This window comes from Apus apus, chromosome 4 (genome assembly GCF_020740795.1).
Source record: "Apus apus isolate bApuApu2 chromosome 4, bApuApu2.pri.cur, whole genome shotgun sequence".
Classification (NCBI taxonomy): domain Eukaryota; kingdom Metazoa; phylum Chordata; class Aves; order Apodiformes; family Apodidae; genus Apus; species Apus apus.
The window spans coordinates 108,952,698-109,023,826 of record NC_067285.1 but is presented as its reverse complement, the minus strand read 5'-3'; the positions used below and the strand labels follow the sequence as shown (position 1 = coordinate 109,023,826).

The following is a 71,129-nucleotide window of genomic DNA, read 5'->3' as shown; positions in this document are numbered from 1 at the left end:
CACAGCACTGTAACCTGTTAGCATCAGTGGGACCCAGTTGAGGGACCCAAACTGAAAAAAAACATGATCCCATTTTCCAGATAGGGCTCAGCATGGTCAGATGTTTATCATAGAGATGGGGAACAAGATTGTTCGGTCTGCTCCAGCAGCCAGCAAGGGTCTGGAGGACATGCATTGGTGTATGTGACCCTGTGGATGTGAGCTGTGAGCAGCCATGCTGCTGGGGCCCATTGCCAAGGGGTCACTGTGGTGCTGTCACCCACGGGGTCGTGGGTGTCACATCTGGAGCACAAGCACGTGGCCTTGGCTGGTGGGGGGGCTGAGTGCTGTGTCCCCTGGAGCCACGTGAGGGTTCTCCAGGAAGAAATCCATTTGTCAGATTGCTGTGGCTACTTTCTCCTGACCTGTGTGAATGAGAGCAAATTGCCCAGGCAAAAACTCCACAACAAAATAAGAAAGGACTGAGGCTACAGCCTTCTTGCTTGCACGAGGGGCTGTCAAACTGCCTTTGGGGAAGCACTTGGCCCTTCCCCCCGTGGAGGTCCCTGTGCTCACTCAGATTTTCAGTGTCTGGAAGTATGTGCTAGAGGGAGTTGACCATCACATTTTTGTCAGCTCCCTTCTCAAAGGCAGAACTTGACGTCCTGCTTCTCTTTTTTTATTTGTCTCCCCCCACCTCTCCTTTTCCCCTGTCCACATGACAGTCATAAAAATATAATGGAAACAATATGGGAATAGTCCTGGTTAGAGCAGCTTCCTTCTGGATGAGAGCCGTGCACAGAAGCTGGGGATGCTGCAAGATCCCTTCAGAAAGCCACCAAGGGTGGGTCGTGATGTCTGTGATCCAAAAACTGTGCTGTGCTAGGACCATACTAGTGGAGCAGGGCCAGCTGGGTACCAGGCACTGGGTATGGTGCTGGTGGGACAAGAAACCCCAAGATGAGGTTATTATATTTGATTTATTTTGTGTATGTACTGAAAGGCTTTTTGGGGCAAGGCTGTGCAGCCATCAGAGGGTGCTCAAAGCATCTTGAATCCTCTCCTCTTTCCATCTTGGCCAGGGCTTGCAGGCTCCTGCTGGGCAGGAGCTGCTGTGGATGTGCCTGTTGACTGCAGCCTACTGGTGCCTGTTTGCAGCCAGGAAGGACAATATGCTGATTGCAGAATCTGGTTTAATTACTCACAGCACATGCCATTAAAAGAAATTGGCTTTCTCAGGAGCAACACATCTGAACTGACCCACCTTCATAAAACTTGGCTCACATGTTAATTAGATGGCCTGGCTTAAGAAGGTTGAGCCCCTATTCTACTACCAGCTCACAGGACTCAGTGTGATTGAAAGATCCTACGTTTCCTTATATAAGACTTCAATTGTGGTTTTTTTTTTTTCAACAGGAAAAAAACACCCGAAAAAGAAAAGAGAAAAGAAAGAAAAAACAACCCCAACCCACCCTTTAAACAGAATATAAATTTATACATCATTGAGTTCTTAATTTTCATGGAATTTCTCTCCCCCTCACAGACAGAAGTTGTATATACAGGATTTTAGTATTTCCTCTCCGGCTCCAGCCCCAATTTGAAGGACTGTAAAAGTTTGAACCGATTCCAATAGCGCGCGGTTTGCACGGTCTCTGCTGCGCTGCAGAGTCAAAACAGCCCACACAGTAACAGACATGCAGTAAATCTTGGGAGAAGTGTTTCCTTTCTTCACACACACACACACACAGAGGATTGAAATTCAATTATAGTTTTAAAATAATACTGAAATTTGGAGGCAGGAGATAAAAAAAGCAAGCTCTGCTCCTCGCAGCGAGGAACCCGGCGTGTTTTGAAGCGCTATCGGGTTTCACCCGAGCTCGGAGCTGATGAGAATGTGCTTAGCATATTCTGTGGTCAGGCTACTTTGCAAACATGAACTCATTATTAGTGGATAATCGTAACAGTTAATTGTCTTTGGCGAGAGATTTGGAGTCCCCTCGCTCCATGTTTTTTGCCTATCCCATGTACTTTTTTTGCAAAAGTTAGGAAGAGCAGAATGTAAAACTGCAGATCATCAAATTAGCCTTTTAATAATACTGCACGACCTGCCTGCACTGCAAATGCACAAAATCCTTCATTCTCCTCTGCTTTTCCTCTCTCCTACACGTTATAAACAAAGGAAGGGAGCAGCAGGCTGTGTGCCAGATCTACCCGTGTTTTCTTTTTGTCTTTCCTTCCATCGTGCTTGTGCCTAATCATGTCGCGGTGCCTGTAGGAGAGGGGCTGGATCGTTAGAGCTTTGCAAAATGCTCAGCAGTGGCAGCAGCTCTTGTCAGACCCAAATCACTCCACAGGGCTTTGTGGGAGGAGTGAGAGGCAGGCTTTAATACAGGACTGGTGTTGGGTTGGGGTTTTCCCAAGGATGCTCGTGTTGACCCCGTGGCATGTGTCCAGGCTGGATGCTGTGTGCAGGGACAGATCTGTGCTCCTCTGTGAAAGAGGTGGAGTTGTGTTTTTGGAGAGGAGAGCAGCCAGTTTTGTGGGAATTGCTGCTGTCAGGAATGAGCCCAGAGACTGGGTGCAAAGCTGATCTTGTTTCTCTCCCAGGGGAAGAAAGGCTGGGAAAAGGACCCAGCTGAGAGACAAGTGTGAGAGTTGGTGAAGAGAGATTGGACTGGGGAAAGGAGAACAAGGAGAAGTGGCAAGAACAAGGAGGGCAGCAAGTAGGTAAATCCAGGGAAAGGCAAACACAGCCCAGGAGCCCAAGAGACTCTAGTGGCTGACACATTTCCCACGCTGAGCTTAGTGGCTGAGCTTTGCCTTGGAATTGGTTTCAGGATTGTCTGGAAAATCCATGGGGATTACACCCTCACTCAGTCAAGTCCTGCTTTCCTCATGGTAGCATGGAGTGGTTTCTTGCTTACAGGTATTCAACTGCTCAGCAAGCCCCAAAATTCAGAGGAGCTGGACTGTGGAGACTGAAGATTCAGCCTCTGCCACAGAGTATTAAAAGTGTATTTCAAAGCCTGGTCCTGGTTTCCATTGCCAACCCAGAGTTTCAGGTTGGCCTTGAAGCTGAGCACAGTTCAAGCTGTCCCTGTAAGTTCAGATGGAGCAGGCTGGAGGGTTGGTGCAAGTCAATGAAATATCAGTGAAATATGTCCCTGAGTGGGGATTTCAATAGTGTGCACACTCCAAAGCAGCCTGTTGCACAAGTCTGTCTCAAGTCATGCTGCCTGTGGTTTTTAACTGGTAACCCCAGGGATTTTTCCAAGTACCCTGGATATTTGCACCATCTTTGGTCCTTTCCTTTTCCTCGGCAGCCCCTCTCTGCCATCCACTTATTACCTTCACTTGAATCACTTGGTGAACCAAATAGGACAAAGACAAAGTGACCTCATAGATTTGTTTTTTAATGACAGTCTGTATTTAATAACCCTTATTCTGGGTGTTTAAAGCAACATCTCTAACCCCACTGGAGCTGGTGCATGAGACAGAGTAGCCTACTCCAACATACCTGAACTTTTATTGTTGCATCCAGCTCGCTGTCAGTAGTCCACCCAAAAATTTAGACTGCAAATGCCATAGTAACTGGAAAAACACTGACCTGATCCCACCCCCCGCCCAAGTTCATTCACATATTCATTAGTAAGTGTTTTTATAGATGATGAATCAATATAGGCTGATTTCCATGCACTCAGCAGCTCTGAGAGTGCCAATGGATCTGTAACTGTTTGAGCCATTTTGGGTCACCAAATAGATTATTTCAGTCACTGCACATTAAACTTCTGGGAGCCTCTAAACTGAGGGTTTGCTGTCACATAAAACTGGTGTGGGATGGGCTTGGGAGCCAGGATTTGGTACAACTTCATCAGAGGACTTGCAAGTAAGAGCACCAAAGCCATTAGGGGCTTCAGGACAGCTAGGAATCCGAATAATGGGGACAATAAGTCCCCTCACTAATAAGACAACTGTATTTTGTTTCCTGTTCAGAATGATGCCCAGAGGAGAATGCCTGGGACCAGAAGATCTGACCTACCACATGGACAACACAAGTGAGGAGGGGTCTGTTATTCAAGGTCCATTTAAAAATACTTTGATGGCTCTCAGGGAGGGGCAAATTACCTTAATCTTGCCAGCTCTCAGAGGTTTTGGGGTGGTTTTTTGTGTCCCAGGAGGCTTCAGTGCTGGTCCAAAGGTGCAAGCTGGGCACCCTGGGGAGTGATTTGGGCAAGTCACTTAGTCCTCAGCTGGGTGGCAGCTGAACACTTATCTTCTAGAGAGAGTATTTTGCCTATTAGAGCCTCCCTTAGCTGAGGTGCAGCATTAGAGACTCTCATTGTGTGTCCTTTTGAGTTAAATTAAAACACAGGCCAAGCTGCTGGTGCAATGAGTTTCACTATTACAAACCTTGTCATAAACTTCCACCTGAAGGTGCAAAATGGTTTTTGTGCCAGAAACATGGGCTTCTTTTCACTGGAGAGGGATTTCTTCTAGGTACTTTTAAGCAGAGGTCTCCTGCCCTCCAAATAAACAAACCACCAAAAGTGGCATCTCGTACCAGCTGAAAACCAGTGGTTTGGTTCAAGACCTTTTATTGGGATGAGAAGCTGAGCTGTGAGAAACAGATTTTTGTTTATTTGTTTGTGTGCCTTAGTTACAGAACCAAACATTTGTAAAAAATTTAGGGTTTGCTCCAGCCAAGCCAGAGATTTTTAGCTTTCTTTCAATAACCCAAGAAATCAAAAAATGTCCTTGCGTCGAGCCAAGTGTTCTTTGGGTTTAAAGCAAAACATTTTATTTTCAGGCCAAAAGCAAAGAATGAAAAAGCTGTGTGGAAGTGGTAGCTGCCTCATGTCCAAAGGCCCATGTCTCTGGGTGTTCACCCACAGTGAAGGAAACTTAGTTTCTTCCCCCACTGGTGGAGGGTCCAGCTTCAAAACCCAGACTCGAAGGCAATCAGTCCCACCACAAAGCTGTGTGATATTCAGCAGAAGATCTTTTCAAATCTACTTCTTAGAGCTTTGTATGATGAAACCCTGAAAGACCTTTCTGCCGCAGAAGGAGAGACTATGGCTTTGTCTCTCTAGCTTGTAGATGAGGTTTTCCAATAGTCATGTTCATATATGTGAAGGTTAATAGCATCAGTAAGAGAAAATGAATAATCCCACCAAAGATCTGTAACAGGGTGACTCAGATCATAGAATCCTAGAGTGGTTTGGGTTGGAAGGGACCTTAAAGATCATCTTCAATTCCAACCCCCTGTATGAGCAGGGACACTTCCCACTAGACCAAGTTGCTCAGAGCCCCATCCAACCTGGCCTTGAACACTTCCAGGGATGGGGCTTCCACAACTTCCCTGAGCAACTGGTTTTAGTGTCTCACCACCCTCACACTAAATAATTTCTTCCTAAGACTGAACCCAAATCTATCCTCTTTCAGCTTAAAACCATTATCCCTTATCCTATCACTCCATGCCCTTGTAAAAAGTCCCTCCCCAGCTTTCCTGTAGCACCTTCAGGCACTGGAATGTGCTATAAGGTTTCCCTGGAACCTTCTCTTCTCCAAGCTGACCCAAGTCTTTCAGCCTGTCTTTATAGGAGAGGTGCTCCAGCCCTCTGATCATCTTTGTGGCCTCCTCTGGACTCATTCCAGGGGCTCCATGTCCTCCTTATGGTGATGACTCCAGCACTGCAGGTGGGGTCTCACTAGAGCAGGGTAGAGGTGGAGAATCACCTTCCTTGACCTGCTGGCCATGTTTCTTTTGATTGCAGCCTGGGACATGGTTGGCTTTCTGGGCTGCCAGTGCACATTGCCAGCTCATGTTGAGCTTCTCATCAGCCAACACCCTTACTTGGCAGAGCAGAGCCTGTGTCTAGACTGGGAGGATATTTTACCCAGAGCTCAGCAAACCATGATACTTCCCACATTTCTGCAGGTGTTTCTGTGTCTCCTACAGGTCACCTTCTCTTGGGGGACATCTGGAGCTGGCTGCTGCCATCCCCAGCAGTTGCAGCTGGCATGTGGTCCCTGGCTGACCCACAGGACAACACACTTGTGCTGCAGAGATGACTTCAAGAAGACAACCCACTGGGATTTGGTAATGCTTAACTGTCTAACTCTGTCCTGTGGTCTGGTGGTTTGGGGCAGGAAGACGGGAGGTGTTCACATTGCCTCAGGAAAAGAGGGAATTGAAGCAAGGTCTTTCATAGCCTACGTGAATGTACCAACCATGAAGTTATTAGATAAAAGAAAGAAGTGTTGATGTGCATAAGGGAAAAACAATCAGAGCTGTGTTTTTGGGCAAATTTACTCTCCACTGAAAATGAATAGTCTGGCCTTCTCTGCTAAGAACTTACAGACTCCGAGTCAAATCTTTGGGCTTTCTCTTCACAAAATGACCTTTAATTGTGTTAAAAGTCACTGCAAATCTCTGTTTAGGGGAGAGCAGTAGCCAGAATGGAACGGCTCCTTATGTAAAGCCAAGAGACATGAATAGTTCAAGGCAGCTGCAGGGATTAATGCTTTGCAGGGCATTTCTTTGTCTTGGGCCATGGAAAGGACTGGTATTTGGCATTCTGTTTTGTTGCATATTTTATGGTCTGGAAGAGGTCTTAACATCTTTTACAGTGCAGTGACTCTACAATGGCTCTCTTCAGCGGGGCTGAGGGCTCACGGGTAGGGCTGAATGAGAACACGCGCTACTTTTCTTTTCCTATGGGTGGATGGGATGGGATGCTCTCCACCAAGGAATTCTTTCCAGGTAGAGGTAAAAGATTCACTTCTGGGAGCTGAGATTACAGAGGTCATGAGATCTGGGGTGGAGTTGTGAGTTTTGGCAAGATGACACATGGTTTCGGTTTGGTTTCTGCTTTCAAAATGGGAAATGCCGATGGAGTGAGCCATTGGGACAGGGTGCTGGGTCTGAGACCATGACCAGTGCTCTGCAATGCCAGAAATGGAGACACAAAGACTACCCTCAACAGATATCAGCTCAAGGTATTCAGCAGTAGGATCTCCAGCTCATGATAAAGGAGCCTTGTAGGATGATTTGACCTCTGAAGCCAGTTGCTGTTGTATGCAAAGCCAATGTGCTAATTGCTGCATTTAGGCAACCAGGAGACACCTTGATAATTTGTCCTACATGAAGGCACTTTCTACTGTACCCATTATTATTCCAGTTTTCCTCTGTGCTGCTTCTTTCTTGCAGTTTATCCTTCTTTCTAGCATATATTTGCTATCCCCTTGTTTATTACGATGGTGTTTCTCTCTTCTGTCTCAACCTTTGCTTCCTAAAAATTTGTAGTATGTCTGGCTACTGCTCTTGTTGACCTGGAGAGACAAATCAGATGTGTCCTTCTTCTAGGCTGTAGGAAATCTGTAGGGATGTGGTCCCATTTTGAAACTTGTGTGGAGAGGAAATGCACACTCTGTGAGATCATCCACCGTGATATCTGTTGGGAGGAACTGGAGATGCCATGAGCCATGGTCAGTTTACCCAAACCCTGTCTGACAGGAAAAGGAATTCCTGTGTAATAAAAATTAAGATAATTGCCTATGAAGAAATGTTTCATTGTGGAGGGTATTTTCATACACATTAGTGGACAGGAGGTCAAATTCAGGGAACATAAGTTCAAGCCCTGGGAGAGGCAACTTTTGTTTTTCTTTAAATTACCTTTTTTTTTTTTTTTTTTCCCACAGATGCTCTTGGGTTCTGGGGTAAGTCCCCACTTACTTTTCTAGGGTGAGTTTAAATGTCCTAAAAACTGTGGGACCTCTGAGAAAAGAAAATGTCAGTGTTGTCTCCACCTCTTCCACACCTATTGAGAAAGTTATTTCACATATATTGATGAAGAAAACAGCTTTTTTCTTCCAACATCTCAAAGTGAAAGCTGAGTAGCTCACCTTGCCCCATCTGACCCCCCAGGCAGGAGGCAGCACCTGGGCAGGGCCAGACTCATTCATCTCTGCATGTGGAGGTACCAAGAATATGGAGTTTAAAGGAGTCACAGCTCCTTGTGGAAAAGTCTCTGGTCCTCACCCTTTGTCTGCCCTGATCCTGTCTGAACAAACCTCAGGTCAAGGGATGATGAAAGTAAAGTGTGATTTTCTTGTAAAAGAAAGGGAAAATTGAGAAAGAAAAAAGGAAAAAATAATGAGAACTATTATATATGCAAGATTTTGTGGCTTTTGGTGTAAAGACAGTTGGGTGGAGGATGAGGATGGAGCTGTGCAGAAGACCCTGTTATGCTCTTAGTCTTCCACTTCTCTACAAATAAATGTAAGCTCAGGACTATTTGGGTTAGATTTATAGTAAAGTTTGCGAGGAGAGGTAGTGAGGGATTGACTAAGTGGGAAAAGAATGTATGAGAAGGCACCTTCAAAATATTCAGAATCAGGAGAGATTCTCTTGCTGACGTTGGCCATGGACTTGGGAGAACTTGGCTCTGTCCTAGGTTCAACCATAAGGCACACAGTGAAAACAGTAAGGTGCACAGGTTTTAGGTCATACATTTACTTTGCAGCTGTACCAGGCTTGGAAAGTGTACATTCAGCTGTCAGTAAGAAAAGCTGAGCTCATCACTATGTTCATTTGTGAGTCCCCATTCATCTTCGTAGATGTCCAGTGTGGTGCTGGAATAATTTCTTCACGATGGTTTAGGGAAGTTAGAAGTCTGTATGAGATAAGAGAACCCTTTGACTGAATCCTCTGAGCATTAGAGAGCCTGATCTGTCAGTCTGAGGTACCACATGAAGTACATTAGGTCTCTATCTGGTAAATAATTCCTTTCTTTCCACCAAAGGGGTCTAAGAAGGAGATAAGCAGGGCATCTTTTCACCAAAAACCATTATCTTCTCTTCTACTTTGAGTCTGATAAAGTCCAGCACAGGCATGCTAAGAGCAAAGATTTGCAAGCAAAGATTCCCTGCTTCTGTCTGCAGGAGGGGGGCAGTGATTGTGTGGTCATGGCTGAGGTCTGCACGGGATTAGCAGAAGTCCAGATCTGAGCTTCCAGACAAATGGGATTCCCAAAGACTTGGAGTCATTAAGATTTTGATCTCTGCTTATTTTATGCATTAGTCAAGGGGCCCTTGAAAGAATATATTTCACCACTCTGTCCTTCCAGAGAAACCTCATGTCAGCTTGATACGGAGAGGCCTTGGACCGAAGTGTCATCTGAGCAGCAGTGATTGCTCATCTCCTTCAGCTCTGCTGTCTAGGGAATGTTTTCTTCTCTTTGTCCCCTACTTATTATTATCTCTTCCTGTTTGTCCTTGATTTTATCAGTTGAGAATGTGCCTATGTGTTGTCTACAAGGGATTTTTGAATGAGTGCATTTGGCCAGCTGGTGCTGTTGGCATTTTGGTGCAGACTGGTGAGAAGAAATAAGAAGGAATTGGAATCAGGACTCCAAAAAATGAAACCACCTAATTTTTCATCCTCTTTGATTAACTCACTGGTTTATTTGTCTGTAACAATGACAAATGACACCACCAGCTGATGCTATCACATTTGGCAGAGTCAGCCTAGTTTTGAACTCAGCAATTAAACTCTACAGGGGACAGATTTATGATAATAGGCTTCACAAACTCTGGGGGAAAAAATGTCTTTGACAGATACAAACTAAGTGGGAATCTGAAAGGTTCTTAACAATAAGAACAAATACTTCCTTTATGTCCTATCTATTTATTCTGAGCTGCTAATATCCAGTAATACTACCCACTATCATGATTATAGGATGCCTGTGTTTTAATCTCATTGATTTTTTATCTGTTTTGCTGTTGGTCTAATCCTATTTTTATTTACACCTAGGTAAACTGTGAGCACTTCCAGAAATTAACTGATCTAGCTTTGCAGTAGTGCAGGCTCCAGAGAGGCTTAAAATGCCTCAGACAAGCAGTGGAGGGCAGGTGGTTGCTTGCTGAAGGAGAAATCTCACCTTTCACTTAAGATCTGCTTCTTTTTGCCTTCATGGCTGTTAAGAGAGGCTCTGTGAATGCTGAAGGCTCAAACCAAGAAAGTGAATGAAAACTCCAAATATGTTTTATCTCTCTTGTTGTTATTACCTGGGAGGTGTCTGGGAAGGTGTCTCATAGTTGAGTTTTCAGGTGAGATGCTACTGAATGTTGCATCCTTTAATGACACCAACAGTTCTGTGCACCAAGATGCTCTGAGTGTGAGATGGTCCCAAAACAATTCCCTTCCTGAATCACATCTCTGATGTGTTTTACAGCCAGTGGAGAGGAACAGACACCTCAGACTCTCCTGAATTACTTGAAATGTCATATGAGGGAGCCATGAGTCCCACCTAGTGTCTTAAAGTCCAGTTTAATCCCCAGCATGGCTGTAGCAAATGTGGTCAGTCTTAGAGCCTGCAAGCTCTGTACACAGATCCTCATGTCTGTACAAGTCACAGTGTATAACCATGTCCAGGAGAATGGGAGAGGAGGAAATCTCCCAGAGAACCTCCAGATGCTTCTCAGAGGAGTGTAGAGGGTTCCCACGAGGTACTGCAAGAGAGGATCAAGACCACTGGGTCATTTTCTTGCCTACCTGGGCACAGAGGATGGGAGGGTGGTTGTGTTGAGATCCACCTTGCTGGGAAACAGCTGTAATGAAAGCAGGGATGTGATGCTCTGTGTGTGGCAGTTTGTGGGATGCACCCACAGGAGGAGGATGAGTCAGTAACAACAGGTAGACCTAAAGGTCATGCCCTTGCCATGAAATCCAAATTCACAAGTTACAGGCAAAACCACCCAAGTGAGTGGCTGTGTTGCAAGTCTGACCTGCACAATGCAAGGCCCTCAGCCACCCTTCCCCTCCTGCAGCAGTAACTCATTCTGCACATCCACTAATGCTCCTTGTCTCTCTCCACTGCCCATGGCTTTTGTTTAAATGTTAATACCACATGTGATACTTTTTATCTGGAGATGAAGATGGATTGCTGTGTCAGCCTCCATTTAAATTAATTCTGCTATTAAAAATTTGCAATTATATTGAAAGGTTGTATCAAGTCCAAGACCTGCCTGGGCTACTGTGGTTAATTAGCTGCTATGATTATTGTGCATTCAATCAAATCTTTCTCACTGCATTAAATTATTAAACACTTGAAATAGTTGAGATATTAGCAATGCTTTATTGCTGGAAGGTCACACAGTTTGTTACTCATCTGTGTGTTGGACAATTCAAGTGCAACTGGATTTGTTGGTTGAAGAGCCCTCTGTGAAGGCATTTGCTAATGGTTGGCAGGTTTGCACAGACACTGAGAATGTAGTTAGAGGCTGAGGCTGGGACCTTCATGAAAGTCTCTCATGCAGCAGATGAAGTGAGATCTGTCCCCTCTTACAGGTTACATCAAAGAAAACAGGTTCATTAGGGACCTCTTGAAAAGGTCCTGTCTGGCTCTTTGAGGGCAGGGAGAAAATTGCTCCAAATAAATTCAGATGGGGGTGAAGAGATAGCTTTGGATGGCAATACCATATTGGAATTGGGTAGGGAACTGCTACATGTAACTGGAAGTAGATGCCTTTGTGCTGCTACTCCAGAAAAGGTGGGTCTTGTGTCCAGTCCTGGCCATTGACATGTGCTGGGTGTGCAACTCATGCTGAGCTTCTCACAGCCAGATCCACACCGTGCTGTGATGTGCTGGGACATCAAAAGAAGGGTAACCAGCAAGGTCAAGGGAGGTGATTCTCCCCCTCTACTCCACTCTCATGAGACCCCACCTGCAGTGCTGTGTCTAGCTCTGGAACTCACAACACAGAAAGGACTTGGAACTCTTGGAGCGAGTCCACAGGAAAGTCATAAACATGATCAGAGGGCTGGAGCACCTCTCCTGTGAAGACAGGCTGAGAGAACTGGGCTTGTTCAGCTTGGATACCTCTGGGGGTGGATGCCTCATGGGCTGTAGATGACACTGCGCTGGTGGTGATGTATTCTTCAGTTGCAACCTCTCCTTGTTCTCTTAACCTGCTTTTGTCCTGCTATGCCACTAAACACGTTGCTGACCCATGGCAAGGAGTTGTGTATGCTCTCCCAAGTAGCTCCAGTTCTTCTCCCACACATGCTGGCAGCCCAGTTAGTTTCTCCTGTGCTTGACTCTCTGCTCCTTCCTGTACAACAGGCAGCCCTGCTGGCAGGCAGCTCCTTGCTGGGAGGGAAGAAAAGCTTTGGAGATGCTAATGACCACGTCACATGCCATCAAAAGCCTTGTGGCCATAGACACAGAAGACATATCTTGAAGGTGCATCTGGTGGCACAGACAGGCAGAAGAAAAGCCCCTGAGCAGTGGGCTGGGCTCTGTCCACTTTGTCTGAAGGCATCGTGATGTGGCTGAGAAAACTGGTGAGGTAGCTAACACAGATGCCATCATTGTAGAATCATGGAATGGTTTGGGTTAAAGGACCTTAAAAATCATCTAGTTCCAGCTCCCCTGTGTGGACAGGGACATTTTAGAGATGGGAAAACTGAAGCTGAAGGTTACAGAAGGTCACAGACAACAGAAATCTTCTCTTTTTAGGAAACAGGAAGGAGGCAGCAGTGAATATTCAGCTCTCCAGGAAAACCACAGTGTTTTACCCTGATTTTTATCCCAGGTGCTCCCCAGAAATCAATATTGCTACCTGCTCCTCTGCAGGAACATGACATGCTTGCTTCCATTGATCTTTCTTTGGGAAAAAATACAGAGGAGGAGAGTTTATTGTTCAGCTCTCCTCTGGACATGTGCTGTCTCTCAGACCCGCAGCCTGCAGCTGGTTTGCTTTGTCAAATGCTTTTGGCTTAACTGCCCTGACAATGGCACAGCTGGGCAGTGGGAAAGCCCGCCCAGGAGCTGCTGCCTGCCAGGAGCTGCTGGTTGTGCTCAGAGACTCGGGGACCTGCTGTAATAACACCACCACTTAATTAGTCTTTTCCTGAGTAATGGCTTTGGAAAGCAAAGGAATTGTTGCTTCCTCTTCACTACGTGAGTACGCGATGGGTGAAACAGTCCTGATAAGGAACCACTCAGGGAGCTTATGCAGCTGGATGTCAAACCTTGGCCCTGCCTCATTTTCCCCTTCTTGTGTTTTTCTTTCTATCTGGTGTCAAGACAATCCCAATAACACCCATTCCTGGGACATGCTTTGCTATAAAGACTTCACAGTTCAAATGTCAGACCAAATCTTTATCTTTCCTTCTCTACCAGGGCTGTCGGGCACATCAACTGCCTCTGCATTTGTGGGGTTTTCATCACAAGCAGCCCCATTTCTCCTTCCAGGCTAACTGCTCTGCTTAAGGGCCTCTAAACACAGCTGTGCCTGTATTTTAGTTTGTTTCTAGGCTTGTGTTAATGACAGAGTGTCTCTTCTGAATTTGGAGGGTTCAGATGCATGACTGAACAGTGAGCAGCAGTTTACTGTGCCAGTCCTTTCACCCTGTTGCAACTGGGAAACCTTTTGTAGAGATTTAAACTAATTTATTCCCTTCACTTTGCTTGTCTTGGGCTTAGGGGCCAGCACTGCTAACCATGGCTCAGCTGACAGGCAGCAGAGCCCTATGTCAAGGCTTAAATAAACTTTGCTGAAGATCAGATTTAAAATAGCATGTGGGCCATTATTATCCAAATGAGGGGAAAAAAAGTAAAGCAGAACCTCATCTGCTCCTCTTCCTCACCATCCACCCAGCCCTCTTAATCATTGATTACCTTCTTCTCCTTACCTGTCCCATGAGAACCTACCTACCTGCCCCTCAGACTCTCCTTCTCCTTAACCTGTCCTCAACTCCTGATAGATACCTTCATCCTCATAACCAGCCCCTGACCAGCCTCCTCCTCACCCATCTGTTCCTTATTCCATCTCTTCCTGTCATCAGTTCTGGTTTTGGCTGATGTCTCCAAACATCCTGCTCAGAGTCCTCCAACCTGGCATTTTTGCTGAGTGCCAATCCCATTCATGCCTAAATTTGAGACTCACATGACCTCTCCCTCCTGGCATACTGTCCCACTTATTAATGACTTTGTCATCTCCTGTGTTCTTCCTTCTTCTGGCCTTCCTTACAGAAGGTAGTCAGGGCAATTAAATACCTAGTTCAATACCTTAACAAAAGAAAATATCCAAACAGACCTTGAAAGCAAGAAAATATTCTATTTCCAAGAAAAAAAAAAAAAGAAAAAAGCAGCCATCAGACATCAGATGGCTCTGCTTTGTTGTAAAGACTCCAAGATCTCTTACTTTTAATTGGGTAAAGAATGGCTTGTTCAATGGCCATTTAATAGAAGATTGGTTGGAAGACTGAAATTCAAACCTGGTCCAAATTCACATTCACAGACCTTCAGGAAGTTGAGATTTGTTATTGTAGTTTGGATCTGTGTTGTAAAAGTGCAGCCTGAACTCCAGCACTCAGACTCCAGTCCAAACTTCTGTGTGGTTTCTGGTTTCAGCACTGGGTCAGACCAAAGTTATCCCTGGAGATAAGGTGCAAAAACCTTCTCAGTTCTGAGTTGCATTTGCTCTTCAGCTACATCTCCAAGTTCAGTTCTTGAGAAAAGTATTTAAGTTCTTCATTTTCTTTTTAGTCACTAGTATTGTACTTGTGTTTGAAGTCCATAATACTTAATTCTTCCTGTACATCTTTCATATCCACTTTTGCTGTGCCAAATCTTGAATATTAGTGCAGACTGTATCGGCCATGTGCTTTGTGGAGCTGATGGTGGACTCAGGGCCAGAAGCTCTCACAAACCTGTCAATAAATGCTGTTTGGATGCTTTGGAGGACACGTACCAGCACCTTCATATCCCAGAACCATGGACACAAATGTGGTCCATGTGGTCCTAGCACAAGATGAACTGACCTGAGACTCCAGATACTTACTTTCCTTTGCTGTGTTTCTTAATTTCCATGGATATATTTCTTATTTCGCAGAAAAAGCTCCAGCCATTCCCACCTCAGAGTAGTTTGTCCCCAGACGGCTCAGCACGGTGTCTCCACAGCTGTAAATCTTGGCCACGTGGTGGTCAGCACCAGACCATGGTCACAGCCCAAGTGAGAAAGTGAGCTGGGGAGAAGAGATAAAAGTGAGGGTGTCATGGTACCTCCGAAGGAGCTGCCTACAGAGCTGGATGAAATTGTTCATTCAAAACATTCTTTTTGCTGAAATGCCTTAAAAAAAAAATCAAATGAAAAAAATTCTGTGGGAAATGTCCAATTTCAACAACAATTTCAGGGTTTTCATTGAGAAAGAAAAAGCTTGAAAAATGTGCAGTTTTTTTGGCAAAGGAAAGCTAAGGAGTTTGGCCGAGACCCAAAACAAAACCAAAACCCAGAAACCCCAAATTGTTTTGGTTTGTGGCCAAAATGTTTCCAGTTTTTGATTGCCAGAAATGAAACATTTTTCACTTTTTTAAATTCTTTTTTTCAATGAAAACCCCCCATCTTCTGCAGAAAAAGGTTAAGCTAATTCACTGATTGGCTTTCATAGGAACAGAAACAATTTCTGACTTTACTGTTTTCCACAGTGAATGGGTGCAGGTGTGACCGTAGGACTGCCATGGCTGAGCTCCCTTTGTGTGTCAACCTGAGCAGCTGCATTCTCTCATCCTGGCTTAGCTCCTCCACCCTTGGCTGCCTGCCCACTGCTGGCTGCCCATAGGCAGCTCTGAGCATCCCCTACGAGATACTTTGGACCTTCAGCTTTGAGAGATGTCAGTAGCATCTGAGGATGGCAAATACATCGTGGGAGTAGCTGGGCATCCCACAGGATCTGGCTTGCAGCAAAACTACCTTTGTCTTGGCAAGCAAGCCTGGATTATGCAACAGCTCTTGGCTTCTTAATTGTAATTTTCCAGCCCTGCTTCCCACCCACTGTGCCTGGGATTACACCTGTCTTAGTGTGCATGTTCTCCATTGGTGTGTTCCAGCTTGGACACCCTCCCTTAAAAACAATTACTTCATGTGGTAGGTGTAGTTAACACCCCTTTGCAGCTCTCAAGCTGCCTCTGACCCTGCAGATGCAAAGTGTTAGCACTTGGGCTCCAGTTGCTGTAATTCTCATTACCTCAGTGTAGACAAGACCTGTTTGCACCTTGGAAGCTTCAAAATCTTTTAGAGGGATCAGCTGTGGAGGGTCTGATGGTGGTGGTGGTTGGTTTTTTGACTCCCAGTGATGCTGAGTGCCAGTATTTTCCCATTACTTCACTGGAGATATGTGAGATGGGTACCTGTGAAAGCTCAGACAACTTTTTGCCCTTTACCATTCCACTGAAGTCATTGCCAAATGTAAAGCCAAGCCCTTGTGGATTTTCTTCTCAATTTCAGATGTGAAGATGACCAGCTGCTGATTGAGTGTTGCAGAGATTTTTGGAGAACAGTCCATGTTGGGCTTGGAGATGAAGGGCTAAATTCAGACCATTTGTGTTCTTGGCATGATGCTCATCCTCGCTGGCTCTGTGTTTGATTTAGAAGTCAAAGTAGCTGGCATACCCCAGCCGCCGGCTAACACGGATTAATCCTGACTCTTTTCAGACTTCAAGGAAACAGATTGTGCAGGGGTTTTCATCGCAAAAGGAATTAAAGAAGCTAGCAAGGTATCTTAACCCAAACCACGTCACCGAGGCTTTCAATCAGGAAGGAGGACAGATGTGATTAACCTCGAAAACCTCTCCGCTTCCTTGTGGAGACTGTAAACCACAGTGCCAAGTGAGAGAGGAATGCAGGAAGGGGATCATTTTTATGTGGACATGTAGAGAACTGGACTTAGACCACCAAGCCCATTCCACATTGGCCACGGAACAGTCATCAGAGGGTGTTGACTTTTGACCACTACTGTTTTCGTTAACGGGGAAAATAAAACCATATGTTGCCTAAGTAGATGCACAAAACTCCTCTCCAAATCCCTACAGACAAACTGTCAGCAGCAAAAGTATTTACTCTGGTAATGCAGCTGGGCTTAATCCCAGCCCCATTGTGTTTGTGCATGCCTTTTCACCACGGGGCTCAGTAACACGCCGCTTGCGAAGGGGGTGAATGAATGCGTGCGGGAGGGTTGCGGCTATTAGGCCTATCGGTTACAGCCCGAGACAAAAGGCTGGAGTCAACAATGGTAGCGCTACACAGGCACTGCTCATGCTTCCAGTTAGGCTAAATGGAAATCTTAGTCATCAGTCACGTCAACTAGCCATCAGCTCGAGGTAGGCCGGCGGGACTTGGCCCGGTGGCGCGGAGCTTCAGCTGGCTTAAATCAGCGTAAATCCAGTGGGGGCCAAGGAGCCACAGCTGAGGATTCTGGCGCCTACTGTCTATTTGTGAGTTTAGCGGTTGCTGAAGACTTAATTCACTGGGCTGCAGGCTCCCACAGCTGAGCCATGGATGTGCTTGCAGCTGGCTCCTTCCCCAGCTCCCTGGTGGGCTGGGGTCCTGGGTGGCTGCTCCTCCTCTCCCTCCTGCTGTCCCAGGAAAACCGGTGCCTCTGTGTTCAACAAGCTGATGGAGACATTGCCAGGACTGAAGGCAAGAGCATTAATTGGGTGGAAAGGCTGGTGTGTCGGGGTTGGGTGCTGGTGGTGAGTAGATTTATAATCTGGGGGGTCTTGGGCAGTGAATTGGTGATGATGACAGTAGTGCAGGACGCACACTACAGCTCTGATCTCAGACTGGGAACTCTACAGTGCCTTTACCATGGAGGACAAGCCCAGAAATGAGCTGCTGTCTTGTCTGGTAAGCTTCCATGCAGGGAACAGGTTGCCCAGGGGACTTGTGGATGCCCCATCCCTGGAAGTGTTCAAGGCCAGGTTAGAGGGGGCTTTGAGCAACCTGGTCTAGTAGGAGGTGTGGGCAGGGACCCCTCATCCTATCAGTCCAAGCCCTTGTCAAAAGCCCCACCCCAGCTTTCCTATAGCCCCCTCAGGTACTGGAAGGCCACTATGAAGTCTCCTCAGAGCCTCCTCTTCTCCAACCCAAACAACCCCAGCTCTCTCAGCCTGACTTCATAGGAGGGGTGCTCCAGTCCTCTGAACATCTTCGTGGCCTCCTCTGGACTCACTTCAAGAGTTCCATACCCTTCCTGTGTTGGGGGCTCCAGAACTGGACACAGTACTCCAAGTGGGGTCTCACGAGAGAGGAGATGGAGACTCACCTCCCTTGACCTGCTGGCCACACTGCTTTTGATGCAGCCCAGGACATGGTTGGCTTTCTGACCTGCAAGCACAGATAGCTGACTCATGTTGAGCTTCTCAACAACCAACATCCCCAAGTACTTTTCCTCAGGGAAGTTTTCTGTGCAAGGCATGGAGCTGAGCAGGTGTGGTGTTGAGATCTATGTGTAATTTGAGGGAACGGGGCAGGGAACGCTAAGATAGGTGATCATCTGTGGTCAGAGTTTGTGTGAGACACCTGAGATGGGAAAGAGAGAGAACAGATGTGGTGCCAGGTTTGCATCTCTCCCAGCACCTCCTTCAAACCCTCAGCATCCAAAATCCTCAAACGCAGTTACTCTGCCTCTGGATTTTGATGTGGCCGTGTCCAGAGCAGCAGGGTGAAGGCAGGCACCCTGGCTGCTGTCACTGCAGACATCTGCAGCAGTAGGTCCACGCCTGGTGCTGACACTGCTGTGGTGGCAGGATGTCAGTCCTCTCCCAGAGGCAGCGTGCTGGCAGCGTGCCCTGTTCCCATTGTGCTGGGCTGGTGCCAGGACACGCTGCTCACCCTCATCACAAACTTACCCAGGAGCTGCTTTACACAAGGAAAAAGCTGCAGCTGCTGCAGTTGGGGGAGCAGGGACAGGCCACCTGTCCCCACAGTCATCAGAAGAGCCCTGATACTCCAGTATGGTTAAAATGGAGAATCCCCCCCTCACACTGCTGCAGCTGGAGGTGGGACAGACGTTCAGCTCCCATGAAAAGCTGTTTTGATGCCTTCTCCTTGTGCTGGAAATGCTGTATGGAGATGGATCTCTTGCAAATGGAGTTGTGCTTTGGGCTTGGGGAACCCTGACCATGGTTTGGCTCAGTGCAAATTAACCCATTCCTGAACACTGGAAATAAGTGAGCAAAGGAAATTTTGGCCCCCAAGAAGCCAAATATCTAATTTTAAAGCAAATATAAAGAACTTATTTTCTCAGGATAAAGGCTCATAGAGAAATCAGACTTTCCCAGCTAAGAGAAGACCTGATTCTGCTGACAATTCCAGGAGGATGCAACTTTTCTTCTAATATTCAATGATAAACTTGAACAGATTGCTGGTAGACTTGTGTGACACAAATCATTTAGACCAGCAAACAAACCCATGACGAGGTGCATGATTTAAAACATCCTTTGCAGAGCTTGTATATTAAAAGGAAACACCTGATAAAATTTAAGGACAGTCCCTAAAATACCCCTGTAAACCATGAAGTGCTTTTTTTCAGGGGTGTTTGACACCATTTGTCTCACAATGTTGAAAAGTGTCACAGTGCCAGCAATTATTTCCGTAGCACTGAACCTTTGAGGTAAGAAGGAGATGTATGTTGGGGCAGTGGCAGAGCAAGACAAGAAGCAAATAGTGGAGTAGAGAAGTTAAACCACTCACCCACATGTTCAGCATCACAAAGCTATGGCTGCATCAGGGTCTTGCCACCTGTAATACAACCTGATTAAAACACCAACACTGGGTGTGATCTGTGAGAGATAAACCTGTCCTGCAGAGGCTGTATGAGAGCTGATGTGTGCAGGGAGGGCAGGGCTGGGACTCTCTGCTGAAAGAACATTAAAGTTGAAGACAATGAGGCAACCATTAAAAATCACCCATGGAAAAAAGCTGGTATTTTTTTCTGGTTTTCTCGGGAGTGGCAAAATTTCTTCTTTTGTGAAAGGATTTCAGCTTTCAGAAGAGAAAATGATCCTTTTGATATTTTTCCCCAAAACAATTTCTCCTCTTTTTGTTTTGTATTTAGGCTGGAGACTGCTGTTGCCACTGAATCTTAGGTTTTTATTCAAATAAAAATTCCCTCCTACGGGGCAGGAGACTGGGAATTATTCTAAAGAACTCTTTCTATACAAAAATGTTAAACCTCTCAGTGTTGCCCTCATGCTGTTCCTTCTAGGCACCCAGGAGACAGTCCCTTATTCCAACTTCTCCTTGAGCAAAGCTGCTTTAAGGGAATCCCAATGCTCTTTAGCCCCAAATGTTTTCCTGCTGCTGCTTGGCAGTTTGCTGTCCTGTTGCTGTGCCAAAACAATTGCTTGTCGTGCTGCAAATGGGATCTGTGCACTTTTAAAAATCACAGTTAATTGATTTCCCCCCTTGGCCCCAAGTGTTTTCTTTTGCTGACCTGATTTACAGATGGTTGCATGGGTTCCAAAGGAGGAGGACATGCAGGGACCTCTTTAACTGCCTTTGCCTCTGGAAAAGTGTCACGTGGAAGATGTTAGGGGAGCATTTTCTGGCCAGTGCCATGTGTTCTTGAAATCATGGTCTCTTTGAGATCAGTCCTTGGTGGGACAAGGTCTCCTGTGCTGAACTCTGCACTGCATCTTCACATGCCAGTTACCTACAGGTAATTAAGGTCCTCAGACATGCTAGAGGGTTGGTACTGTGTGGTGTGCAGTATTGCTTGGGAAAGGACAGGAGCACAAGGGCTCCCTCAAGGGTCATGGGTGAGCTAATGCCATTTTGAAGGCTTCCCCAGGCTTGGCTTGGCCCTGATGCCCAGAGCAGACTGCTACAGGAGAGAGGGTTGAACAGCAGGAAAACAATAAGTGAGTTAAAATGTTTCAGGCCTCCTCAAGCCAGCTAGGATGCTATTTAAAGGAATGTATTATTCCCTGCTGTATCTTCTGGCTTGCACAGGGAGCTTTCATTAGAGCAGCTGGCAGAGAGAGAGAGAGAGAGAGATAGTGCCTTGGAGAGCTCATGCAGCTTTCCACAACATCTCGGCTTGAGAGAGCCTTCCACTGTGCATCCTGCAAAATGTTTTCTCTGAGCTGTCAAAGCGTGGGTCGGTCAAAGCAAAGGGCTCTGGAGCTTGTTACGTGGATGTGCAGTGGTACCCACAGCACTGCAGCCATGAGGGAGGGGGTCACAGCAGGCACCCCCCCCAAGCTGTGTGAAGGCACCGTGGTCCTCACGGGATTTCTGAGGTCCTGGGGAGTACCTCAACCTCTGTTTGAGGACAAACCTCAAACCAGTGAGGGGTTCTCCTGAGGGGGGACAAACCTTTCAAACTTTGTTGGGTTTGAAAGCAAGCAAGCAACTGTTTGCTACCCCCAGCTCTCAAAGAAGGGCAGTTCCCTTGGCTTTATTGTCTTCCAAAGAGTGAGATCACATATGTTGAACCTCCCAGCAGGGGATGGGAGGATGCAGAGCCAGGGACAGAGGGTCATGTCACAGCATGCAGTTACACCCTCCATGGGAACCATCTGAGCTGGGAGCCCTGGGAGGTGACCTGTCTTCCAGATCTGATGTAGTACTGTCTTGCCCCAGAAACTGTGGTTTGTGGAAGGAATCTTAAAGGTCATCAGGTTCCAACCTCCCTGCTGTGACCAGGGACACCTCACACTAGACCAAGCTGCACAAGCCTCATCCAACTTGGCCTTGAACACCTCCAGGGAGGGGGCATCAACAACTCCCAAGGAAACCTATTCCAGCACCTTACTACCGTCATGGTGAAGAATTTCTTCCTGATGTCTAAACTCTTTCAGTTTAAAACCATTACCCCTCATCCTATCACTGCCCTCTCTGATGAAAAGCCCCTCCCCAGCTTTCCTGTAGCCCCTTCAGGGTCTGGAAGGTGCTCTAAGGTCTCCCTGGAGCCTTCTCTTCTCCTGGCTAAACAACGCCAACTCTCTTAGTCTGTCCTCATAGCAGAGCTGCTCCAGGCCTTTGATCATCTTGCTGGCCCTTCTCTGGACCCTTTGCAACAGCTCCATGTCTCTCCTGTACTGAGGGCCCCTGAGCTGTACACAGTATTCCAGGTGAGGTCTCACCAGAGCAGAGCAGAGGGGCAGAATCACCTCCCTGGCCCTGCTGGCCACACTTCTTTTGATGCAGCCCAGGACACAGTTGGCTCTCTGGGCTCCAGCACACACTGGTGGCTCATGTCAAGCTGCACATCTCCTCCCAACCCCAAGTCCTTCTCCTCACGACTGCTCTCCAGCCATTCTCCCTCCAGCCTGTGTCTGAGCAGTGATGCTGAGGATCTGACCATTATGCAGCCTTGCAAATGTGTGAGGCACTGTTGTGATTTGGGAGTCAACTGGCAGGAGCCCTTTTTGTGTGTCTCACACCCAGCCCTGAGGTCTCGGAGGCTGTTGGAGGGGGCTGGGGAACGACAAAATAAAAATTTCCTGAAGAAAAACCACCACAAAGCAAACTGATAACACAGGGAGGGACAGGCAGGCAAACTGCTTTTAGTTAAACTCCCAGGCATGTCTCTGGAGCCTGCTGAGAGCTGCTCGAAGGCACTTTATTTCAAGAAGAGATTCTGGTGTCCGTGTTGTCAGAAAACATCCAAGTGGGGCTTCGAGCACGGCCAGAGGGTGTCCTTCAGAGCTCATGGGATCTTGTGCTCTTGGCCAGGCTTGGTGGCTTGCTGTGCAGATGGTGCCAGGCTGACGGCTCGGCCACTGCCAGCCGTGTCCCCTGGGCAGCCCGGGGAGCAAGTTCCTCCTGAGCCTGTTGCTAACAGGAATGCAGGCATAGTGTTTCCATGAGTAAGTCGCACTTGCAGGGGTGCATGTTTGCAGGATGAGGCCACGGAGTGAACTGGTGAGCTCCCAGAACCGTTGCAGAGCTGGTGAGGTGCACGTGGTGTGGAGCTGGGCAAGTGCACACTCCAGAGCTTTTAATTTCACGCTTCCTGAGCACACACCTTCCTGGGTAAAAGCTGCAAGGCTCTTGGTGGTTTTATTTATGTATCAAAATTTAGCATGTCTTTAAAAGCAGAAAAGGCTAAAAATGGGGGTGATACAGAGCTGGGGCAGATTTGCCTGTGGGCTGGGGCAAGTGACATCTTTCTGCTTTGCACTCATAGTGTGCAAAATAAGTGTGGTCCTGCCCTGTCCATCTGAGACAGTGCTTGTCAGCAAGCATTAAAAATTACACATTGCAAACATCTTGCTCAGGTTGGGCTGTGGCTCTTCCTGTCTAAGCTCAGTGGATAAGAGATGAGGTGTGAGGCAGGGGTGTGCTAGAGGTCCCCAAGAAATGTCAGCAAGGGTTAGTACACCCAAAGAGCAGGTCCCCATTTATGTTCTGTTTGCAGCCTCATGTCATGTTAACACCAGAGCTGGTATGGTCCCTCAAGGAATAATTAGTCTTGATTTTGGATGAGGTTGATGCAGCCAGACCATTTTCAGGTCTGAGGCCACCTTTGCACCATGCTTCATGTTGCTGTGCTCCCAGATGTGCACAGAAAGGCACTTCTCCCCCAGCTTAGTGAAGTGTGAGGAAGCAAATATAGTAGTGAATGTGACAGGAATGTTGAGTTTGCTTCATGTAGATACATATATTTTTTTCATTTTCCTCTCCTCTAACCCCATCCTTGCTCTATAGACCTCAACACCATCCCAGATCTGCAAATCCTTACCAGGTTTCCAGTTCTTACCCAGTTTCTAATCCTTTAAATCCATTTTCCTCCATCTAATAGATAGCACATGAAAAACTTTGAGTTCATGGTCATGCTCCCTGGGCAGATGTGAGTGCAGTCCAAGCAAATAAATCCTGAGTGCAAGCATTCATACATGAAGAACTTCACACTCAGAAACATGACCACACTGAATTGCTGCCAGAATTTTAAAGGCAGCTTTTGAAAATATTGGCCCTGCATTTTGTATTTCTGGAGCAAAGGGTTTGATTCATTAGGGAAACATCAGCACATTGGGATGCAAGGAAGAGAGAGGCTGGGGTGCAGACAGCTCTCGGCTGCTTCATAAATACACCCCGGGCTGATAAGCTACCAGAGGAAAAGGAAACCTTTATGATTTCTGCCTTAATTTTTTGTGTCTCTGCAATTACAAAAACTTGATATAGAAGAGTATGTTTGAAGTATATAAAGCATATGCTCCCCAGAAACATTCAGCAGCAATGTTTTTGGCTCCTGTAACTAGTGCTAGCAGAAAGTTCCATTTCCTGACCATCAGCACCAGTTTTTATTAAGAATGAACATTTTCCCTTTATTTTTTTCCCCAATTCCCAAAGTATTATTGATAGTTGATTATTGCTATTTTATGTGAGGTCATAGAATCATAGAATCATCAAGGTTGGAAGGGACCTTAAAGATCATCCGGTTCCAACCTCCCTGCCTTGAGCAGGGAACCCTCCCACTAGACCAGGTTGCACAAAAACAAAACCAAACAACAAACACAAAACTTTAAAAACCTCCAGGATGGGGCATCAACAGCTTCCCTGGGCAACCCATTCCAGTTCCAAGGTCATCACTATTAGGTTTGAATTGTGGAGGTGCAAATGTGCAGTCTGTAAAACCTTAGGTCAGTGTTGGAGCACATAGGTAGTACATACCTATAAACTGCACTGTGAACTCCAGCACAGAGGTTAGGAGATTCCAGAATGAAGGTTTCATAGAACTATGGAATGGTTTGTGTTGGAAGGGACCTTAGAGATCATCTAGTTCCCCCCCAACACTAGGGGACACCTCCCACTAGACCAGGTTGCTCCAAGCTCCACCACATCTGCCCCTGAACACTTGCATGGATGGGGCTTCCACAAATCCTCTGGGAAACCTGTTCCAGTGTCTCACTACCCTCACAGTGAAGAATTTCCTCATGATGGTCTCATGGCCATTATGCAGTATTTCCATGCAGGATCATCTCCACTCAGCTCACAAAGGAGGCATCTCCCTTGCAAGGAGCATCCACTCAATATTTCATGTCAGCCCTGGCGTTGCTCCAGCACGTGTCCTGCTGATGAGGTGGGGATCTCATCACAGCTCACCCCATGGTGCTGCTGTCCTCTGCTGGCTCCTCAGTCAGGGCCTCAAGCCTGTTCATGGGTCTTGACAACTTGTCTTACTTTTAGCCCTTTCAAGCTTCTTCCAGAAAACCTCCCTTGATTTCCCCCACACAGCAACCCCAGGAGTGATTGATGGTGTAATTCGTGAGTTATGTACTGTTACAATGCATACCAGGGAAAGGGATAGAGGGATGGCATCTTCCACTTCATTGCAAAGACCTCTATACTTCAGCCCATGTCTCAGTCTCTGATGTCCATGGGATGGAGGCCAGCCCTAGTCATCTCAGTGCAATGTGCCAAATAAGAGGGAACATGCTCATGGGGACAAGAACTTTATTATCTACCAATACTTCAAGCTGCGTGAACTTTTGCTGCACAAAACCCATCCCTTACACTGGAGCCCTTGAGCTTAATGCTATGAGAAATCCCATCAACTTCAAGGAAGCTCAAGCAACTGCATGGATGCCCCCAAATCAGACTTGTCATTTCAATACTGATATGAAATACACAGATTTTTTAAGTTATTGATGTATTGTGGGTTAAAACTTTTAAAACAGTGTCTTGGACAAGCTTCTTCTAAATGTAACTCTGGGATAAATTTTATACTCCTCCCCCAGCCCTTGCCATTTTGTTTAGATCAGGATTTGCTTGAGTATCTCCTCAGATATATTCACCCTCTTATATCTGAGGGCAGGGTTTGTCCTTCTCTCTGTTGCTACCTTTAGTTACACTTAAAATTAAGAAATGTTGGGATCCTTGAAGGAAAAGATACGAATAATAACAAGAAAATTAAATTTCCGAACATCTATCAATGAGAAAGTGTTGTGGAAAACATTTTGACCTGAACAAAACACTTAGCTCTACACAAAAGGAGCTGTTGTCTGATATCTAGCACTTTTCATAAGCAAGTGGAAACAAATGTAATTATGATAGGCAGAGAGGAAAAGAAATCAATGGTTTGCTTTGAAAATTAGCCTTTTCTGAATTGTTTTTTTTCTGGCTGAGATATATGAAGTATTTTGATCTGCTTGAAATTGTCTCTTTCTTGATCTCCTTTTAATTAATTTATTTATTTATTAACCAAAAGGATGTATTTTTGGCTGAAAATTTTTACTATATCTAGAAAGGGGAAATTGTTCTGTCAAGGGTATTGTAAAAAGCCCTGTGTTTCATTGCCTTTTAATGGAACCTTAATAGAAGTTGGCAGTGTAGATGATGAAGCTGGAAGGCTGCAGTGAAATTAAAATAATCAGAAGTTGTTCTGAGGTTCATGACCATGAGAAAGCCCTCAAAGCCCATAACTATTCACTCAGCCATAAAAATGGCTGATCTCATTTCTTCCCATCACGTCCCATCCGTGGGAGAAATGCTCATGACTGTGAGAAGCTCAGGGGGGTCCGTGCTGTAGATTTTAGATGGAAGATGTGCAGATATTGCAGTGAGGAAGGAAAGAATCAGCTTCACCAAAAAAAGCAACCCAAGTGTGTTGAAACCTGGAAAAGCTTTTGGATCTGGGAAGGAGAAGATAAATTTTAATCAATGTCAATGTTTCCAGCCGATTTAGAAAAGCCTGATGATGCATTAAGCTGTAATGACCTCTGGCAGACTTTTAAGCTAGTGCAAGCATTATAACTTTCTGTTTAAATTATGAACATGGCTTCTAAATCCTATGGAACACTTGCATCTGAATGAATTTGTGCTACTTGGAGCTTACCTTGCACCCACTGCATTAGATTTTTTGCTAGAGCAGTGCTGAAATCAGGGTTAGAAGAAATGTTCCCCAGGGATAATACTACCTGGCTGGTACTTCTGTTGCTCTCTTGCACTTGTTGTTTCTTCCCCTAATATACCTGGGTGCTCTTTCTTTTTCCCCATTTTTACTGCTGTAGATATTTAATGATCTGAGGGCTGGAGCACCTCTGTTCTGGAGACAGGCTGAGAGAGCTGGGGTTGTTCAGCCCGGAGAAGGGAAGACTCTGGGGAGATGTCATAGTAGCCTTCCAGTACCAGAAAGGGCTACAGAAAAGCTGGGGAGGGGCTTTTGACAAGGGCTTGTTACAAGATGACAAGAGGTAATGGCTTTAAACTGGATGAGGGTAGATTTAGATTAGACATTAGGAAGAAATTCCTTAGATTGTGGGTGGTGAGACACTGGAATGCGTTGCTCAGGGATGTTGTGGAAACCCCATCCCTGGAAGAGTTGAAGACCAGGTTGGATGGAGCTCTGAGCAACCTGGTCAAGAGGGGTGTCCCAGCCCATGCAGGGGGTTGGAACAAGATGATCTTTAAGGTCCCTTTCAACCCAAACCATTCTGCTATTCTATGATTCAGACAGCTTTTGGCTTTCAGTCTATCTGTATGTCTACTGCAGAGCCTTTAATAAGGGTTATTTCCTGGTAGTGAATTCTCGTCTTGGTCTGGGGAGGACTGTTTGTAGCGTAGTTTTCTGTAATTACCCAAAATTTACACAGCAATTCCAGGCTTATTATATGGGGCATAGTATGTAATTACAGGCATAACATATTAAGTCCTAATAACAGCAAATATATAATTACACAAATCATTTATGTTACTGTGCTGACATTTTTATGTGGAGTAAGTGAATACAATTACTGATAATTACAATACACATCTCACAGCTGCAGTGTAACTGGTGCCACTGCGTCATATAGCAGGGCAGGGGTGGGAATAAGGAAACTCCCAAGGAAATATGGGAGACTCCATGAAATACTACATCAAAAAACTAAGGTGGAAAGCCTCTTGTATAGTTTTGTGTGTGTGCATGTACAGACATGCAAATTGTATTCATCAAAGCAGCTATCTAGGAAGAGGGATCACAGAACCTGAATAGTTTGAGTTGGAAGGGACTTTAAAGATCATCCAGATCCAACCCCCTGCATTGGCAGGGACATCTCCCACTAGACCAGGTTGCTCAGGCAGCTGGAAAGCTGCCCAGCAGAAAAGGACCTGGTGGTGCTGCTGGACTGCCGGATGAACATGAGCCAGCAATGTGCCCAGGTGGCCAAGAAGGACAATAGCATCCTGGCCTGCAGCATGAACACTGTGTTGGCCAGCAGGAGCAGAGATGTGATCGTGCTCCTGTACTTAGCATTAGTGAGGCCTCACCTTGAGTGCTGTGTCCCCTCACTACAGGAAGGACATTGAGGTGCTGGAACATGTCCAAAGAAGAGCTACCAACCTGGTGAAGGGTTTGGAGACCAAATCATATGAGGAACGGCTGAGGGAACTAGGGATGTTTAGTTTGGAGAAAAGGAGGCTGAGGGGAGACCTCATTGTCCTCTACAACTACCTGAAAGGAGACTGTGGGGAGGTGGGTGTTGGCCTCTTGTCCCACGTGAATAATGACAGGATGAGAGGAAATGGCCTGAAGTTGTGGCAGGGGAGGTTTAGATTGGGTATTAGGGAGAATTTCTGTTCTGAAAGAGTGGTCAGGCACTGGAACAGCCTGCCCAGGGAGGTGGTGGAGTCACCATCCTTGGATGTATTCAAGAAACGTGCAGATCAGGAACTTCAGGGCACTCTCTAGTGGCCAAGGTTCTGAAGGTTTTTGTGGGTGTTTTTTGATGGAGTATGTGTGGTTGTTTGTGTGTGTTTGGGTTTTTTGTGTGTTGATGGTTGGACTCGGTAATCTCAGAGGTCCTTTCCAACCATGACAATTCTGTAAATCTGTGATTCTGTGCCCCATTCAGCCTGGTTTTGAACACTTCCAGGAATGGAGCAGCCACAACTTCCTTGGGCAACAAGTTCCAGTGTCTCACCACCCTCATAATGAAGAATTTCCTCCTAATGTCTAATCTAAATCTCCCCTCTTCAAGTTTCAATCCATTTACCCCTCAAACTCTTGCTGCATTGTCTTGTTTAGATGATGGATCTCCTAGTTAGTTACGGGGGGTAGATGGATTTCCAGGGCTGTAGAGAGAGGGAATAAATCCTAGAAACACAGGAGTGAGTAGAATTGAGCCAGCAGCTCACCCGCTGAGCTGTGCTAATCACAGAATCACAGAATTATTGTGGCTGGAAAAGAGCTCTGAGATCATGAAGTCCAACCTATGACCTAACAACACCACATCAGCTAGACCAGGGCACTAAGTGCCACATCCAGTTTTTCCTTAAAGACCTCCAGGGATGGTGACTCCACCACTTTCCTGGGCAGTCCATTCCAATGTCTAATCACCCTCTCTGTGAGGAAGTGCTTCCTAATATCCAACCTAAACCTCCCCTGGTGCAGCCTCAGGTCAGGCCCTCTTGTCCTGTCACTGGTTGTCTGGGAGAAGAGCCCAGCCCCCACCTGACTGCAACCTCCCTTCAGGTAGTTGTGGAGAGTGAGAAGGTCCCCCCTGAGTCTCCTCTAATAGTGCAACTCACCTCCCAGTTTGGAAGGGCTGGGCTCAACCCAAGATTTGCAATAAAATTGCTTTGAGGCTCTTTAAACCTTCCCTGGAAGGTGACCACTGGTCCCTGCCAGATGTAGGCAGTTTGAAGGGAAAATGTGTTAGCGCTGGCATCCCCGAGGCAGTGCTGGTGTGATGTGGGTACCTGGCACAGAAGGGGTGTGAGGCCAGTCCTGACCTTGGCTTGCAGCTTTATGAGCACTTTGGTTTGATGCATATGGGTTTATGAGGGACTTGGGTTGACCCACGTGGGTTAATGGGTTGATTTAGGCACTGCCATCTGGCATCCCAAGGTGCATCACCGCAGCCCTTGGCATGGAGGTCAGGTAGGTGGAGGGCAGATGCAAGGAGGACTCTTTTTTCCTATAACACTACATCAAAAAGTTCAGGCAGTGATTCTCTTTCAACATCCACCTATTTGTAACTGCTGCATGGTTTAGGATGAAATTTGTTTCCTTTGCTGACAGATTAACCTGCTTTCCAGGCTGTCTGCAGCATCCCAGCAGCAATTCTGATAACACTGATTTCCAACTTCAAGCCTCCTTTCTCCACAGCAACAGAGTAAAGGTTAGGCACCCTCATCCAGGTTAATGGGATTTTTGTTTTCTCTCTCCAGAGAGACAATATGACAATATGAGGAGAAAAACACGCAGCCTGGGGTCTGCCCTGAGTCATATCCTCGGGAGCATGTGGTTAGGAGTAATCAACAGGACTTGGCTGGCACTTGGCCACCCTGGTTTGGGCAGAGGTCTTTGCTTTGCCAGTGCCATCCTGTTTCAGTGTGGAAATACCCCAGCTAGAGCAGGGTTGATGAACAGGAACAGTGGGGGCCAGCACCAGCCTGCCAAAACCTTTTACTTGTCGATGGAAAGAGTGACAGGCCAGCTTGGACAGGAATGTTCATGTGGGGCAGAGGCAGATGGAGGTGCTGACCCGAGTCTGGCAAGAGTTGTCATGCAAACATGGTTGCACTGGTTTCTGAAAAGCTACTTCCAATAAAAAAGACCAGCATGAGTTTGCATCAGGATAAAGCCCAAATACTACCATTGCTCTTGATGGAGACACACAGCAGAGCATGAGCCACAAATTGTTCTGTGTGGGTGCTCCAGTGCCCTCCCTTCTGAGACTTGGAGATGAGGGCTGGCACCAACAGGGGGCAAAGGCTTTGGCTCTGCTGACCCTGGGGAGGTGACAGCATGAGGGCTGCTTTGCTTTTCCAGCAAACATCATTACCTTGTTATCAGCAGAGCAGAGCGATTGCTTGGTGTGTTTGCTGGGGAGGAGGGAGGCAAGGTCAGCTCTGTACCTTGGCTGACCCAGCTGCATGCCTGGCCAGATCACTGCGGCTGTGTCACCTCCACCATGGAGTTCAACCTCATATTTGCTACCCTTCGGCAAAAATGTACCCTCCTTGTTTTTCAGAGTTGGTTGGTGGAGCAGGGCAGTGGCAGGGATGGCCACTGCTGCTCCTCTGGCCTCACCTGACCTCCCGAGGCGATGCACAAGCATCCAGGAAGCCTCTTGGGGAGCCTCATTCACTGAAACTGAGCAAAACATTGTTTTAAAAAACTTTTCAGGGCTACCTTTCTGCTTGCATTTTGCAGCGGTAGGGTAGGAACAGCAGGGAATGATTAAGGAAGGTGCATTTGGGAATTTGTAAATGAAGCAACTTGGTCCCAAGGGTTAATGTTTCCCTAATCAGGTGGACAAACAATATTGCATAACCCTAAGCCCCAGTCACAACCCTGTGAGGCTGCCTGGCTTGAGACTTACATATTTGCAGCAAATTTCTTATCTATCAACATGAACTGAAAGGAAAAAAGGTAAATAGAGAATATCAGCAGTATTGTATGGCTGACTCTCCCTGCAGACCTTGCCTTACTGATAATTATTAACTCTCACAAACTAAGAGCCACTGCAGAACTTGTGACTGGGACACGACAGCATTTCTCAAAAATGCTTGGTGAATTTTGGGTGCTGCTCACAGACAGAAATGCCCACAGGGTTGCCTCAGCCCCCAGCTACATGGTGCAGCTGGCTCATTCCAGGGTGGGGACAACCCCAAGTTGTCCCCATTGCTCTTGCTCAATACCCAGATGGGAGAATTTCAGCATGGCCTCCTACTAAACCTGCAATTCCCCCTTGAGGTCTGTTTGGTAGTTTGTTTTTTTTTTGATACTGCCTTCCAGTTCCCGTTCTCTCAGTTTTCTGCAGCTGGGCTACATCCGTGAGCTCCAGCTGCTTGCTGTTTCTTGAAAGCAAAGACAACCCAACCCTTTGACAGGGCTGCAAACAACCCTGGAGTGTTTCCTGTGGTCCATGAGCTCAGCCCTTCACCCTGTTACAAGCTACAAAGCTGGTCTTAATGTATGTAACAAAAAACAGGGTTAAAAACTCTGCTGTAATAAAGAAATACAAACGACAAACTAAAAATGTAGTTTATGGGGCTGCTAATAATGACTGGGTGGAGGGGTGAGCAGTGTAATGAGCTCTTGGGAGGCAGCCTGGGTAACACCATCCCCTCTGAGTCCCAGAATTCAGGTAGAGGACACCTTCAGCATCCTCACTGGGAGCTCGCCCACCCTCGCCTGGGCCAGGGGACAGGCACCACACCTCCCCTTCCCCCCCAGCCCATCCCCTGAGCTCAGGTTTTGCATGCTGGCTCCCCAGCTCAGTGTTCATCTGCTGATTGCTCAGCCTGGGAAATAAAGGGGCAGGCACTGAGGAGTTCAAGTGTTGTATTCAGTTGGCAACATTGAGCCTGTCCCCCCCTGCCCGCTGCCCCTCGCTTGCCGCAGCCCGGCCACGTTCAGACTGGACTAAGTCAGACATCCAGGAACCCCATTTATTTACACTGATGGAGCCAGGATGTGAATCTGGCCTCGCAAATAACCCTTCCCCTCAAGTGGGAAACACAGTATGTTAATCTCCCTGGTTTGGAAAGCTGTATTTTTTTTTTTGTTTTACTTGAACACAGAGCTCTGTCCCCTCATCATGAGCAGATGTCTTGCATACGAACTGCATTACCTATAAAGTCTGCTTACTTCAAGCAAATGCTTCTCAATCATATCTTTTTTCTCCTTTTTTTTTTTTTTTTTTTACTTCAATTTGAAGTGAAAGGTACAGTTTAGGATTCAAATGCTTTTGCATTACACGGGTTTCTGACCTCTTGAAAAACCCCATGGAATAAAGGGCTTCACAAACCTGAAACTCCCCCTGAATCATTTTGCTGCATTTCATCCTGCCTAGCTGAACTTGCTCTTGATTTCCTTCTTTTTTTTTTTCTTTTTGCTTAACATGGCACTTAGCTTTTGCTTTTTCAACTGCATTTATTTATTAAAAAAAAAAAAAAAAATAGAAACTATAGCTCCTGTTTCAACTCTCACTTTGTGTGTTTCTATCCCATGGATGTCTCTCACGGGCAGGAGCGTCGGGAAATTGCCCAAAAGGCAGAACTCTGGAGTAGCTCAAAGAAAGGAGCCTTGAACGCCGAAGCACAACTTGGTGTTGTCCCAGCTCTTGCCCACACTGGATGCTGGCTCCAGGGCTGCAGGCAGAGGGAAGTGAGGGCAGGAGAAATAAGAAGCGACTCGCAGAAGGACTCAAATTCGGATCTGTCACCGAGAGCTGGCTGCCCTGCTTGCCACCATCTGAACGGCACCTCTGACTTTTCTTTGGCTCAAAGATTTAACGTTAAGGCAAAAATAAGACACAGTGTAGAAGCTCCATCAAATCTTTGGCACAACAGCAACAACAACAAAAAATTACTGTACACATGAGCTGAGAGGGTAACATTTCCCAGTTAAGCAAAGGGAAAAGTGCTAAATAAATTGCACGTACTAAAAGGTGGCTGGCTTAACAACAATAAGAAGCATCCTTGTCCTTTTTTTTTTTTTTCCTTTTCCTATTTTCCTTTTTGTTCCAGAGATTAAGAAAGTTCCTTGGCCAATCGTCATCTTGAAAAGGGGCTTCTGCAAAAAAGCTGCTTGCAGTCTTCATCTGGATGCTGCAACCTCTGCCAAGAACAGATGTAACTCTGGCTGGAAGCTCTTCTGAATCTTCCCTTCCTGGTTATTACTCCTGGAAAGAGAAAGATGCACCATCAGAATGGTGAACACATGGTGTCCCAGAGGCTCCTTGCATGAATGACTGTTGTTGACCTATGCTAAGAGCTGGGCTTGAAGAACAAACCACCTGTAGGTGTCACAGCAGTGGCAAGAGCCACATCGAGAGGAGGGCCCAGCAGAAAGAGGAGATGAGGCAGGTTTGGGGAGGAAAAATAATTAGGTGCTGGCTCCAGCTTCTGCCACACAAAACCCCCCAGGAATGATGGTAAACACCAGCTTTTGTCAAGACCCACAGCTATTTGGGTTCCCAAAGCCAATCTCAGAAGTAGAGCAGGCAAGTAAAGGAGTTGGGACATGCTGGATTTGTGCAGGAGATGGGCTTTATTTTTTTATTTTCGTGGCTGCATTCACTTTCTCCCTGTGCTTCTCAGCCTGCGCTCTGCAACCTGTCCCCGTGCCTGCGCAGTCCCCCACCGTGTTGTGGCCGTGCAGATGTACCGGGGTAACTGCACTTGGCTGCACACTGCTCTGGCCAGACTTACTGCTTCCACTGGGAAATGCACAACTCCAAAGTGCAGCAGCTTCAGACAGGGAAAACCTCATCTAAACCCCCTTTAACATTAAAACAAGTCCTGCAAATATCCCACAAACAACCATTAGCATAGTTCAAAACAGAGCAAAATCCTCAGGGCCTGCTCTTTCATGAGATCACCTCTCTGTTGTCCAAACTGCCTTAATCACATGGGCTCCTAAATCCTCCTTTAAGTAACCTAGGAATTAGAAACTTGGAAATGATATCCCATTTACTGAGTCCAACCACTGTTTTTTGCTTTTTGCCAGTGGATTTAAGAGCCCTCCAGGGTGCAGCACAGCCTCTGAAGGTCCTTTGGACACGGTCATCAACTCCTTGGACAGATCAGCCGTCTTTCTGACAGTCTTAAAAAGGTCAAACTCCTTAAAGCTTGGCCTGAAAAATATTTTTTCTTTAATCCATTTTGTATCTGTATTGCCCCTCCTTTTCCATTACTGGATATTGTAAAATAAGGTATAAATATTACTAAGATACTGATGTTTTATTTATTTTATGTATTTTATTACTATTATTAGGGCAGGTACTTGTGAGATCAACCTTCACAGCTGAGCATGCATGCCAAACTGAGGGGCAAAATCCCCCTTGCCAGCCCCTCCTACAGAATGCAGATCCTGGGAAGCACAGGATTGCCCCAGGACCACCAGGATTTCCCTGAATAACAGTATATTGCTGAAAGGGCCCAGGTCATCCTCCATGCAATAAATTCTGATGTCTGCTGGACCTCAGACTCCTGGAGTTGGGGTCAGGACATCTGGACATGGCGGAGGAGGCATTTGGCTGTGCAGCTCTGCTGGCAGACAGGATGGAGCCATAAGCTGGCTGCATCTCAGTGCATCCCACTGATAACAAAGTCCTAGGATAAAAGTCACTCCATTGGTCCCAGCCTGCAAGAGTTGCTCTCCTACATAAGCAATAATGAACTCTTCACATCTGGCTCACACCAAATCTGAAAACAGAGCCCATTATCACAATTATTATCAATAACGAGGTGTCTCTGCTCACTGTTAGACACTACCTAGTGCTGCTCAGAGCAGGAGAGGGTGGAAACTATTGCCCTAATTCAAGGCCTTAATTGGGATTTGGAATAAATGGGGTGTAGGTGAGAGAATGACAAACAGCCTTGGGTATTACAAACGTTTCTGTTGGGAACTGCCTAAAATTATTTTCCAACAATAAATAACATACATTAATAATCTGCTATAGAGAAGTCAGTTGTTTAATTTATCCCACATGGAAAGAAAATGTTAAAAGAAGGAGGGAAGCAATGACTGCTCTTATTAATATTAAAAGACAGTAGAGAGACAAATCCCCCCTGTTCTTGTCTGGAGCTGCAGTCTTAGCAAGCAAAACTTTTTCCACTGTGGTAGCAGCCTCATGCCCTAGGCCAAAGCCACCAGAGTCACAGGGCCCCTGGTCCCCTCCCTTGTGCCTCCAGAGCTCTTTAAAGTGCTGAACAAACGGGACCCGAGATTGCAGTTAACACCTCCTGCAATCGTTCAGAGGAACCTTGCCCTTTGGCTGGACGCTGATAAAAAGGGTTGGTGGGTTTTGGGAAGCAGGATGGTGGCAGGTCTCTGCTCTGAAGACTCTGCAAGCAGGGAAGATCAGTGATGGGGGGGCAAGAGGCAGTATGTACAAACCAGCCAAGGGCAGGTAAGGGCAATCGTGCAGTGCCTTTGAGAAGGAAATGGAAAGGGGAATGGGGAGATCCTTCTGCGACACGATGGAGGAGCTCAGCAAACCTCCCTGGCACTGGTCAGTGGGTCTCCAGGCAATGCCCAATGCTGGCCATGGGTTATGTTAGGTGGGGACAGACTGCTTTCTTTCCCCCTCCACCCTTTTCCACTCCAGCCAGGAGCTCTGAAGACAGATTTATTAGCCAGGGTCTGCTTTAAACTAATAATATCAGTACTCCCATGGCTCTTGAATTTGAAAACTGGCCCAATGACCTTGGTGAGTTTGCAGCATCCCAAAGCATTTCAATCTCTATAAATCAAAGCACTTCTGGAATTGAGTCAGCCTTTGTTCCAGGGCTTCTCCTGTCTCCTCTACTCACATTTTCCTTTTGCTGTAGTTACCTGATATCTGTGGGGCCAATCTTACCCTATTCTTGGTAATACCCTTGCTCCAAAGGGAACGGAGCCTATGCTGGGACCCTGTTCCCACCATGGGAGGGAATCCCTGGCCCCAGCCCTGGCATGCTGCAAAGCAGCTGCTCCAATACCCCTTAAAGCAAAGGGGGTTTTCGGGGTGCTGTCATGCAACAGTGGGGTCCTACATCACATCTTTTTGCAAGGAAAAGCTTTTAGCCCTGCTCTTGGGGTACTGATGCTCAACCCCCCGATGGGCCAAAGCAGGGTGTGCAGTGTCCCTGGGGACACAGAGAGCTGCTGCTGCCTCCCTGCCTGGCTGTGGGTGAACTTCCTTAAGAACTTCATAGAATCACAGAATGGTTTGGGTTGGAAAGGACCTTAAGGATCATCTGGTTGCAATCTCCCTGCAGGAACAGGGACATCTCCCACTAGACTGTCTATGTAGGGGGGTCATGAGCCTTGTCATGAGCCTCAGGCTTGCTTTCCTGCCCCGTTTGCTGTTACTCTTTTGGGTTGTAGGGACATACCAAACACAAACCATAAGCACAGGAAACTGCTACTACTCCATCGACGCCTTATTTTTAAGCAAGTCAGTTCCCTGGGTGCATAATCATTCCTCTAGCACTGGGCAGGGAGAACTCCTGGCTGGGTGGATCCAGCCTCCCTCTGCCCCCCGGGGATGCTGCCGTCCCGCTGTCCCGCAGCAGACGCAGGGCTCAGGGCTGGTTGCTGCTCTCCCGTGGTCCAGCTCCTCCCCGGGGCCCGCGGAGCTGGCGGCCATGGGGAAGCAGACTGGCTGGCTGCCCGCTCTTGCCTGCAAGTCCTAGCAGGGAAATGAAGCTATTTTTAAAGAGGAACCTCTGCTAAGTCAAACAGCAGGGAAAGGGGAGGTCGAACCTCATTATCAGATCCCCCTCCCCACACAGGACGGGAAGCTGGGCGGAAGAAATGCCACGGAGATCGAGATTTTTACTGTGCTGGCTCTGGATGTGTTATAATAATCAATATCAGATGATCAATAACAGCGAGCTCCAGCAGGCAGGATCATCCGTGCAAACCAGGGGGTGGGAGCTGTGGCTTTATCTCGGGGCTCTGTCTAAATAAATCACGAGCCATGATACAGCGTTATAGAAAAAATATGCTCTGAGCCAGTAGTTCCAGTGCCACACAAATCAAACCTGCTGCTACCATTTCTCTTTTAAAACATAACCCCCTAACTTGTTCACTCCTGCAAGTAAACATGGCTGCAGAACACCCTCCTTGGAGGTTTTTTAGTGGAAATAAGTGTAACCAACAGCAGGAGCTCTGCTTTTAGCAAAGTAGCAAGGAGGCAGCATCAAGGCAGGGCAGAACACCACAATAACTATTTTATACAACGCAGTAATTCCGTACATAATGTGAGCCGCTTCAGCCCAGCAGACTGCAACAAACAAGAGTGGCTTTTCATTCTACACGCGCCTCTATCTCATTTAATTCTTGGGGAATACATATATATGGAGAGAGCACGTTTTAGATTTTTAATTCCTTGTGTCTGTGCGCATCCACACACACAGGCACAAAAGCAAGGAACTAAATTCCAGCTGAAAACTTTTATTGAGCTCCAACTGCTCGCCTGTTATTCATAACCCAGTTTCCTCTCTCACAAAGAGACCTTTCGCATGGTTTGGGTTTTTTTTTTTTTTTTATGTGTGTGTGTGTGTTTCTGTTTTTTTTTTTTTTTCCTCCTGCCTCGCTAACAGCTGCTCGCAGTGTTGTATCCTGAGTGATGATGAGGTTCTGAAAGTGTTTTTTTGGAACAGATGGCCAGGAGAGAGCCGGGGAATGTGCCAGCAGCGAGCTGGGGAATGCGCCAAGTCCTGCGGTGACTGAGTACTCCGGGTTCCAGCTCGCGTGCCTTTCCCCTGCCCTCTGCCCCAAGTGGCGCCAGCAGGACTTCCCAGCTCGCGCTCTGAACATCTGGAGTCTGCGACTGCCAGAAGAGCCAGGACGGGGGGGGGGGGGGAGGATGAAGCAAAAAAAAAAAAAGGCAAAAAAAAAAGAAAGAAAAAAAAATTAATCCCTCACCCATCCCTCCCCGCTCCAGTTTAGCTCCCATGGCCGTGGCGATGTTGCTGCCTTGTACGAGGGCTGATCAAAAGCAAAGAGGGGAGGGGAAGGAAAAGAAAAAGAACTTTGTGATGGGGGGGTGTGTGTGTGTGTGTGTTTTGGGTTTTTTTTTTTTTGTAACACTCAGGGTTTTCTGCTCAGTGCTGGGTGTGTTATCTCGGGTATTTGTTAGCGGTCGGATCCTGCACTGTTAGACTTGAAAGGCTGTGGTTGTGCTGCCTGGCGGGGAGGTAAGATCAGCCCTGGGGCTGGATCCTGTGGGGTGGGGGATGTGGGGGGCTGTGGTACACAGCTCTGCATCCACAAAAATACCAGTCTCCAGGGAAAGCACCTGGCCATGCACCCTGAAGCCCTAACTCTATCCCTAGCTATAATGCTGCCTTCTGCAGGGCAGCAGAATTTGGCCCTTTGGGGCCAAAACAGACTGTGCAAACAGCAGGCTGGACCCCAAACCCTATAAAATCCATGTGAGGCTTTTCTTCTAGCCACTCAGGGTCATGTCCCGTCCAGAAATAGGGTACACCAGGTATGAGGAAACTTGGACTCCCCTTTCTGATGCACCTCCTTTGGCTGTCACATCCCCAGCACTGCTGGAAGATGCTCTTGGCTTGAGCCAAGGGCAGGTCCCCCACTTTTCCCAGGACAGCAGTGTGGCCCCAACAGTACTCAGAGCTCTGCCGAGGGTGTTCTAACTCAAATCTTCAGCGTGGTGCAACATTGAAAGGCTAAAGCCAACTTTTCTAATTAACAAAATGGAGTGGAAAGGGGGGGCAAGAAACATCCATTAAATTGCCTATTGCAACAGCAAAGTCTGAGTAACAACCTAACGTTTGGGACAGCAGCTAATTTGCCCTCAAAAACAAAGCAAAAGGCAAAGCACAATCTAGCAAACTCAACATCTGGACCCTCTGCCTGCCAAAACAAACTCCAACCCGCTACTTTTTTGTGTGAAAAGCTCATGGTGCCATAGCACATGACAACTGGAGAGTGGAGAGAGTGAGCGATAAAGGCAGAGACATAATAAAGTGGAGAAGACAGGAGATTTGGGTGCTATGGACCCAACAGTAGAACTAAAGGAGTGGAGGTCTGTGCTCAGGCTTGGTTTTTGTTTTTTTTTAAAAAAGAGAGAATAGAAAAGGAAACCCAAAGAACAACAACAAAAATACAACAACCACCCCAAAGTCAGTAATTCAGAGGAACTATGCAGCGAGCAGTGGTTTTGGAGACCTGATTAAAAACACACACAGCTTAGAAAAACGTGCCGATTGCAAAATTAATGAGGGCGCGGTGATTTTCGGCCAAGCCATAATATCCTCGTCCAGGCGCCCACATGAGACCCCCCAGGAGACATCCCTTCACACCACCTGACATCCAGAGCTTGGATCTTCCCTGCACAGCCATCCCCGATCTCTAGCTTCCCTCTGACAACAGCGTTTCCCTCCCTTGTGCTCATGATACCATCGGTTTGCTTGGATCAAGGAGAAAGGGAGATACCAAGATGAGTCCTCCCAATGCAGGCTTTGCATCCCCATTCCTATCTACAGGGAATTACTGGTGTTACTTAGTGGCACTAAATGGTTTTGGCTTCATCATCAGCTGAATGTGCTCTTGCCATCACCTCAGCAAATAATGCTGGAAATAAAATTATTCCTATCTACCAGGGGAATCCACTGTCTCCTGGGCTGCCCTAAACTTGGACTTTCCCAAGGAGCAGAAATGCATTTTCGTGACACTTTCCATAAAGAAAAGAAAGGCAGAGCAGGGACCACGACCCTACTTCAGTTACAAAGCCCACCTTTCTTTCCAGAGAGGGTCTTTGGAGAAGGGTTAGGGTGGCTGACCTTCAAGAATCTGGAGAAAAGGCAGATATTCTCCCAGTGATCCTGCTTCTGTGGGTCGCCAGTGGCTTTTTGGGAGGTGGGATGTGCCGAAGCACCGTGAGAGTTTAATTGTTCATACGTTCTCGATGGGCTTGGGGCTTTTTCTCCATGTGTCTGCTCTGGAGCGAACTTGAGAGCCATAAATGGAAGGCTCTTAATTCTTTCTTCATTTTTTTAATTAAGGATGGGCCCAGCCCTAACCCTCAGATGTGAATGCTCTGGGCTTTGGAGTTGTTTGAAATCTGGCTCCACATTTTCTGTGTTTAAGCTTGTGTCGGTTTACATGTGCCAGGACAATGGGTCTCAGCCCATCGGGCACCCATAGCCTGAACACCAGCCCAGAAATACGTTTCAATGATTCTAAATCTGCAGAAGCCCCAAGAAGGATGCTCATCCTCTTCTTCCAAGCCATCCTGACTTGGGAGAGGAGACCCAAGCCTGGATTAGCAATCTGCCAGAGCCCCAAAATGATGTTCATCCTCTGTTTCTCCTCTAACTCAACTTGGGAGAGGGGACCCCAGGGCCCACCTAGCAACTGCTGAAGTCTGAAAAAAGATGTTCATCCCCTTCTTCTCCCCACTATGAACCTCCAATCTTGGGCCATGCCCAGGACCTCTCCTTGCACCTCCCAGTTTCAGCTGGTGCTGTCAGCCACAGGCGAGCGGTGCCGCGTCTCTGCCTGGCACTGCTGCTCCAGGGGCATAAATACAGCCCATGACAGCAAGAGGAAGAGACAGGGAGTGTCCTATTGTGTTTATTTATAAACTGAATTGCTGCAGAATGATTTGTTGAGCTAAAGAGGAGGAAAAGTGAGGAAACCTGCCCGAATCAGAGGCAGATCTTAACGACACCAGGGAAGGAGCCTGCTCCCCGGCTTAGCTGCCCATTCATCCATTAAAATCCCGCTGATTTATTATCCCGCCTGAGAAGTGAGCCCAGAAAGCAGGGGGAAGTTCAATTCAAGTTTACAAAACTCTTTTTGTCATAAAAGCCCGAACAAAGACATCAATCACTCCTTTAATTCACCCATGTCACTCTCAGAGAGGAAAACTGGCAGAACGCTCCGCTTCCTCCTCCCGCCGCTTGACGATGATTTCACCTAATTGGTTCAGTGTTAAGTAACCTAAAGGAATGCAAGGCGTAATTAGATTGAACGTTGTTTCCTCAAGATACCCACACGTCCTTCAGGTCATACATCTTCCTAATGTGTTTATACACACAACGTCTCCATTAGCTACTTTTTTGTTGGTGGTGTTGTCGAGTGATTTTTCTCGGAGATAAGTGTTAGATTAAACAAAACACGAGGACACGGGCGGGTGGGCGGGCGTGTTTTATGGGCTTCAAAAGGCGTCTCGAGGTTGGTTTGGTTTAACAAATAACAAATAACAGTCCTGAGATGACTCTTAATAGGGTGATGCTCATGTTGAAACACACGATGGGCAACTAACAAGGGGAAGAGCCTGACGCGGAGGATGGGGAGGAGAGAAAAGCTTTGGATTAGACAGGAATGTGGTTATTACAAGATCTGATGGATGGAGGAGAAAAAGCGAGAGAGAGAGGCCAGGGATGAAAAAAATTATCAGGAAAAATTTGAGAGGTTGAGAAAGGAGGGAAACCACTTTGGATTTTTTTTTCTTTCCTCCCTCCCCCCCCCTTTTGTAATTTTTACCATTATTTGGGAGGTGAGGAGGAGAGGCTGTAACATACCTTCCTTTTTTTAGATCTTCCTTCTGCTTGTAAGGTCCTAGTGCACTGCTCCACGCATTCAGAGAAGCTCATGTTACTGTGGTCAGCACTGTAATCCAGGTCTGCTAGTCTGGCCAGGGAAAGGATATAGTTACAGGCTATTCTCAAGATGGCCAGTTTGGACAACTTTTGACCATAAGAATAGCAGGGAACCTAGAAAGGGTAACAGGGAAAAAAAAATAAATTAAAAATTAGGCCAGATAAACAAAATATCTTGCTTGAAGCAAGACAAAACAACTGTAGGTTATTTTCTTAGCAGTTTTTAACATAAATAGGAACTCTAGTGATAAAAGGCCATATGGTCCCAACAGGTTTTTAAGAAGAACTCCCCTGCTGATCTCCATGGGGATGATAGCAGCACGAAGCCTCTTGATTTCAGCAGGGCAGTTCTGCTCAAAACATGATGGTAGGATCTGGCCTGGGATGTCTGCCTGCTATTCAGTTCACTTCTCAGAGGTCCTGTTTCTCTCAGAAACCTGCAACCTCCATGCCACCCAGTTACTCATCTTGAGTAATTTACTCCCCACAAGTAACTTCAAGCTTCATTGCAATCACAGGTCTTGCAGATAAGGGCATTAAGTGGACTAGAAGCAAATATATCACAATCTGGAGTTTTTGTGCTCAAGCAGCATCATCTTGACTTCCAGCCCCTGCAAAAACACAGTGCTGTTGTAGGAGCAGGACCTGGAGGCATCACTCCTAAGTGCTGAAACACACCATCATGGTACCTCAGCTCCCAGAAGAGATCAAATCAGAGCCTGGTTCAGAGCCCCGGCTGTATCTTATGCAATTTACTTCTTTACCCTTGAAGATTTCTAGTGTAATGTGAAACATTCAAACAATTCAAACTAAACAGCATGTGTCTAAACAACTGAGCAGTGTACGTTTCCTGCCACAGAGGTCTGACTGCTTCTCCATCACGATCCAGCAAAGTGCTACACATGTGCTCAATTTTAGGCGCACAACTTCCATACGTCCAGCTCAAAGAGAGACCTTCTTCAGAGTTCCATAGGCTTGGGGCCCTGCTTGCTAGTTTCCAAAATTGCTAAAGGTCATTCAGCCTTTCCTGCACAAGAGTCTATCGCCTACGGGAAACTGGAGCCAGGCATTTATCTGAAATCCATCCCAGCCCCTCAGGTTGTCTGCCTGCCTGTCAATCTAAGTTTTCATACTACATCAATCACTGGAATGCCTCAATGTCCTTCTATCATCTGCCTCTGTACCAGTCACCATCCTCCTCATCCCTCTAGGGTGGCACACTCTGCTTAGGGTTGGAGATTTGTAACACTCATGCCTCAGCTTCTTTTCTTCCCAGAGACACAAAGCCAGGCTCATCCCTGGAGTGATGTCCCAGACTTTACATAAGGTAAGATGGGTTCAAGCCCTCCACAAACACCACAGTGACCATACAGAGATGCCACAGGAGGAACACAACAGCTCAGGGATATAGGACCTCCTTAAGTATTCTGCTAGGCTCCAGCTAATGCCAGCACCATGACCTCAGCTAGATGTGCCTTCGCTGTATTTAACAACCCAAGGCAGATCTTCTGGTCCATTAATTTGGTCTGGTAAGCTGAACCCCTGTCAATTTTGACTACGCACAACATCCTTTTGCAAAATTTTCTCCCCAGTCTATATAACATTGTTCTCCTTTCTCTTGTTTTGAACTTGGCTCCTACTGTCTTCACTTGAGGACCCCCAGTTCCTGTATTAGAACAGATTTTTATTCACCTCCCTTGGGACACACATTTTTAGTCTCTTTTCCAGAAGAATTAGATCAGATCTCCTTAGCAGACAGTTGTGTAGAAGCCATCCCAGACCTTTGATGGCCCTTGATTCTCCTCCCTGAACCTTTCCTAGTCCTTTTGGAGCCAAGAGGATCAGAACAACACACGATATTAATGTTGTGGGTGCTCTGTCTATTTATCTAACAGATGCTTATGCTCTCTGTTTTGTTTAATATTCCTTTTCTCAGAACTCCTGTCTTGATTTGTGACCACTGCCAGGCACTGATCTGAGACTTCCATTGAACCATCTACAGAAACCCTGAGGTCTCTCTTCTCTGAGATAACGGTCAGCTCATGGTCTATAATTTCATACGTGAAATCTGGAATGGGTTTTCCCACGTGCATGAATTCACTTTATCTACACTATATTTAATTCATCTGCCATATTATTATCTAGTCACACGAGGTCAAAAGGTCCCTTCTAATTCTCCTTATCTTTGCAACCTTTAGCAAATATCTGTGCCTTCTGCTGGAGTATTGCCAGCAAACTTCCTATCACACTGCTTACCCACCTTTCCAGGTCATTTATAAACACACTCTGTAGCATGACTCACACAGTCACAATTTCAGGTGATGGGACCTTTGAGGTCTCCAACCCAAATCCCTGCTTGAAGCAGAGCTAAGCTCAGAATCAGACCCTGCTTTGTCCACTTGTGAAATCCTATCCCTCACCCTGTTTCCTTACCTGCCATTCCCTGCCTGCCCACTGATGACTCCTGTCCAAGCTGCTCCCTTTCTTCAAATGCTCCTAAGGAGAAACTGTGCAATACTGATGGAAATCCAAACCAACTACAACTGTTTGGATCACTTATCCACGTGCACATGAATTTTAATGCTGTTAATCCTATAGGCCATTTTGCTTGTATGATACAGCTGAGGTGCTCAGCAGTATCCAACCTCTCCAGAAGCTTCAAAGGCCCTTTTTCATACACAGCATCTGCTACTGATACCACTGAGGAGGCAAGGAATCACAGAATCAGAGGATAGTTTCAGTTGGAAGGGACATTTAAAGGTCATCCAGTCCGACCCATCCAACCCATTCCATTCCTATCTCTGGGAATCTTTCTCCAAATCCCTGCCTTCACTTCCTTGCCACCACTACACATCCACCAGCTGTGCTTGTCCTCAGACCAGAATACCTGACTTCCAGATGCAACAAACTGAGAGTTATTTTGAAAGCAAGAGCTTGGGGGAGCAGAAACACTCAAGTCTCTTTCAATGCAAGAACAGTGGAGATCCCAGATCAAACAGCAGTGTGAGACACCACAGCAAGACAGAAACTAAAATGGAATGATTCAGTGAAATGTGGGAATAATTTCAGAATTAGTGCAAGAAGGAAGTTAAATCGAGTGGAAGGAAAAGAGACCACAAAATCCTTGAGGCTGATGCACAGACACTGTCCAGTTCCAACACAAGAAGGCAGGCTAATGTCTTCTTCCCTCATCTGTTTTGCTCTCTTTTGTGTTTTGTTTTTATTAAAAAAAAAAAAAAAAAGAAGAAGAAGAAGAAACAAAATAAAAACCAAACTGTTTTGTAGAACATGTTTGCTACAAATTCCAGGAAAGCTCTCAGTGCTAACACAGTTGACAAAACTCTCGGCTGGGATTACACAACACTTTTCCCACAGGCTGGAGCAAAGTCTAAGCTGGAGCTTGCCCCATACATCCATGGAAAGAGGTTCACCTTGAGCAGCCCAGACACCACCATGATGGGTGGGGGGCACCAACACTAGGAGATAAGAGCTTTTGTCATGGTAACAGTGTTAGAATAACTATTTTGTAGGAACCCTCCCTGTCTTGGCTCTGCTCCTGCCATTTTAATGTTTCCTTTTGAATTAAACATGGGAAATTGAGAGAGGAATGAGCCACTTAATCCAGATCCAGATCCAAAGCATCCCCAAGCGGGGGGCAGGGAGAAAGTGAACTTTGGTTTGATCCCTTCTTTAACATAAAGCCAGCAGGGAAGAGGGGACAGAGTCGCACAAGCTGGAGTTGATAACACACTTGGATGCCAAGAAGTCCTCAAAATCCAACCCAAAACAGAGCGAGCATCTTAGAAACGGGAAAACTGCCTGATGCTGGTGGCCACACAGGTGTAACCCTCCCCAGGGGTCTGTGCTACACACGTTTTCAGCAGGAGGTCATGTCAGCAGGCATCCTGGTGAGCACCAAGCCCTTTCCTTCTGCCACCTTCTTGCTCATCACGCCTGAGCCCAACAGACATCGGTGCTTTGGTGGGAGAGCTGCGGACATGGAACCTGAGCAGGTTCATTCAGAGCCAGGAGGAACAAGGGGAGAGCTCAAGTTCCTGTGCAGTTAATGGAAATATTTCCCTGATCTGATCTCACTGGCTCCTGCCAAGTGGTAGTGCAGCTCACCCACCATCTTGCCTGCAATATTTGCAACGATTAAAAGGAATTAGAAGGAACTGCATCTGAAATTTCATCCTGATCTGAAGGAATGCAGCTGTCTGTAAGAAAGGAAAGGATACTGGCACCATCCTCGGCTTCAGGAGTTCATGGCAGAGGACTGGGACCAGCAGGAATCAGAGCTTCAGCCAGAAGATGTTTGTTGGTTGTGTCTGTGAAGGGCTCTGCAGAGTCTCACGGGTCTTATCGGTGATCCCCAGGCTGGCAGGGGCTGAACCAACACAAGAAGAACACTCTTGAGACATATTCCTGTCCAGAAGAGCCCTTCTTTGGCGGAAAGATAGGACAGGATGTGACCTATCAGGTCTTTTCCATCCTTGATGCCTATGATTCAGAGGCAGCACCCTTGGAAGCCCAGAGATGTTCCCTTTGAAGTCCGTGGGAAGTCTGCTTAAGTGCTCAGCCCGGAGGAGTGCTCGGCCCATAGCCAGCCCTCTGCAGCAAGGCAGGGCTCTGCTGCAGCTCCCCAAGGGTAACTGTCATCCACCAGAGACACGGTTTTGGAGTTGACTGTCACCCAGGGCACAGGAGAGGACAGGAGGTTGGGGAACAACTAGAGAAAGAGATGAGTGAGAGGGTGCAATAACCACCCTGCCATAGGAGGGTGTGGGGCATATTCACCATGATGGATCTGTAGGGAAAAACCAGAAGCACCCCATGGACGTTAGGAGCACTAATCCAGTTCACACCACTGAGCTTCTGGCTGGGCAGCTCTGCTCTTATCAATAAGATACAACTTCTGCAAACATCCTCTGGGCCCGGACAGCTAATGTCTGCAAAGCCAAGTCTATTCTGCTTTTACGCTGCATGAAAATGCGGGATGAAAGATGGTTGTTGGGTCATGGAGGTCCACACCTCTCTGTTATAGTGCTAGAAACAGGACTTAGCAGGACAGACTTGCACAGATCCCCTCCACATGAAGGTCAGGCAGGGCAGAACTGCCCCCCTGGGTACAGCAGGGAAGACGGGGTGGCTCCCAGGCAGATAAATGTCCACATTTGCGATGCAGTGTAAGCTAAGCCCTCCTGACAGTGAGCTCATCCACAACATGCCATAATAAGCTGCTGAATTTACCTGTCTGCTAATTAATCTGGTTTATTTTTATGCTGGGAGTTAAAACACATCAGGGTTTCCCACCCCAGGAGAGCATCTGGCTGCCTCCTCCCTGCATCTGAACACACAGTGCAACTGCACTGCCTCATTGTTTGTGCTGCACCTCCTGCCAAAAATACTTCCAGAAGGTTCATACAAATGTCCAGTGCTTAATAGTTCTGGCTTTCGTACATCCCTCCTTCCACCCTGGGGTGAGTCAGATGTTTACCAGAGTTAAGGCACCTCAGTGGAAAGGCACCTCAGTGGAAAGGCACCTCAGTGGAAAGGCAGCAGGATTGATGGTGTTTCTTTCTTGTGAGTCCTGAGCACAGCAGAAACCTCTCTCTCACCATCACAAAGTATCTGCATGGCTGGCGTCTGTAGAGCTGCTGATAGTAGAAGTTGTGGATGTCCCATCAATGGAAGTGTTCAAGGCCAAGCTGGATGGGGCTTTGAGCAACCTGGTCTAGTGGAAGATGTCCCTGCCCACAGTGGGGGGGTTTGACTAGATGATATTTAAGGGTCTCTTCCAACTCAGAGCGTTCTGTGATTCTATGAGTAATAGCCTTAACAAGCTGAAGGTGTTGTCCAGAAGGTCATCTTCTGTTTTCAAGATGTGTTACACTGTAGAGCATGTTTGGGAAGATTTTAGAGCCCATCTTTTTCTTTCCACCCAGTTCCAGGGTAAAGGTAAACACATATGGGCCCTCCTACCTCTTGGAGGACCTGCTGGGTGATGGGCTTGTAGGTGTGTTCAGACCCATCAGCAAGGGACCTGGCTTCCTTACCTTGCTCTTGACAGCTACGTGCCCTGAGTCTTCCTAACACCCCAGGTGGACAACGATGAGTTGTACACCTGTATGATGGAAAGCCTGCAAGCCTGGGACATCCTTTCACAGTCCTGCCAGTCCCCTTCAGTGCAGCTGCTTACCAGCATGTGGAACTGGCAACTGCAGTTAACAGCACCATGGAAGCAGACAGCTTAGAACCCAGCAGAACCACGGTGTGTGGTTCAGAGCCACCAAGCAACTTGCAGCTATCAGACAGGCAGCTTTGCTGCCTGCAAGACTACTCCCACGTGCTGCAGCAGAGCCTGCTCCATGGCCCCGGTCCCCAAATACCCCTCCTCCTGCTCATGGCACAGCAGAAGACAAAAGCTACTCCATGCCACTGTGGTCTTCACTACACTGAACTGGGCCTTTGGGGCAGCATGGCATGGATTTGAACCAAACAAGGCCAGATCCTGCTTTGTGGATAAATGTCATGGGAGCACTTTTGGAGAAGGGCCCCATGGAATCACAGAATAGTTTGGGCTAGAACAGACCTTTAAAGGTTATTCAGTCCAACCCCCCTGCAGTCAGCAGGGACATCTTCAACAAGCTCAGGTTGCTCAAAGCCCCGTCCAGCCTGACCTTGAATTTTTCCAGGTATGGGGCATCTAGCACCTTCGTGGGCAACCCACACCAGTGCTTCACCACCCTCACGGTAAAAAATTCTTCCTAATTTCTAGCCTAAAAAAAAGTTTCTTCCTAATATCTAGACTAAATCTTCCCTCTTTCAGTTTAAAGCCACTACCCTTCGTCCTATCACTACAGACCCTACTAAAAAGTCCCTCTCCAGCTTTCTTGTTGGCCCCTTTCAGGTACTGGAAGGCTCCTATGAAATCTCCCGATAGCCTTCTCTTCTCCAGGCTGAACAACACCAACTCTCTCAGCCTTTCCTCATAGAGAGGTGTTCCACCTCTCTGATCAATTCTGTGGCTTCTTCTGGACACACTCCAACAGGTCCGTGTCTTGCCTTTGCTGAGGACCCCAGAGCTGGATGCAGTACTACTGCGGGGGGGTTCTCACCAGAGCAGAATCACCTCCCTTGACCATTTGCGGCCACCATGGTGCCAGATGCTCAGCAGAGCTCTGTGCTGGCCAGCAACGAGCAGCCATTTCAGACCATGGGTGTGGGAGCCTTTTGTTTCTCCGCCACTGGACTGCAGCGGTGGGCACCAGGCAGCCCCGTCCCAGCAAAGCAATCACAGCAGCTTTGAAAGAAAGCCTCACCCCTGTGTCACCACAGGCAGCAAAGCATCCAGCCAGGCACCAAACCTAGCTTCAAAATGCCAACAAGAACAAAAGCAGGATCGCTCGGGCAGGAGCATGAGCCCCAACCGAGGCGCCTTTGCCTCCCGGGTGGGTCCACGCTGTCAAATAACCCAGCTCCCGGTTCCCTCCCAGCTCCTGGCTCCCCCATCGCTCCACATTGCAGAAACATGAGTTCACTCCTTGGAGCGAAGGAATTGGCTTCCTCCAAACAAAACCTAGGTGTGGTGCTGGGTGAGTTCACCCCAGGGATCTCTTCCAAACGGCAGTCTGGTTAATGCTGCCCCAGGCCTGGCTCTGCTCTCTTTTGGGCAGTCCTCCTGCACTGTCCCTGGACGTGCTGCACCCTCAAAGCCTCCTGCACATCCTCAGGGAATGTAACACATGCTCTCAGTATCATGCACAAAAAATATCACATTGTTGGGCTGCAGCAAACCTCTTATTGCAGGTTCTGTGAGCTACCTCCCAAAATAACAACTGCACAGAGTACACTGGAGTATCACAGATCACAGGAACAATCCCAGGGCCATTGGGCACAGGAAATCTTACCTGGAAGGGGCTACCCTCAAGCACTATAGTAGGGTAACACTTTTTTGGGGACGCTTTAGTAGTGGCCACCTCAGTCTCTGAGGTCTAACAGATTCAAATCACACAGGGCATAGAAGAACAAGCTCCACAGGAGCTAAAGGCATTACACCAGCCCCAGCTTGGCCTTGGTGACTGTTCATTCACCAGCCCCTGATGGACACCACAGGGTTTTCCAGCCCCCTGCTATTGCTGCTTAGGCCCAGGAGCTTCCCCAAGCCTGTGGCCAGCTGCAAGGAGCACAACGCTCCCGCAGCACACGCGTGGCTCTGTCTGCACCCCTACATCCCTTCCTGGCACAGGGACAGTGCAAACTGGGACGAGGGAGGGATATATCACTTTGTGAGCACACACAGCATGGACTGAAAGAGATGCAAAGGGCTTGGGGAGGCTCTGCTGCAAGGTACCATGAAGTGTCCCACCTCCCCAGCGTGTGGACTGCGGCCTGGGGAGGAATTTGGGAGTGGATTAAGACAGGGAGCAGAGGCTGGATTCAAAGCCTGGTGGAGAGAAGCAGACTCTTTTCCTCCGATTTCAGCGGGAGCCGTAAGAAAACACAGAGGTTAACTCGGGGTGGCTGGAGCAGACAGAGCAAATACCTCCCGACAGGAGTGGGATTTGCAGCAGGGATGAAATCAGTTAGACAACAGCCAAGGGAGCAAACAAGCCTCGTTCTTGGTGACACACAGTCATTGTTTTCAGGATTTCTGTCCTTTTGTCTGGTTTCTCCCTTATTTTCTCTCCCCTTTTGTTGCTTCAGGCCAGTGTTTTGTCATCTTCTTTAGCTGTTAAACCACAGTGCTGCCCCGCTCTGCCCCAACTGGGCTCTAAATAACTGTGAGCGTCACCTCAGACTGGCTGGAACCACCGAGGTGCCCCAGTTAACGCTGTGCTGTTCGATGACAAGGCTCCGGCTCTCCCAAAGCCCAGCAGCATCTCTCCAATTGCCACCATGGAGCAGGGCCAAACCTTCCCACCCTGCTGTCTCCCCCAGGGCGCTCAACAGGCAGCTTGTCTTCAGGAACTGGGTTTGAAAGCGTTTTAGGGTTTCCTGCTGGTGGGATCATGGGAGGATGAATCACTGGGAATAGGGCTGGGAGATGTCAGCAGGTGATGGAGGAAAGCTCTCAGCCTCCCCACCACGCAGTAAGGACATGCCTCAGACACTGGTCGCTTGCAGTGTCCCGCCTGCAGAGGTGACAAACCACAGCTGCCTTCGGGATGACACACGAAGAGGGTGACCACGTAATGGTGCAGCCCCAGAATAGTCTCAGCCTCCACTGACTTGTGGCTAAGGCACTGCTCTAGCCACAGGTCCTGCCTGGCTCATCCCTCCAAACCCCTGCAGACAGCTTGCCCCCATGCCACCCCACAGCAATGCAACCTCCTCCTGTGGCCTTGAGGCTGCCACTCCTAATGTCCCACCACATTCCCAAAGGGAGAGAGCAGGGTCTTTTCTGCACTGATTTAACAACAAACCACAGCAGCCACGTGCATGCCAGCAGCAAAAAGTAAAAGGATGCTAGTGGGGGGAAAAAACCTCCACTCCAGCAGCTAAAAAGCCCTATAAAACCCTAAAATATCTCCAGAACCCACACAAACGTGGAGAGCAAGGCCATCAGCTGCTAAGGCAGAGTGCCCTGGTAATGCAGTGGTGAAAAGATACAGAAAAAAGCCAATATAGTTCAAGGGAAAATAAATGTCTGCAGACACATTTGCTCCCAGCACAGACTCTAGCTCACTGTGGCTCAATGCATGGCTTTCCTGAGGAGCTGGACAGCAATGCTCCAGAGAGAAACCAGATGTGTAAGGCTCCAGATCAGGAAGCCTGCTGTGGTTGCCTCCATCCATGGAGGGAGAGTTTGCTGCCACCTTAGGGTCTGTCAACACAAGCTGAGAAGCAAAATTCCAACTCCTCTGATATGCAATATGCTGATAGGACTTGGTGTATTTGGGTGCCTGCTGCAGCTGAATGGTGGAGAGAATTATCTCCTCCTGGCCAAGGCCTTCAGGAGCAAACCTGGTGGCTAAGTTCATGCTGTAATATACATTAAGATTTTTGTTTCACACTTGGGATGTGCTGGACTAAGAGACTCTTGCTGCCAAAAGGAATTTGAAGACAAAAAAAGGAGCCAATGTTGCTGGCAACCGTGGCCTGGTCTGGATAGCAGTTGCCCTGAAGATGTACCATGGTGGTGTTGCATCTTGTCTCCTCCAAACAGTTCCACTGCTTCATGAACCAGCACAAGGGAACTTCAGATGGAGGAGGAGATTACCTCGGGTTCTTGCGAACTCAGTGCTGCATCTCTGTCTACATCAGAGATGTCTGGGCTCACTGACCACCCACAATGGAAAGGAGAGGGAGAGAATAAGGATGGAAGTGACAACCTGTCACGTCACTTATGGGGGTCCTGGAGCAGCTGGGAAAGTGCAAGAACCCACTGACCAGCACCTGCCAGGGCATCTGAGGGCAGGACAACAGTGCTCTTTGTATGAGCTGCCCAGCCATGGGGACAGGAGTAGCACCCAAGAGGGACATCCAGAAAAGGCAGCAGCAGAGGGAGAGCCAAGTATAGCAGAAATATCTCTACCATCTCAAAATGTTTTAGAGCAGATGAATGTTTTCCACAGGGAACTCCGCTGTTAGCCTCAGGAGCCCACTGTCAGTAGAAGGATCACTTAGACAAATGATGTTTAGGACGGTGGGGTAGGAGAATTCTCTTCCAGATTGAGTAACTGAAGATGAAAAGTGCTAAGGCTAGGGGGACAGCTGCATTTCAGGAGCATCTACTCTTCAGTCCCACTTCAAGACACCCTATGGTGAAGATAGCAGGTGATACAGAGAGAGATCCTTGCTCCTGGTGGCCATGACACCAAGGGGCAAGCACAATGGCAGTAACAATTCTCTCCCAATAGCAGGCAGGTTTTTGGAGCCACCAGCTGCCTGTCTGCCTTCCACCTCTGAGGGGGCCCTGGCCTTGGAGGAGAGCCGGGGACAGCCAAGTGCTCAGGGACATGGCTGGATTAGCCTCTCCTTGTGTGAAATGACTGAGGTCTGCTCTTCCTCCACCAAGAACTGGGGAAAAAGAAAAAAAAAAAAAAGAACAACCAACCAACCCACCCCTTCCTGCCATCTGGAGAGCTCTCTGACACAAGCCGAAACGTGTGTGCCATATGTGCACAGCTGCGGGGACGCCGCTGTCAGCCCATCTGCCCAGCACGCTGCGTGCCAGCCGCTCGGCCTCGGGTGGGCTGCTGAGGTGGAGAGGGTGTTCTGCAGAGAGAGGCATGGCTTCCTCTTCCTCCTCCTCACCAGGCACGGATGGGCTCCCTACGGCGTGGCTGTGGCAGGCCTGATCCTGCAAGCTTCGGGGTTTTATCTCCTGTACTGCAGCGAGGATGAGTTATCTCCAGCCCTGCACATCCAAACAGGACGAGGAAGGGGACAACACCTGTGTGGGCGCTGGGTACCAGTGGCTGAGTGGGGTTCCTGCTTCCAGTGGCTTTGCATCCAGCAGCTGACCCCTTCCCCAAGGAATGCGGAGCTGGCTGCGGGTAAGCGTGGTGCTGTCCCGTGCTCCTTGCCCGCCTGTCTGCGGGGAGGTATCGGTTTCAGTGCCTCAGGAAAAGCCTCCCAGCTGCTTAAGAGCCTGATATGTGATGACAAGGAGGGGATGGAGGAACAAGAAGTAAACTGAGGTCTGTGGCTGACGGCGCACAGGGATGGCCTCCTGCACAGGGCTGAAGGCCCTCTGCACGCTCCAGGATGTGAAATGACAGCACCTACCAGGGGGAAGAGAAAGCCTCCCTCCTGCCTTTACTTCTACAGAAGCATCTCTCCCTACTCCCAAGATGTGATGGAAAGGAAACGTCCTCTCTTCTGATCTGAACTGCTCCTCACAAACCTCGCGGGCAGCACCGGTGTGAACGGTTTGAGTGACAAGCCAGCGCCGCGCCTACGTGCAATGAAGCTGACTGTCACCTGATGTCACGTACTGCATCAAGCACGCCGCTGGCAGCCCAACAAGAAATGAATCCAAATGTCATCCAATGATGGTCGGGACAGCCAGCCCACCCCTCAGCAAACTGCTAGGAAAACCTTGCAGCAAACATTTCCCAGAGAATGATTTCTTTCTCTCTGCAGAGCGAATACAGCTCTGCCAGTATGCTCCCGTGCTGACCCTGGAGACTGGTTTTCATGGGAAGAGAGGACAGCAACTTGTTCTCCAGTCTCTTCGGGCTCCCAGCTGAGTCCAGGGCTGAAATGATTTATAGAGACAGGGCCAAGGCCAGGAATCTGAGGCTTTTCAAGAGTTGCCCATTTCCCAAAAGATTGCAGCTTTAATTTGTTGCTTGCCTGACTTCTGCTTGAGGCTGAGCCTAGAACAAGATTGCCAGTGATTTGGGAAATCAGTGCTACTTCCCCTTGTGGTTTTGGTGGTGTAGATGTCTGTCCATGGAGAATCAGACTGACACTTCCAAGCATGTTACACACAGTTGCCAAAGAACTGAGATGTGGAAGCAGCTTATAGAAACAAAATACATCGAGTTTGGAGTTTGCACCTACAAGGGGCAGCCTCTCAGCACCAGAGGGACAGCATCCAGTACACCCTGGATTACCACGACTGCAACAGAAGCTGTCAGACCCCACTGCCGTGCGGTGATTAAAAATGTTTAGATGCTCATCAAAAATTCCTTCCTGACAGACAGCTCCAGTCTTCCCACTGGGGTTGGGGCTGGAAGTCTGTTTGCAGAACTAGATAATGGGAAAGGATTAACACTTGGGGTGCAGCTACCCAACACAGGGGTCACTGAGAGAGGCTGCAGGCATCAGGCAGGAGGTGGGAACAAGCGGAGCTCCTCTAAGCAGGAAACAGGATCAAGTCCTACAGCAAGCACACTTGGGGAATGGTTTGGATAAGTAACGTCTGAAAGACAGTAGCCAAAAACCTGGGTGTGTGTGCCCGCCTGCAAGTAGAGCATGCTGCTCCCACCAGGCTGGAGGGATCATCCTGGGACAGGTGATGCTCAGCACCTCTCACAACCAGACTCATCTGGAGCTCACAGCCCTCCTAGTCCTGTGCATCTCTTCCTTCCTACACACCTGGAATGGTCCCATCAGCATTCACTGGAAAAGCAGAAAAGCTAGGACAGCTGGGCCTGCACAGCGTGACAGCACATCTTTGTGGATCAGTGAGCTGCTAAAAGGTGCCTACACACAGAGATGTATAGGGGTGAGAGCACTGATTCATCCTTGTGCAGAAGATACAAGAACCTTGTGGCTTCTCTGGATCACCCCTCACTTTCCACATGTCGGGGGGGTGATGGAGTGATTTTGTCCAAACCTTCCATTTACCTTTCAGAAGCTCCACCCTGCCAGTGAGAACACATCTGTTATTCCTCACAGACGACCGTGAGGATTTGCAAGACCTCTCAACAAGAAAGCCCAGCACCATGCACACCTCAAGCACACACTACAGTAAAATCCATGGGAAACTAAGTGACCGGAGACCACAACTTCACTCAGCTATCCCTGGCAGACACAGGGCTCGGGGAAAGTTTCAGAGGTGGCTGAAGGAACCCCAAGTGCCATGTGGGGTCAGACACCCTGCACACAAGTCAACGAGAGCATGCTGCTGCCCAAATTCCCAGTGATCCTGCTGGGGCAGCACACGCCAGCAGACCTAGCAAGTACACGTGCTCTTCGTACACGAGCATCACCCCAACCCAAAGCTTGGCCAAACGACTCCCTCCACGCTCTGTTGTCACTCGGAGGATTCTCTCGGTTTTGTTTCATTTTCTCCCCTCCACGCCATTCCCTCTCCGCGGGGGGAGGGGGAGGGAGAAGTCCAAAAGTTTCTAACTGGAAGCAAATTAAACCCCCGTATTTATTTATCTTGAGTGTTAACACAGCTCTAGGGTTGGTACTTCCAGGCATTTTGAACTGACTTCCCCTTCTGTCAAGCGTCCACTCCAGGCTCCTGCCTTTACCCCCCGCTGGCCTCAGGCAGCGCGGACGCTTTCCCCGTGCCCTGCGCACCCACCAGCCCCCTTTGGGGCAGGGAGGAGCCGCGGGCGGGAGACCCGCAACTTGCAAAAACCGATGCCCGGCGCCTCTATCCCCTTCACCCTCCCCGTTCGCTCTCCGCAAGCTCCGGCTGGAGGGAGCCGGGGGTCGGCCGGCGCTGTGCCCCCCCAACCCCGCCCCCAACCCCGGGGGTGCAGGTACCTGCTTCCGCAGCGCCTCGAAAGCGGCGCTGATGGTGTGGACGCGGGTCCTCTCCCGGGCGTTGGCCAAGAGCCGCCGCGTCTGCTGCAGGGCTTTGATCTCCGGCGAGACGCCGGACGCCTCGCCCGGCCGCGGGCGCGGGGAGGCGGCGGCGGGGGGCGGCGGCGGGCGGGCGGCGGGGGGCGGCGGCGGCGGCGCGGCGGGGAAGGCGCTGGCGGGGCCGAGCGCGGCTCCGCGCGGCTCCCAGGCGGGCGGCGGGGCGGCGGAGGCGGGGGGCGGTGGCGGCGGTGGTGGTGGCGGGGGGTGAGCGCGGAGCCCCGTCCTTCTGCCGCTCAGCACTTTCAGCTCGACGCGGAAACTTTTGCAGCCGTGTTTGCGCCGCAGCCGCCGCAGCCCCCCGAGCTCCGCGGCGCAGAGGCGCGGCCAGGGCTCGCCCTCCGCCAGCGGCGTGCTCCGCATGGCGCGGCCGCGCTGCGCGGGTGCGCTCAGCCCCGGCTCCTTGGCCGCCGCTCCGCCGCTGCTGCTGCTGCTGCTGCTGCTGCTGCTCCCGCCGCTCCGCTGCCACCGCCGCCCATCTGCGCCCGATCGGCCGCGGCGGGTAGCGGAGCCCCGGCCGGACCGAGCTCTTGGTCCGTCTGTGTGTGTGTGTGTCTGTCTGTCCGTCCGTGCGTCCGCCCGCAGCTCCCCGCAGCCTGCCTCCCGCCGCCGGCAGCCGGCCCGCCGCGCAGATGAGCGGCTTTAAAGAAACAGGAAGGGTGGCTTTTTTTTTTTTTTTTTCCTTCTTCCCAAAACAGCTGTGCTGCCAATCTCCTTTGTTCATCCCCCCCACACCCCTTCCAACTCCCCCCCCCCCCCCCCCCCTCCTTTTCCCTTCCCTCCCACCCCACTCCCACTTTCTTCTTTAATCTCTCTCTTCCATGCGATGGAAGAGAAATCCTGCCCCCCGGAGACTCGCCGCGACCCACCGTGTGCGCTGGCTTCCCCCACCCCCGGCTTGTCTCCCCGGGGAAATCCGTGATCTGTTTTGGCTTCCAACCCCCCTTCATCCCTCTTCTCCCCTCTTATCACTCGTTTCCCTCATCAAGATCCTCATCTATGAGGTGTGAGGGGTGCTTGACTTCGCGTTGCCTTCTTAAATGTACCCGGGAGCACTGGAGGCACCGCGGCGGGATGTGGAGCCGGGAAGCTCCAACGCTTCCCAGATGTCCCTCCCGTTGCCGCTTCGCCTTCTACGGCTCCCCAAATCCCTTCCGTTGCTGCTCTGCTACCGACTTCGGATCTGCTTGGAGGAATTAGTCCGCGGCAAAGGGCTGCCCTGTTTTTCACAGGGATCATGAAGGAGCCCGGACGCGTGGGTAATTGCTATCAGCCGTGGGCTGCCTTCTGCTGGCACCCCAACACCCCTCATCTCCCCTCAGCCACGCTGTCCCAGTGCAGCAGAGCCAGGGTGCTCGGCAAGGTAGGAGGGAGGGATGGAGAGGTGCAGGAACTTGACTAAGGTCACAGCCAGAGCAGTGGCACAGCTGGGAATACACTGCTTTTAGCAGAATTGTAGGAAAATTCAGGACAGAAGGGACCTCAGGAGGTCCTCTGTCATTTTTAAAAGCATCTCTGGTGTTTAGGCACCTGGCTTCTGCTTTGAAGTCACCTAAACCACTTAGATGTTGTGTCGAGAAGCAATGGGGTGTAACCTGTTAGATGCTTGAATTCACTGCAGGAAGAGGGACGTTTCCTAACCCTCCTTCCATGGTGTGTCAACCTGGCAGCCATTGGCATCACACGGGGCAAGCAGAGGGAGCTTCAGCTGAGCTCGTTGAGGTCCAGAAAGCAAGAGAAGCTCTGTCTGGTGGCTAATGTGCTCTGCTTTCTGCTGCTGTGGCCAGGCTGCCCCAGAGCAGGCATGGCAAGGGTTTGTTCAGGTGGAGATGCTAGATAGTGTGCTATCTAGAAACTGTCTAGGAACTAGACAGTGCTAGAGAAAATATGCTGAGTCCTGGTTCAGCACCATGCCATGCTGCTTCCTCTGTTAAATCCTCTGCCCTCTGCCACTGCAGTTTGATTTTCTTCGGCAGAAGAACTGTAGGTGAGTCAACTGAAGTCAGAAATACCTGACTCCCCAGGATCACTCCCTTGCATTGTGTTGGTGCTGACAAACTGCCCTGATATCCTCAGCTAGAGCCTGTGAATCACTGCTACTAATGCCAGGGCATGCCCTAATGACCATTTGCTCCATCTTTTTGTCCCCGAATTCCTCTAACTTTCAAAGATGAGAGCCAAGAAAGGGTTTTTTCGTTGACCTTGTTTCTCCCAAATCTCCTGGTGAGTGGCAGTAGCACCAGCTCCTCCAGCCAGGTCTTTCGGTGGAAGCCTGTGTTAAACACTTGGTGGCTCTTCTCCCAAGAGCAGGAGGGTTAAATCCAAGATCTTTGAGCTTTGGATGGAGCTTGGAGCAACCTGGTCTAGTGGAACATGTCGTCCGTACCCATGACAGAAGGACTGGAAATAGATGATCTTTTAAGGTCCCTTCCAACCAAAGCTGTTCTGTTATTCTATGATCTTGGCAAAATTTCAGTATCCTACCTAAAATCCCCTGGCTGCTCCAGCGAGACTGTGTGGACCAAATCCATTTGGGGGATAAATACATGAAGCCCATTGAAAACGAAGGAATTTGCAGGGATTTACACCATTTGTTTGTCATGTCTTGCCCTTAAGGCACCTGTGTTTTCTGGGTGCTGGTTATATAGCTGCTGCCTTGGCGGTAGCTGCATTACGGAGTGCTTCCAAGAAGAAACCTAAACCTGAGTGTCCCCAGTCACATAACTGCCTGTCAGACCTTCCCCTCCTCTCATTTTAGTATCCTTGTGGTTATGGGTATCACAAGAGAGCTGGGGAGGCCCGAATCAGGGCTGGGTCATGATGGTCCTTGTCCCTCCGGGTGACGCACGCTGTGGTGCATGTAGCCTGTCCTCTGTGCCCCGTTTGCAGAGGAGGTGGCAGTGACAGCTGCCAACCATGGAGCCCAGACACCGTGTACACACAAACCCGCACCCACTGCATGAACCTGCTTTTGCTTCCGCAGTTAAAAGCAGCACAAACTGCCTGTGGACTCTTGTTATCATCCAATTGGGTTGCTCCTGTTCACCTTAAAGGGGGCTGAAACAAAAGCTTGCTTGAAAATAAACTGAAGGGAGAGAGGTTTAAACTGTGTTGGAAGGGTCTATACAACCTCTTCTACCAGCTAAAGTTATTTAGCTGAAAGTTACTCTTTAAATTAAGCAAGGATGAGTTTCTTTCAGAAAAACCCCTGCCTTTTGATGCAGACCATGGTAGCCCCAGAGACACTGGGACACTTTCCAGATGCAGTGGAGGTGGGCAGCGATGCCTGAGCTCGCAGAGATCACCTTGCCTCTGGAAATCAAAGCAGTGGGACATGCTGGCATCCGTATTTGGGCTGGAAGCAGCACGGCTTCATGCCAACACTGCTTTTGGGACCAAATGCAAGAAAATCTCCAGGCAGTGCTGGCTGCTCTGCGCCATCTGGATGCAGCAGCTCATTCTGCTGCGTGGCACCTATGCACCAAAATGATGGCATGAGGTGAAAAACAGATGGAGGGAAACACCTGCCTGTGGGGGAGAAGTGCAGAGTAACAGGACAGTGGCTATGAGCTGTGGTGGCACTTCTGACCTTTCATTTCTACAGACCACATCAGCCTTGTCTGCCCTCAGTTTTGCATAATTTTAGCAGTCCTGTGTTTTTCTGTGGGGCAGGTATTTGTAGATATGGGCAAGGCAGGTACTTGCAGGGCATAGGCAAACAGAAGGGGAGGTTTCATCTGTAGCAGAGCCCAGCTGGTGGCCCGATGACACTGTCTGATCCTATTGCCCTACCTCCTTCTTGCCCTACTCCCATTGCCTCTGCCTTCAAGGGTGAATAAATATGGAAATAAATCCTTTGCCAGTCCCCTCTGAGGGGGATTATCTCTGGAGAAGCATTAACCTCTTGTCCCAGCATCCTCTGGCACTGCCAGAAAGGTATGGATTGACTCCATCCATTACAGGGCTGAGCTCTCCCTGACATTAAACCAGTCTCTGTCCTCTGCCAGTGGGTGAAACACCTCGTTGAGCATCTCCCTGCTCTACTGAGAATTACTGTGGTTGAAAGAAATGACTGTGAAACCCCAGAAAGTGTCTTCAGGTACTATATTTTTTAAAGGATAAATAAGTAGAAAGGAAAAGGAAATGGGAAGTGGCAAGATGTAGTGGTAGGTGCAATCTGAGGTGTTTGAAAGGCTTGTCTTCTGTGCCCAGGACAGACAATGAGGGAAAGATGTGCTGCAGTTGAGTGCCAGGGAGATGCCTTCAAAGCAGAGCCCAAACTACAGGGCATCCCAAGCATTCAGCTGGTGACAACTTGGTACTTTCTGAAAACCAGAGCACTCTTCCAAATCCTGTGAAAAACCAGAGCTTTGCACTTGTTAAAAAGCAACCTCGACTCTCCTGGACTTTTTCTGACATCCTCCTTAGGCAAAAGGAATGGTTTTAAAATGCTGTTGAAGAGCAAAACCAGAAGTCTGATTGCAAGTGGCATGCTGAGTATGTCAATGTAAAGTTGAGTCATCAAAGCCAGATTGAGATGCAGCCTTAGTTCTTCTTTTTCTAACACTTAAATATGTACTCTGACATTATCATTAGCAGTTTGACAGCATTTGAGCAGTTTTTCTTAGGAGGTTACAGAAGTTCAGGATGTGTTTTGAAGTGTGTAAGATGTAAGAAAGGAGAAGGGGAAAACTTCTCTGTTTTGTTTTGTTTTTTTTTTTTTCAATAAAAATTCCATCAGGAGCACATTCTTTTATTGTGAAGTATTTAAACAACAGAAAAAAAAAAAGAAATAATACTAAAAAAAAGCTTGGCAGGCTAAAAGTTTGTCCATTCCCTAAACTGACCAAAAAAAAATAAGAAAAAAAAAAATGCAGTTTTTATAGTTCTATGAAAAATGCATCTTAAAAATCAGCTATTTGAGAATATAGGCAGGAGAGGAGAGAAAAAGCAAGAAAAAGCTGTCGAAACACATCTATTATTAGTGAAGAAAGGAGAAATTTCCCCAGCTTTAGGAAAATCCTGCAGCATTGCTAAATGCCCATAAAATGTACAGTGGGAGTTGCAAGAAACCGTAAAGTTGGTGGTCTCTCATCAGTGGGGGTTTTTAAAGCTATTTGGAGACTTGGCAGATGTACATGGGCAGGATTATAGGATAGTCCTCTTGGTTAATACAAAATTGAGGAAGGATAGTGAAATGAGGTAAGAAAAGGGAATTATTCACACCCAATGTATATTGGAATTGTATCTGTCATTGACTTTAAATTGCATTTCTTTTAAAATGCTTGGTTTTTGCTTGATGCAGTCAGTACATGCTCAGAGGGAAAAGTGCTTATGACAGTCTGCAGCTTAATTCAGTTCTCATAAACTGAATGATGACATTTAAACCTCCTCTCCTCTCCTCTCCTCTCCTCTCCTCTCCTCTCCTCTCCTCTCCTCTCCTCTCCTCTCCTCTCCTCTCCTCTCCTCTCCTCTCCTCTCCTCTCCTCTCCTCTCCTCTCCTCTCCTCTCCTCTCCTCTCCTCTCCTCTTCTCTCCTCAAAAAGGGGCTGTAACAGTGATCCAAGGTCTGAAAAATATGTTTTGTCAGTGTATCTCAGCAAAGAGCAAAGATTAGATGCTCATGGCCCATTCATATCTCCATGAGGAGGACACTGCTGCTGCCCAGTGGTTCTCTAGTCCATCAGAAAGAAGTGCAATGATTTCCAGAGGCAGAGCAAATGAGGCTTGTGATAACAGTTATATAGTTATGCTGAAAGTAACATTCCTTGCAATGTATTACTTCAAGGAATATTGGTGTCTACACTGCTTGAATTGTATAAATAAAAGCTGGACATCATAGAATCACAGATTGGTTTGGGTTGGAAGGGAACATCTAGATCCAGCACCCCTACATGGACAGGGATACCTCCCACTAGACCAGGTTGCTCCAAGCCCCATCAACTCTGCCCCTGAACACTTCCACTGATGGGGCTTCCACAAATCCTCTGGGCAACCTGTTCCAGTGTCTCACCACTCTCATAGTGAAGAATTTCCTCCTAATGTCTAATCTAAACCCCCTCTCTTCCAGTTTAAAACCATTCCTCCTCATCCTGTCACTCCATGCCTCTGTAAAAAGTCCCTCCCCAGCTTTCCTGTAGCCCCTTCAGGCACTGGAAGGTGCTCTAGGGTCTCCCCGGAGCCTTCTCTTCTCCAGGCTGAATAACCCCAGCTCTCAGCCTGTCCTCATAGGAGAGGTTCTCCAGTCCTCTGATCATCATCTTTAAAAAATATATGTTATGGTTTAAGTTGCAGACTTGATGCAGGAGTTATGGTAAGAATTTATTTGATGTGGAAAGCTGAACTCAACACTCATACAGGATCCTTCTGGCCCTAACATCTCTGAGTCCCAGTCAGGTATCTTACTTTCTGAAACATCAATGTACATGCTGGGGGAAGCCACTGGGTGCTCAGCAGTCTTGTGGGTTGGTTTGGATGCACTCTGGTGCAGATTGAGAGGCTCAATTTTCTAAACAACATCTTTGTTTAAAATGTTAAAAAGCCTGACTTCTCAGCCTAGCCCCAGTGGAAATGCTGCGTTACTCAGACCAGTGCTTCAGTGCCTCCCTCCTGCTCAGGCAAGGTGAAAGTTGTGTCTCCACTAACCTGCCAGGAGGCTTATTCACACTTATACAGTGACCCTAGAGCCATCAAGGCCAAGGACAAGGATTCCATTGACTTCAGCAAGAGCAGATACGGGCCCCTGCGTCACAGGGATGTGAGATGTATGGGAGGATGAATAGTTGGGTAAGGACCTGCAACAGCCTCAACTCTTTTCCCATCTGTGAGCCAATCCACTGATTGATGCACAGTTGCACTGGCAGCTGGTCTGGCTTCAGCCTGATCTAACCTCATCCATCAGTGAAACCAGTAAAAATCCTCCCACTTGTTTGTTTAGGACCTGTCTGAGGTTGTTCATGTGGTCAGAAGAGGAGCTGTGTGTTGAGGTGGATGCGAGGTGCAGTCCCAGCTCTGCCAAAACTTCTCTTATGGGTTGTTCTTCATAGTGGTCTCCTGAGGATCCTGGCAAGCAGCAGTACCGTGTCCTTCCTTGTCCCAGCCCACCTCCTTACTGTGTCCCCTTTGCCCTACAGCACCAACAAGATGTCCAAATCAGCATTAGCTCAAACTCTTCCTTCTTTACCCAGTCAAGGGGGGGAGAGCTGAAGTGGACAGTATTTTGTAGGCTTTTTGAATAGCTGCTCTTTCCATCTAGACAAGAGATGCACAGGCTTATGCCAGCAGCCTCAGACCTCCCTCTGCCTTAGTTTCCTCATGTGCATTTAGAGCCTTTGAGCTTCTCTGCTTTTTGAGTCTGAGATCCCCTCTCTCAGCCTCTCTCCAGCATTGTTGCTTCTCTCTGGTCAGTGAGAGCAAGCCTGTCCCTTTGCAGCTGTTCCCCCATCAGCTGATATTCCTGGTCAAACCCTGTCCTGTTACTGCACCACTTGATTCACTCTTGGCCAGCTCTGAAATACAGATGGACAAGAGGCTGAGATGACCTTGGATGAAGCTGTCTTCAGTGAGAGTGTATGCTTAGTGACAAATGCCATGGCAAGATCAGATTATTAAAAATCTTTTTGGGGAAATTGTGGCAGAAAAGAAAAAAAAAAAAAAAGAGAGATGTGAGGATGCTCAAGTCTTCCACTTCATACTCTTTTGGTCTAGAAAGAGGACAGTGGACCTTAAATAGAACATAGGTACAGGACAATCTCTTTTAGATCAAACCTATGTGTTGTCCTCTATGTAAAGAATTGGATAGAGTGTGAAGAGTTGTCCCTAAAAAAGTCATGAGCAAGTTGAAAGTTTATGGGTGGGAATTAGGGATGGAAACACCAAATGGTGTTGGAGTCTATTACAGGCCACCCAATCAAGTGGAGCCATCGGTGAAGCCTTCTTACTCCAGTTTGAAGAAACATCACAATCACAAGCTCTCGTACTGCTGGGTGATTTTAACCATCCCAACATCTGTTGGAAAAGTAGCACGGCAAGTTGTAGGCAATCCAGGAGACTCCTGGAATGCCTTGATGACAACTTCTTAAGTCAGAAAATTGACAGTCCTTCCCGGGGGGATGCGTTACTGGATCTGATTGTCACAAATGTAAGTGAACTCTTTAGGGATAGCAAAGTTGAAAGCAGCCTGGGCCGTAGTGACCATGCACTAGTGCAGGTAAGAGGCAGATGAAAAGCTTAGTCAGATCTCTGAATTTTAGGAAAGCAAAATTCCAGCTCTTCAAGGAGTTAGTAGATAGGACCCCATGGGGAATGGCCCTCAGGGACAAGGGAGCAGAAGAGAGCTGGCAGATCTTTAAAGATGCTTTCCATAGGGTGCAAGAGGTCTCAATCCCCTGGTGTAGAAAATTGGGCAAGGAAGGTAAGAGACCAGCATGGCTGAATCAAGACCTGCTGATCAAATTAAAAGGCAAGATGGACCTACATGTGCAGTGGAAGAGGGGACAGGTATCCTGGGCAGAGTATAGGGACGCTGCCCAGTTATGCAGGGATGAGGTCAGGAAGGCCAAGGCACACCTAGAACTGAACTTGGCAAGAGATGTTAAGAAAAACAAGAAGGGCTTCTACAGGTACGTAAACCAGAAAAGGAAGGTTAAAGAAATTGTACCCCCCTGATGAGCCACAATGCTGAAATGGTAACAACAGGCGAGGAGAAGGCTGAGGTTCTCAACAACTTTTTTGCCTCAGTCTTCACTGGCAACCCCTCTCCTCACAACTCTCATGTTGATGGCCCACAAGATGCAGACCAGAGAGACAAAGTCCCCCCACTGTAAGTGAAGATAAGGCTCATGACCATCTGAGGAACCTGAAGATATACAAGTCCATGGGACCTGATGAGATACATCCCAGAGTCCTGAGGAAATGGTGGATGTAGTTGCCAAACCACTGTCCATGGTATTTTAAAAGTCATGGCAGTCAGGTGAAGTCCCTGGTGATTGGAAGAAAGGACATGTTACACCCATATTTAAAAAGGGTAGAAAAGAGGACCCTGGGAATTACCAACCTATCAGCCTCACCTCTGTGCCTGGGAAGGTCATGGAACAGATCCTCCTAGAAGACATGTTAAGGCATGTGGAGGACAAGGAGGTGATCCAGGACAGCCAGCACAGCTTTACCACGGGCAAATCCTGAAGTGACTACATCAGTTGACCAGGGAAAAGCAGTGGATGTCATCTATCTGGACTTCTGCAAGGTCTTTGACACGGTCCCCCACAACATCCTTCTCACTAAATTGGAGAGATATGGGTTTGATGGGTGGACTGTTCAGTGGATAAGGAATTGGCTAGAATGGTTGTGTCCAGAGGGTAGTGGTCAATGGCTCTAAGTCCAGATAGAAAACAGTGACAAGTGGTGTCCCTCAGGGGTCAGTGCTGGGCCCAGTGCTGTTTAATATCTTCATTAACGATATTGACAGTGGCATTGAGAGCACCCTCAGCAAGTTTGCTGATGACACCAAGCTGGGTGGTGAGGTCAATATGCCAGAGGGATGGGATGCCATCCAGAGGGACCTGTGGAGAAGGACCTGGGGGTCCTAGTGGATCAAAAGCTGGACATGAGCCACCAATGTGCAGTTGCAGCCCAGAAGGCCAACTCCATCCTGGGCTGTATCAAAAGAAGTGTGTCCAGCAGACTGAGAGAGGTGATTCTTCCCCTCTACTCTGCCCTGGTGAGACCTCACCTAGAACACTGTGTCCAGCTCTGGTGCCCACAGGACAAGAAAGATGTGGACCTGTTGGAACGTGTCCAGAGAAGGGCCATGAAAATAATCAGAGGGCTGGAGCATCTGTCTTATGGGGACAGGCTGAGGGAGTTGGGGCTGTTCAGTCTGAAGAAGAGAAGGCTCTGGGGGGACCTCATAGTGGCCTTCCAGTACCTGAAGGGGCTACAGGAAAGCTGGGGAGGGGCTTTTTACAGGGGCTTGTGGTCAGAGGACAAGGGGTAATGGTTTAAAGCTGAAAGAAGAGAGATTTAGGTTAGAGATAAGGAGTAAATTCTTCAGTGTGAGGGTGATGAGACACTGGAACAGGCTGCCCAGCGATGCCGTGGGGGCTCCATCCCTGGAGGTGTTCAAGGGCAGGTTGGATGGGGCTCTGAGCAGCCTGTTCTAGTGGGAGTTGTCCCTGCCCATGCAGGGGAGTTGGAACTTGATGATCTTTAAGGTCCCTTTCAACTAAAAAAAATCTGTGATTCTGTTTTGGATGGCAGCATATTTTTGTGGATGAGAGCAAAGCAAGCACTTGTTTGCAAGATATTTTTTTAACCATGGCTGTTGAATGTGGTTTCCAAGGACCCAGGAATTCCCAATGACTCTTAGTGGTTGCAGTGAAGAGAGTGCAATTAGAGGGATATTTGTAATTAACTCTCTAGCCAGATGCTCTAGGTGTAAAAGAGCTTTTAATGATGAAAAGGGTAGAGTACAACCACCAAGAATTTCGTTTACATGAGCTAAGTACCCACATCTCCAGTGGGCAGTCACCATGATGGGCCAGAAGTTGAAGTTTTGAGAAGGCAGATGATTCCCATAGAGGCTCATCTTCATGAAGGAGATCTTATCACCTGTTAAAGCTTATTATTTTCTTCTATTGACCATTCATCAGAAGGACTGAATTTATCATTAGAGTGTATCAGTAGTGTAACTTGGTATTTTTCCACAAAACTCCATGCAGCAGCTTGTTAAGTCTGAACTCCACATTGGGATACTTTAGAAGCATGTTAGTGAATAAGGACATGGGAGTCCAGAGTCATACTGCCTCGGAGTTATTAAATAGAAGGACTGTAAGAAACTAAAGAAAAGTAGGAAGCAAGTTGAGTGCATAGTGGCCCTACCTGTGGCACATCATGCCAGCTTCTGGCAGCCAACAGCTAAGGGAATTCCTTAACTGAAGGCTGAGTATGGACTATGGTGTTAGTAGCCACCATTGCTATCTTAAGCCCATTTGTACTCATATGTAATTTTTCTCTCCATGGTGATGAGTCCCACAACTCACTTGCAAAATGTCCTTTCTGTTCTAAACTCACTGGCTGATCTTCTCATTAGTTAGTCCCTGGCCCTTCACGTCTGGAGAAATGGTGCTCAATTATTTCCTGTGCATCTTGTCCATACAACTCATGACTTCACAGACCCCTCTCAGATCCCCTCTCCCTTCTTTTCTCCCAAGATGCAGGGTTATAGTTTATTATGACTCTTCTTGTCTGCAAACTTTTCCTTGTCTCTGGTGTCTTGTTGCCCTTTATTACCTTTTGCACTTCTGTTCTCTCCTGCATGAGATCCATGCACTGGAGCTACGTGCAAAAAATTCAGACTGCTCTGAAGTCTTTTCCTGCTTGTTTTTAATTATCTCTTTGATGTTATAATCCCCATAGAGCACTGAGTTCTCATTTTTAGAAAACCATCCACAGTAGCTCCAGAATCCCAACAGCAGTAGCTCACTCAGCACTCATGACTGTGCATGTGTCCTTAGGATTGCTTTTTTTTCTCATTACTTGTATTCCTCTGAATGTCATCTTCCACTTTCTTGTGCAGTCACTTAGCACTGTAAGTACTTCTGAATTTCTTTGCTCACAGCTTTATTTTGGGCTATTTTAGATGGCTTAGTATCATCAGAAAAACTCATCACCCTGCCTTTCACTTCTTATGCCTTTTTTTAGAATGCACGTGTAGAGCACGAGAGGTCCTAGTGGCACAGAACCTCATCCAGTCCTGCAGAGTGGCTCCCTTTGTTATGAAACCTTGTCATTTATTCCTTGTTTGGTCTCCTAGCTTTAACCAGTTGTTGAGCCACAAGAGAACCTTCTCCTGTGTTCAAGAAGACCCTCATTTTTTTCATAAGTTCCCACTTTTGAAAATTCCAAGTGAACTCAGCAATCCCCAAAACTTAGTGACACCCTCAAAGAACTTGTCTTGTGTGGTGTGACTTCCACTCATAGATGCAATACATGACTCTTCCCCATTGCACCTTGCTCCCTAATGTGTCTAACATTCTTTTTTAGAGTATTTATCAGTTTGCTTTATACAGAATAACACTTACCTGTATTTATTTCTTGAACGAGCCATCACTGGAAACTGCCATTTCACTGTGCATCATGTTTACTGCTTCTATTCTTTTGACATTGGCTGGTTTAAACAGCAGGTTGGCTCTGCACTGTGGATGACCATTCAGCAAGTTCCTCTTTGGATTTCCATGGAGCTCCTGGGTGAATACCATCTGATCTTGCAGATTTGTCACTTTATCAGTTTGTTTGAAAGTATTTTCCACTGGGGCTTCAATTTGAGATACCTCTTCAGAAGTGCTCCCAGTAAGGAAGGGCTGCAGTGTGGGATGTATCCTCTGTATTTATTTGACTTTGCTATTATGAGATAATGTGTCTTGAGTGCTCATCTATCACATAGTGATCATCTATTATTCTGAACAGCTGTCTGGCAAACTATTTGCTTTGGAAGCATTCGGAGCAGTTTTATCATTACCTTTCAGAGCCTTAGGCAATTGCTTTTCAAAATATTTTTTAATAGATGCAGATTAGTTTTTAACATTGCCTTGCCTATGTGCATGTTTTTTTCTAGATGCCATTTTTTAACTTAATTTTATTTCTAATAGACTTTGTTCTGTTGCTCATCCTATTAACATTTAGCATTGAAAATGTGCTGTTCAAATTAACTCCGTGAGTCCTGACATAATTTGACTCCTAACTTTCCCTTTCAACTTCCTTCAAGTACAACTCTTCAGTTTTGTGTTACTGCCTGTCAGCATTCTGCAAGGAGAGAAAAAGCTCCATTACTTAACACGTGAAAGATGTGACTGGTAACCTGTATATCAGTTTACTCAGGACTTGGGTTGGTACTAGTCAGTAAATGTCCTCCTAGGTTTAATATGATATAAAATATTGTCCCTGCCAACATTCAAGGCAGTTCTGCAATAGTTTCTCCACCTTGGCCTCCTAACATGTTTCACAGCACATAAATGAATACTCTGTGGACATTATCAACTTTCTGACAGTTTGGTCTGTGAGCTTCTTACTTATACCCTGATTGGGGTCCTGGTGAACAGAGTAGCAAATAGAAAAAGGGAAAGAGAAATTAGTGATGGGCTGAAGTACAGCAGTCAACTTACGATGCAGAGCTCAGAGTCTCTCTATAAAGCCCAGAATGTTGGGGCTGCTGAAGACTGGGCTTTGGCCAAAATTTGTTGATCTGTTGTCAAATATGAAGCTGCCTTAGAGAGGAAGTTTGCCTTCAGGGTTGGGTTTGGGTATCTTGCTGTATTGGATGTGTGTTGTCTGGGTGACATGGGAATGGTGTGAAGAGATTGATTCTCAGTTGCTATGTCTGCAGTCTGGCAGTTTCTCTCTTGGCTAGTAATAGGAGTGATGGTCTTGCAGCTGGTTGAGGATAGATTGGTTTGTTATTGTTGAGTTGTGTCCTGTCCCATCAGCCTGATGAAGACACTCGTGGCAGGACTATGGCAATGCACCAGCCAAGCCTTTCTTCCAGACCATGGAGGCTTTTCTCTGGAGGGCAGAGGCACTGCCAATCCAGGGCCATCCTCCAGCCTGCACCTGGAGGTGCACACCACATTAGAGGACAGAACTGCTGTCAATATTGTTGAATCACAGGAGTGCTCCATTAGATGGGTTTGGTCTAGGCCAAGTGAGTTTTCTCAGACAGTGCCTGGGCACACTTTGGGGATAGCCTGGGACAGGTTGATTCCCAGTGGGCAATTTGCATGTGACCAACATGGAGTTTTTCCTTTCCTTTTTTTTTTTTTTTCCTTATCTGGGGGTGAGGAGCTTTTAGCCATCCAAACCCATATGATGCTATGATATTTGACCTCATAGCTAGAAAATGGCCTTTACCTGTTTTATTTATCATTATGAATGATCCATTGTCATTATGCAAGTGGGAGTCTTCACAGCTGTTGTTGAATGGTCTTGGGTGCAAGTTTGAGCAAATCTCCTTTCTTCCTCCAATCTGCTGTACTGTCAGCCTCAGAGGTTTTCAGAAAAACATGTTGGTTATTGAAAAGTCAATGACATTGCTAGCCAGTCATGTCCTTTAACCAGGTCCCTGGCTGTTAAGAGGTCTCAGCAAGGTGGTCAGGGTCTGGCAGAACTCAATGAGGACAACTGTGGTAAATGGATGTGAATTTGAAGAATACACTGTTCCAGATAAGTGAGATGAAAGGCCAGAAACTTGGCCAAAATATATACAGAAGCTCTTTTGAGAAGAAAATAAAAGTTTAGCCTGGGATTAAGTTGAAGATTAGGAGGACCAGTGACACAGGAGAGGATCCAGGACAGAGACTGGACAGAATGTGGCTGAGGTCAGGCAGATGTGGATCAGGGACCAGGGCTCAAGCATAGCAGAGAACATGCTCAGGAGATACTACCACAACCCAGAAGGATGGTGAGGAGCAGAGAGCAACAAGAAGGACTCCTTGAATAGTGGCTAGTTGAGGCAAACTTCCAATCTATCCTACAAGAAAACTCTCAGGTGCTTGGGCACATTTTGTGTTTGGTGTTGTTTTTGGTTTTTTGTTTTGTTTTGTTTTGTTTTTTTTCCTGCCTGCAGAACACAAAATTCATGCAGAAGTCAGCACTGGTATGGAAAACGTTTTGGGATCTAGCCAGATAACACAGGAGACAGGGGTGCAGAGACTGCAGGTCCTATGAATAACCCTTAAAATTAGCTGTGAATACTCCCCAGCAGTACTTGACTCTGAAACACATCAATATTCATGGTACCAGTGGTGTTGCCCACAGCAAAATTCACAGTGGAACTAGCACGTTAGAACTGGGGTAACATCTTACTAGTGATATTTCTCTTTTGGTGTAATTATACCAACCTTTTTCTAGGTGTCCAGATGTTTTCTTGGAATGTATTCACTGCTGATTGAGTGCTTGTTCAAAGGATGAGCATCTTCCAGCAAAGCAGTAGAAAACATGTTTCTAGAAAAAGTCTTGCACTTTTAGACATGATCC

General features: G+C 47.7%; 1 protein-coding gene across 2 annotated transcripts; it reads right to left on the bottom strand.

The window, feature by feature from the left end:
• Positions 1–32,618: 32,618 nt before the first annotated feature.
• Positions 32,619–56,731, bottom strand: ATOH8 (atonal bHLH transcription factor 8). 2 transcript variants are annotated; one of them, XM_051619389.1, is made up of 3 exons: positions 56,008–56,731; positions 41,755–41,946; positions 32,619–33,389 (listed from the first exon to the last, which is right to left on the bottom strand). In XM_051619389.1, exons 1-3 carry the CDS (start codon positions 56,464–56,466, stop codon positions 33,384–33,386), a joined length of 657 nt encoding a protein of 218 aa, XP_051475349.1. In that variant the 5' UTR covers positions 56,467–56,731; the 3' UTR covers positions 32,619–33,383. The 2 variants fall into 2 exon arrangements, with proteins under 2 accessions (XP_051475349.1, XP_051475348.1); XM_051619388.1 differs by lacking the exon at positions 32,619–33,389 and adding an exon at positions 40,777–41,170.
• Between the last annotated feature and the right edge of the window lie 14,398 nt (positions 56,732–71,129).

Bases quoted from the DNA above. Each gene is read 5' to 3' on its own strand.
- ATOH8 (XM_051619388.1), bottom strand. From the start codon at position 56,466: ATGCGGAGCACGCCGCTGGCGGAGGGCGAGCCCTGGCCGCGCCTCTGC. The intron at 41,947-56,007 runs GTACCTGCACCC...TACCCTTTCTAG, and splicing joins TCGAGGCGCTGCGGAAGCAG to GTTCCCTGCTATTCTTATGG.